General features: G+C 42.8%; 2 protein-coding genes across 5 annotated transcripts; one reads left to right on the top strand and one right to left on the bottom strand.

Moving 5' to 3' along the window:
• The first annotated feature begins 2979 nt into the window (after positions 1 to 2979).
• LOC130356153 (transmembrane protein 244-like) lies at positions 2980 to 43532 on the top strand. Of its 4 annotated transcripts, none has more exons than XM_056557252.1 (8): positions 2980 to 3096; positions 14726 to 14840; positions 23095 to 23260; positions 33929 to 34014; positions 38402 to 38475; positions 38946 to 39071; positions 42944 to 42988; positions 43370 to 43532. In XM_056557252.1, exons 3-8 carry the CDS (start codon positions 23207 to 23209, stop codon positions 43459 to 43461), a joined length of 477 nt encoding a protein of 158 aa, XP_056413227.1. In that variant the 5' UTR covers positions 2980 to 3096; positions 14726 to 14840; positions 23095 to 23206; the 3' UTR covers positions 43462 to 43532. The 4 variants fall into 4 exon arrangements, with proteins under 4 accessions (XP_056413227.1, XP_056413226.1, XP_056413228.1 ...); XM_056557251.1 differs by lacking the exon at positions 23095 to 23260 and adding an exon at positions 19427 to 19531; XM_056557253.1 differs by lacking the exons at positions 2980 to 3096; positions 14726 to 14840 and adding an exon at positions 19427 to 19531.
• LOC130356152 (protein spinster homolog 1-like) lies at positions 11423 to 14726 on the bottom strand. The gene is made up of 2 exons (XM_056557250.1): positions 14636 to 14726; positions 11423 to 13012 (listed from the first exon to the last, which is right to left on the bottom strand). The coding sequence occupies exon 2, from the start codon at positions 12985 to 12987 to the stop codon at positions 11476 to 11478; it is 1512 nt and encodes a 503-aa protein (XP_056413225.1). The 5' UTR covers positions 12988 to 13012; positions 14636 to 14726; the 3' UTR covers positions 11423 to 11475.
• Positions 43533 to 60948: the final 17416 nt, after the last annotated feature.

Here is a 60948-nt window from a genome sequence, read left to right as displayed (position 1 = left end):
ACTGAAATGTGATTTGTTTACTTACAGCCTGGATTAAAAGTGTGTTTCCTGATGCAAAGGACAAGAAAAGATGAAATTTGAAGTCCTGCAAAACCAAGTGAGATATTAACTACTTTGGAAGCACAGATATGGGGGAGTACTGTACTTACTAAAATGACGTAGGTACGTTAAATAAGAGACACTGAGATGGCTCCCCATCCCTATGTGTTTTATTGCAGATCCTGTAGAATCGCTCATTAATACACTAAGACCAGGGCTGTATTTTGGAAGTAAACACAGGAGGACCAACTAATAGGCAGAACTGGAGATGCCTCCCAAAGTCAATGCCAGGAAATCGGGAGGGGGGGGGGGGGGGGTGAATATGCACACAATAATAGAATGGATAAGTTTCTGAAATCACCCCATGACACCATAAAAACTCGGACACAGAAACAGATGGGACCCAAACCTGATATGTTATAGTCAGCTTCGGGTTCTAGATATGTTGCATTGCAGCACAATCTTAAATGGGGTGGAAAAGTGCAATAAGGCGCTAGAAGAATTGACAACCAAGGTTGGATCACTTAGCTCAGATGTCTCCTTGATAAGGGAAGATACAAACAAGATTAAAGACAGAGTATGCGTGGTACTGAAAAGCAGTACCACGCATAGAGAAGGATGGGGGAGACATGAGAAAGCTAGGTACCTCTGCAAGGGTAGATGGGTGTTTTATCAGGATGAATTTGATAAGATAGTAAATGGATAGTAAAAATATAAAAATAGATAGACAGTTCATAACAAAAATTGTACGTGGTTAACTGGGTGCACTTGTACCCTCAGGTAAAAAAAACAATGGAATGTAAAATAATAGAGTTCCCATAGAGTTCCCAGTCCTCAAATACCTCAACCAAAAAGGTTGTACAATGGATGTTTGGAAAGATGCATATATTTTATTATAAATAACTTTTACACATAACATTTCTCACAGGGCCCGTGTGATATAACATAAAATAACATAAAAATATACTTGATAATAAATGGACAATCTATAAAAAGGGAAACCTGTAAGATACCAGAAAACTGTCCAGTGTGAATGGAAGGACACTTCTGAATATATATTTAACTGCAATAGTGATTGACCACAATTCACATTCAATAGCAGTTTGTATTCAATAATGCGGTATCTGAATAACTGATGGTACCATGTACCGCTCACCGCTCCTTGAATATTCGTAGTCCACCCCTCTGTAAAGGGTACACGCTACTATAAAAATGGTGTGATGCCTGGCAAAATTTATATCCGAACAAGAGAAATTTCTCCTGTTTTAATGCCACCTATAAAACGGCGTCTAGGATAGACCACATACTGGTGAATAGTTCAGGGATGTCAACAATTCAGAACATACCGTATGAGCCCAAATGTATCTCGGACCATGCGATGCTGGTCTGTTATATGAAAAAGGGACAAAGGAAGAATGAGAGAGTAAGGAGTATGTATATAAACCCACAATGGTTAAGGATAGATGAAATCACTCAGGGTGTAGAAGGGGAAATTAAAGAATTCTGGGAAATAAACAAGGGGTTAACCGGCATTCTCACGTTGTGGGATACATTAAAGACATTTCTTAGAGGGATACTAATTAGAAATATAGCGAGATTTTAGAAGAAGGGTAAAGAAAAGGAGAAGGAGTTAGTGGGAAAAAAAATGAGAGAGTGTATACGAGATGAACCCTAATTAACAAAATTGGAATAAGGTAAATTCCCCTCAGGAAATGCACTGGAAATTAGTAATGGAGAAGGCACAACATGGGATTTTTTTTAGGAAATAAAGACAGTTTGTTGAAACAGGAAAACCGAATAAAACATTTATGGGGATTATTAATCAGAGGGAAAAAAAGAGGATTTCAGTATTAAAGGATAAAGAGGGGAGGGAAGTACGTAGGCAGGAGGAAATATCACGCATAGCGCTGGAATTCTATCTGGAGTTGTATACAAAAGAAAATAAGAAGACAAAAAGAAAAATTGAACTATTCTTAGATGGGATTAACCTACCCAGGATTAGGGAAGAAGAGTGCTCCGGTCTGGGGGGGTTTTATCAGTTTAATTGAAGTGGAACTTAAATCTTTTGCCCATAGTTCTTCCCCGGGTCAGATGGCCTGGTATTTGAGGTATTTAAAACATTTAGCGACCCCTTGTTGACATGTCTCCTTGAGGTAATTAATGAATCCTTGTACTGGGGAAGTATCCCCCACAATGGCGGAAGCCATTATTGTTTTGATACCAAAAAAAAGGGGTAGGACAACCTGGAAATGGAGGCATATAGACCTTTCTCACTTCTAAATACTGATCAAAAGATATTTGCAAAGATCTGGGCTAGGCGGTTACAACCGGTAATAAAACAGCTTATCGGAAGTGAACAAAAGGGATTTGTACGAGGGAGAAATATTTACAATAACATCAGACGAGGATTCTTGAATATGCAGCTTCCAGGAGACGGGGGTTCCCGCTCCATACTGTCCTTAGATGCCCATAAACATTCGACAGCAGGGGCGGACATATCGCCTGTTCAGCCGGTTCAGCTGCACAGGGGCCCAGCGTGAGAGGGGGCCCGCTGCCCTCTCCAGGTCCGGCCCCAGAGGCGAGCATTAGGCCACATACCACCGCATACTCCCCGACCACAGCAAGTTTGACAGCACCCGGATGGACGCCGCGTTCAACCACCCCTGCAGCCAGTGGCGGGGGGGGGGCGGGGTTAGGGGGGCAAGAGGGGGCCACGGCCCCCCATACATCATGATTGCCCCCCCCCTAGCAGCAGTAGGTCACTAGCAGCTCTCATGGCCACCAGTAAGGGGCCCGAGCCCCCGCTGCACCCCTGCCCCCCGGAGCCATCTACTCCGCCATCCTTTTTTGGAATAAATCTTCAGCCTGCAGCCCTGTCACCACGCAGGGGCCGCGCCATGCAGACTGGGAGGAGCAGACAGGAAGCCCCTCCCCCTCTCTCACTCCCCTGTATACTGGACCTTGTGGAGCAGACCCGCTGTGTGTATACAGGCCTGGACACCACCAGTATGGAAGACTTACCTGCCCACTGCCCACTGCTGATGCTGCCCTTTTAAAGTAAGTAACTTGCTTGGGGGAGAGGGGGAAAGTTGTAGGAGACAGTGGGAGGTAGTTCAGTGTTTCCCAACCAGGGGGCCTCCAGCTGTTGCAAAACTACAACTCCCAGCATTCCTTTGGCTTTATGAGCATACTGGGAGTTGTAGTTTTGCAACAGCTGGAGGCCCCCAGGTTGGGAAACACTGATCTATCTATCTATCATCTATCTATCTATCTATCTATCTATGAATCTATTATCTATCTATCTATCTCATATCTATCCATCCATCTATCTATATCCATCTATTTATGCATCTATCTATCTATCTTTCTCATATCTATCTATCTATCCATCCTCATATCTATCTATCTATCTATCTATCTCATATCTATCTATCCATCTATCTATCTATCTATCTATCTCATATCTATCTATCTCATATCTATCTATCTCATATCTATCTATCTATCTAACTCAGATAGATGAGAGATAGATAGATAAATAGATATGAGAGATAGATAGGTAGATGGATGATATATAGATAGATAGATAGATAGATAAATAGCTGTTGCAAAACTACAACTCCCAGCATTCCTTTGGCTTCATGAGCATACTGGGAGTTGTAGTTTTGCAACAGCTGGAGGCCCCCAGGTTGGGAAACACTGATCTATCTATCTATCTATCTATGAATCTATTATCTATCTATCTATCTATCTATCTATCTCATATCTATCCATCCATCTATCTATATCCATCTATTTATGCATCTATCTTTCTCATATCTATCTATCTATCTATCCTCATATCTATCTATCTATCTATCTATCTCATATCTATCTATCTATCTCATATCTATCTATCCATCTATCTATCTATCTATCTATCTATCTCATATCTATCTATCTCATATCTATCTATCTATCTATCTATCTATCTATCTCATATCTATCTATCTATCTATCTATCTATCTATCTAACTAACTCAGATAGATGAGAGATAGATAGATAAATAGATATGAGAGATAGATAGGTAGATGGATGATATATAGATAGATAGATACATAAATATATATATATATATATATATATATATATATAGATAGATATGAGATAGATAGAAAGATAGATAAATAGATGATATATAGATAGAGAGATGATATATAGAAATATACATAAATAGATGGATAGATAGATGATAGACAGATCGATAGATAGATGATAGATACATAGATATGATATAGATAGATAGATAGATGATAGATAGATATGATATAGACAGATAGATAGATTAGATAGATAGGAGATAGATGGATATGATATAGATAGATGGATATGATATAGATAAATTTATATGATATAGATAGATAGATCAGTTTCCCAACCAGGGGGCCTCCAGCTGTTGCAAAACTACAACTCCCAGCATTCCTTTGGCTTTATGAGCATACTGGGAGTTGTAGTTTTGCAACAGCTGGAGGCCCCCCTAGTTGGGAAACACTGAGCTATATCAATCATCTATCTATTATCTATCTATCTATCCAAAAAAAAATCAAGAGACCAGCAGCACACAGAAAAATGAGTGCAAAAAAGGTGGAGATTTATTGCATTATCCCAGTGTAGAAAAGAAGCGACGTTTCAGCGACCTCTCGTCACCGTTCTCAAGGAGCTTGTACACTGGGATAATGCAATAAATCTCCACCTTTTTTGCACTCATTTTTCTGTGTGCTGCTGGTCTCTTGCTTTTTTCTAGTACAAGTGAAGCTCTCACCAAGGTCCACACCCAGCGGGCACCATTGCATTGGTTTTCTTCATTTTGTTCTGCTGCTCTTCTGGAGTTTTTTATTTTATTTATCTATCTATCTCCTATCTATCTATCTATCTATCTATCTATCTATCTATATATCTCATATCTATCTATCTATATCATATCTATCTATCTATCTCATATCTATCTATCTATCTATCTCCTATCTATCCATCTATCTCCGATCTATCTATCTATCTATCTCCTATCTATCTATCTCATATCTATCTCATATCTATCTATCTATATCATATCTATCTATCTATCTATCCATCTATCTATATCCATCTATTTATGTATCTATCTATCTTTCTATTTATCTATCTATCTCATATCTATCTCAGATAGATGAGAGATAGATGAAAGATAGATAGATAGATATGGGAGATAGATAAATTATATATAGATATATAGATAGATATGAGATAGATAGAAAGATAGATTAATAGATGATAGATAGATAGATAGATAGGTAGATGATAGATATAATATAGATAGATAGATGATAGATATGAGATAGATAGATAGATATGAGATAGATGGATAGATAGATGATTGATAGATAGATAGATATGAGATAGATAGAGCAGTGTTTCCCAACCAGGGGGCCTCAAGCTGTTGCAAAACTACAACTCCCAGTATGCTCAAAAAGCCAAAGACATGCTGGTAGTTGTCGTTTTGAAATAGCTAGAGGCCCCCTGGTTGGGATACACTGATCTATCTATCAATCATCTATCTATCCATCTATCTCATATCTATCTATCTCATATCTATCTATCTATCCATCTCATATCTATCTTATATCTATCTATCTATCTATATATCATCTATCTATCTATCTATCTACAAAACTAAAGATCCAGCGGCACTCCCAGATAAGGTGCAAAAACAAAGTGTTTTATTCCCCCATGTATGTGTGACGTTTCGATAGCATCCCGCCATCTTCATCATACGTACAGTTGTACATTCTGTAGTCTCTGTGATATCACTGTGCTTCATAATAAACTGTGACATCACTGTGCTTCATAATAAACTGTGACATCACTGTGCTTCATAATAAACTGTGACATCACTGTGCTTCATAATAAACTGTGACATCACTGTGCTTCATAATAAACTATGACATCACTGTGCTTCATAATAAACTGTGACATCACTGTGCTTCATAATAAACTGTGACATCACTGTGCTTCATAATAAACTGTGACATCACTGTGCTTCATAATAAACTGTGACATCACTGTGCTTCATAATAAACTGACATCACTGTGCTTCATAATAAACTGTGACATCACTGTGCTTCATAATAAACTGACATCACTGTGCTTCATAATAAACTGTGACATCACTGTGCTTCCTAATAAACTGTGACATCACTGTGCTTCATAATAAACTGTGACATCACTGTGCTTCATCCTGTTGATGTCACTGTGTATAACAACCCTGTAGTGACATCACAGTTTATTATTCTTGAATGCTGACTTCACTGTGTATATTTTCCCGGTACAATGACATCACTGTATAGTTACCCTCTACTGTGACAACACTGCGTTTATTAACCCTGTAGTGGCAAAACTGTTTATTGTCCCTGTACAGAGACATTCCTGTTTATATTAACTCTGAACTGTGATGTCACTGTGCATATTTACCCTGTATTGTCACTCGCAGTGCAAGGTAAATATGTACAGTGGCATTAGGGTATACAGGCTTAATATATACAGTGATGTCACAGTGCAGTGTAAGTATCAACAGTGATGTTATAGTTCAGAGATAATATACACAGTGATGTCACAGTACAGGGATAATACACACAGTGATGTCACAGTACAGGGATAATACACACAGTGATGTCACAGTACAGGGATAATATCCACAGTGATGTCACAGTACAGGGACAATATACACAGTGATGTCACAGTACAGGGATAATACACACAGTGATGTCACAGTACAGGGATAATATACACAGTGATGTCACAGTACAGGGATAATATACACAGTGATGTCACAGTACAGGGATAATACACAGTGATGTCACAGTGCAGGGATAATACACACAGTGATGTCACAGTACAGAGATAATACACACAGTGATGTCCCAGTACAGAGATAATACACACAGTGATGCCACAGTACAGGGATAATACACATTGATGTCACAGTACAGAGATAATACACACAGTCATGTCACAGTACAGGGAGGGATAATATACACAGTGACGTCACAGTACAGGGATAATACACAGTGATGTCACAGTACAGGGATAATACACAGTGACGTGACAGTACAGAGATAATACACACAGTGATGTCACAGTACAGGAATAATACACAGTGATGTCACAGTACAGGAATAATACACAGTGATGTCACAGTAAAGGAATAATATACAGAGTGATGTCACAGTACAGAGATAATATACAGAGTGATGTCACAGTACAGGGATAATATATAGAGTGATGTCACAGTACAGGGATAATACACAGTGATGTCACAGTACAGGGATAATACACACAGTGATGTCACAGTACAGAGATAATACACACAGTGATGTCACAGTACATGGATAATACACACAGTGAGGTCACAGTACAGGGATAATACACACAGTGATGTCACAGTACAGGGATAATATACACAGTGATGTCACAGTACAGGGATAATACACACAGTGATGTCACAGTGCAGGGATAATATACACAGTGATGTCACAGTACAGGGATAATACACACAGTGATGTCACAGTACAGGGATAATACACAGTGACGTGACAGTACAGAGATAATACACACAGTGATGTCACAGTACAGGAATAATACACAGTGATGTCACAGTACAGGAATAATACACAGTGATGTCACAGTACAGGAATAATACACAGTGATGTCACAGTAAAGGAATAATATACAGAGGGATGTCACAGAACAGGGATAATATACAGAGTGATGTCACAGTACAGGGATAATACACACAGTGATGTCACAGTACAGAGATAATACACACAGTGATGTCACAGTACATGGATAATACACACAGTGAGGTCACAGTACAGGGATAATACACACAGTGATGTCACAGTACAGGGATAATATACACAGTGATGTCACAGTACAGGGATAATACACACAGTGATGTCACAGTGCAGGGATAATATACACAGTGATGTCACAGTACAGGGATAATACACACAGTGATGTCACAGTACAGGGATAATACACACAGTGATGTCACAGTACAGGGATAATATACACAGTGATGTCACAGTACAGGGATAATATACACAGTGATGTCACAGTACAGGGATAATACACAGTGATGTCACAGTACAGGCATAATACACAGTGAAGTCACAGTGCAGGGATAATACACAGTGATGTCACATTACAGGGATAATATACGCAGTGATGTCACAGTACAGGGATAATACACAGTGATGTCACAGTACAGGGATAATACACAGTGATGTCACAGTACAGGGATAATACACACAGTGATGTCACAGTACAGAGATAATACACACAGTGATGTCACAGTACAGAGATAATACACACAGTGATGTCACAGTACAGGGATAATACACAGTGATGTCACAGTACAGAGATAATACACACAGTGATGTCACAGTACAGGGAGGGATAATACACACAGTGATGTCACAGTGCAGGGATAATATACACAGTGATGTCACAGTACAGGGATAATACACACAGTGATGTCACAGTACAGGGATAATACACAGTGACGTGACAGTACAGAGATAATACACACAGTGATGTCACAGTACAGGAATAATACACAGTGATGTCACAGTACAGGAATAATACACAGTGATGTCACAGTACAGGAATAATACACAGTGATGTCACAGTAAAGGAATAATATACAGAGGGATGTCACAGAACAGGGATAATATACAGAGTGATGTCACAGTACAGGGATAATACACACAGTGATGTCACAGTACAGAGATAATACACACAGTGATGTCACAGTACATGGATAATACACACAGTGAGGTCACAGTACAGGGATAATACACACAGTGATGTCACAGTACAGGGATAATATACACAGTGATGTCACAGTACAGGGATAATACACACAGTGATGTCACAGTGCAGGGATAATATACACAGTGATGTCACAGTACAGGGATAATACACACAGTGATGTCACAGTACAGGGATAATACACACAGTGATGTCACAGTACAGGGATAATATACACAGTGATGTCACAGTACAGGGATAATATACACAGTGATGTCACAGTACAGGGATAATACACAGTGATGTCACAGTACAGGCATAATACACAGTGATGTCACAGTGCAGGGATAATACACAGTGATGTCACATTACAGGGATAATATACGCAGTGATGTCACAGTACAGGGATAATACACAGTGATGTCACAGTACAGGGATAATACACAGTGATGTCACAGTACAGGGATAATACACACAGTGATGTCACAGTACAGAGATAATACACACAGTGATGTCACAGTACAGAGATTATACACACAGTGATGTCACAGTACAGGGATAATACACAGTGATGTCACAGTACAGAGATAATACACACAGTGATGTCACAGTACAGGGAGGGATAATATACACAGTGATGTCATAGTACAGGGATAATACACAGTGACGTCACAGTACAGGGATAATACACAGTGATGTCACAGTAAAGGGATAATACACAGTGATGTCACAGTACAGAGATAATACACACAGTGATGTCACAGTACAGGAATAATACACAGTGATGTCACAGTACAGGAATAATACACAGTGATGTCACAGTACAGGAACAATACACAGTGATGTCACAGTACAGGAATAATACACAGTGATGTCACAGTACAGGGATAATATACAGAGTGATGTCACAGTACAGGGATAATACACAGAGTGATGTCACTGTACAGGGATAATACATAGTGATGTCACAGTACAGAGATAATACACAGTGATGTCACAGTACAGGGATAATACACAGTGATGTCACAGTACAGGGATAATACACACAATGATGTCACAGTACAGGGATAATATACAGAGTGATGTCACAGTACAGGGATAATATACAGAGTGATGTCACAGTGCAGGGATAATACACAGTGATGTCACATTACAGGGATAATACACACAGTGATGTCACAGTACAGGGACAATACACAGTGATGTCACAGTACAGAGATAATGCACAGTGATGTCACAGTACAGGGATAATACACAGGGATGTCACAGTACAGGGATAATACACAGAGTGATGGCACAGTACAGAGATAATACACAGTGACGTCACAGTACAGGGATAATACACAGTGATGGCACAGTACAGAGTTAATACACAGTGATGGCACAGTACAGAGTTAATACACAGTGATGTCACATTACAGGGATAATACACAGAGTGATGTCACAGTACAGGGATAATACACAGTGATGTCACAGTATAACCATCTTACAGCCGGACCACCATGTAATTTCAGCAGAAAATAAAGCAGGGCCTCATGTTCAAGTTTCGCCTAAGGCCTTACAAAGTCTAGAGCCGCCTCTGGTCGGCCCTACCATGGGACCCAGTGGGACCATTAGTCCCAGGTGGCACTTTTCAGGGGCGACATTTTGCTGCCCCCTTTTTTTTTTTTGGGCCTAGTAGGTTCATGGTAGGGTTGGCGCCGCCGCTGCTCACTGTTCTAAAGCAGCTGCGGGGTATAATAGCGCAGCGGGCACTTTAGACAGTGAGTCTGCCTCCGGCCGACCGGGGTCTGACGAGGGACGTCGCACAAGTGACGTACTTCTGCAGACCAGCTCAAGAGGACCTCAGTGACGTCACTCGTCAGACCGCTGCCGGAGAGGAGAAGCGCTGTGCAGGGCAGGTAAGTGTGTCTCTGTGTGTGTCTGTGTCTGTCTGTGTGTTTGGGGGGGTATATGGCTACCTAATGTGAGGAATCTATGCTACCTAATGTGGGGAAACTGTGTTACCTAATGTGGGGAATCTGTGCTACCTAATGTGGGGAAACTATGCTACCTAATGTGGGGAAACTATGTTACCTAATGTGGGGAATCTGTGCTACCTAATGTGGGCAAACTATGCTACCTAATGTGGGGAAACTATGCTACCTAATGTGGGCAAACTATGCTACCTAATGTGGGGAAACTGCTACCTAATGTAGGGAATCTATGCTACCCAATGTGGGGAAACTATGCTACCTAATGTGAGGAAACTAGGCTACCTAATGTGGGAAATCTATGCTACCTAATGTTGGGAATCTATGCTACCTAATGTGGGGGGCTTGAATGAGCTGCGGCATATGGGAGCACTTAATAAATAATTAGAAACTTATACAGCAAGTGACATATGGGGGTCCACCTGAGTAAGTGACACATGGATGCGGGGTGCTGAACAATTGATGTTTTGGGGGGAGGGGCACAGGCACATTCTTTGCACAAGGGCCCTCTGCTGTCTGTGTCCGCCCCTGGGTAGAGAATAAGGGGGAAAGTGGAACATAGAACAAATGCAGTTATTTTTTTCTTAATATTTTTTTAATTAAGTAAATGAGATAAAGGTAAGCAATGACTTTTCCTCAGTCTGAAGCGCGGTCCTCATCGGCAGGAAGCAGTGAGGAGGAGGAGGATGACGGAGGTTCTGATTCCATCTCTGCTTCTTTTTCGTCCCTCTCTATATATAGGGCAGTGGCCATGAAGAAGGCCCCTCCGATGACTGCCATTATGGTGCAGGTCATGAGGGCATACTCCAGGCTGCGGTATTTCAGAAGAGGGGATTTGGCATATCCTCGTTCGTAGGTGTCAGATATCAGGCCGATGAGGTACGGGCTGCCGGCGTCACCTAGGAGGTGATAGATTGTCATCTGCACGGCCAGGGCTGAAGATCTCCTCCACGGAGTTACTACTTTTAGTATAATGTCAGATATGAGGGTGAAATTTACTGACAGAAGCGTCTCTCCGATGAAGATGAAGATGTTGGTGGCAACGAGGCTGATGTTGCCAAAAGTCAATGCCAACAGAAGAAAAGGGGCGGAGAGCATCATCGCGCATCCACACACAAGCGGGTCCGCCCGTGGGTTGGATTTGCGATATCTTTTACTTATCTCCGTCCCTGCTACAACTCCCAGAATGCCGGAAACGACTGTAACCACACCAAATATTAGGATGTCGTGATAGTCACATGGTTCAGCACGGCAAGGGTCCTTCTCTTGTAGGAGTGTTCGTGCGTGGGTCAGGTATGACGGACCCCATACACCTATGGCTCCCACTATGAAGGATACAGCCGTCGATCCCATGGTGGTTAACATGAAGCTTCGATTTTTAAATAGTTTTTTCAGATCTGTCGCCCATTTGGCAAACTTCTGGGATTTGTTCTTCTTCCCGTTTGTAGTCGTTCTTGGAAGCTCCTTTGTGACCAAAATCATCAAAGCCACAGCTATGAGGCCCAGGCCAGGGGTGACCCGAAATGCCCAGTGCCAATCGCCCCTTGCTGCATCAGTCACTTTGGGCCCGATGATGTATCCTAGTCCGCAGCCTACAGGTATGACGGAGTAAAACACGTTCAGCATGCGGGTCCGCTGGTCACTTGTAAAAAGGTCTGCAATGATGGAGGGGGCGATGGTGCAGAAAGTCGCCTCTCCGGCCCCAACCAGTCCACTCGTCAGCAGAAAGAGCAGGAAGTACCCGTCAGGGATGAATGACAGGGTAAGTGTCATGCTCAGCCAAACGATGACTCCTGCGCAAACAGTATATTTCTTATTACAGTGGTCGCCCAAATATCCGGCAATTGGTGCGACCAGCACGTAGCTTCCAATGAACAATGTATTCAATAAGCCGGACAGACTAGCATTGGTGTCATATGCTTTCTGTATATAAGGCAGCACCCCCGCCACGCTGGAGCGATTTGCATAGATGAGCAAATTAACAACGGCGAGGATCACTACGGTGATGATGGAACGTGCGGTGGACATCACGCTTAGAGATGGCAGGTTCTGCCTCTCAGGGATATCGCCCTTTTCTACATCCATATCACTATGGTCCTCCATTGCTTCTTCCTCCTCCTTCAGCAATGGGTCTTGTGGAGAGGCCATGGTCACAGGTCAGAGCCTGAAAACACTAGAGAGAGAGAGAGATAAGTGAACACATTAGACAACATGTCCTCATTCCTGTCATTATACAATAGATCCTTCATACAGAGCAGAAATGACCAGCACAGAACCACAAGATAACACTAAGACCATCGCAGCCTCAGAAGAAGACGCTTCTCTATAAGTGTTTTATATGGAGACGTCTTCCCTGAGGTTACCAATGTCTGATAACCCTGAACCTGTCCGGTCCTAGTAATATCTGATAACCCTGAACCTGTCCGGTCCTAGTAATATCTGATAATCCTGAACCTGTCCGGTCCTAGTAATATCTGATAACCCTGAACCTGTCCGGTCCTAGTAATATCTGATAACCCTGAACCTGTCCGGTCCTAGTAATATCTGATAACACTGAACCTGTCCGGTCCTAGTAATATCTGACAACCCTGATTCTGTCCGGTCCTAGTAATATCTGATAACCCTGAACCTGTCCAGTCCTAGTAATATCTGATAACCCTGAACCTGTCCGGTCCTAGTAATATCTGATAACCCTGAACCTGTCCGGTCCTAGTAATATCTGATAACCCTGAACCTGTCCGGTCCTAGTAATATCTGATAACCCTGAACCTGTCCGGTCCTAGTAATATCTGATAACCCTAAACCTCTCCGGTCATAGTAATATCTGATAACCCTGAACCTGTCCGGTCCTAGTAATATCTGATAACCCTGAACCTGTCCAGTCCTAGTAATATCTGATAACCCTGAACATGTCCGGTCCTAGTAATATCTGATAACCCTGAACCTGTCCAGTCCTAGTAATATCTGATAACCCTTAACATGTCCGGTCCCAGTAATATCTGATAACCCTGAACCTGTCCGGTCCTAGTAATATCTGATAACCCTGAACCTGTCCGGTCCTAGTAATATCTGATAACCCTGAACCTGTCCGGTCCTAGTAATATCTGATAACCCTGAACCTGTCCGGTCCTAGTAATATCTGATAACCCTAAACCTCTCCGGTCCTAGTAATGTCTGACAACTCTGAATCTGTCCTAGTAATGGTGGATTATAAGGGCTTGGCTGTATGGTCACTGGGCCATGTGAACTTCATACTGTAGATACAATTGGGCTATCCTGCTATATACATTTACTAATAATGAACCTACTCCACCTCATTGGGATCTATCCATCCCCTATATGACTTTCTGCCACTAGTTGATATGAAAACGTTCCCTTTCGGAGTACCCGGAGTATTTCTATTGTTAGTACACACAGAATTCTATTATATAGTATTATATTTCTGCCCTAATCTTTCTGTTATTCTTTTACTACACCACCAAATCTTTCTCATAGACTTATATCTTTTAGAACTTCATGAATTAGGACTCTTTTTCTTGGGGGCTTTTTTGGGCATAATTGCATTTTAGCAGTTTTGCAAGAAAAAGCTCTGGTCATGATACTATCTGTGCGTTTTATTATGTTTAATGCCTAAGCCAAGTATTGTCACAATGCTATGAGAAATATAACTTTTGTTATTTCTTTTGGAAATTAATTTCTTGTTTTTTTTTGCTAAAAAAAAAAAGCAACAACAATAAAAAAAAACTGTCAAACAAAAAGCCCTGTGTATGTATGAATAGAAGAGGCTGAGACTTACCTTGTGGTTCTCTCTTCAGACAAGGAACGGTCAAAATCTTGAATTCTCTATCGCAAATAGAAACTCTCTAACAAACACTTTGCACCACAGGTTGTGAATGCAAAACACACTGAAGAGACTGCAGCCGGCGCGCACCTCCTTGTACAGCTTACGGTGACATCATCACAAGCATGTGTGACATCACAGGGTTCTAAACCATCTTCAGGTATGGGTATATCTGTATAGTAAATGTGAGTAGCCGTATTAGTCCAGTGATGCAGATTGTAATACCTTTTTTATTGGACTAACAGAATTTTGTAGAGACAAACTTTTGGGATTCCTCCCTGATAATTTAGAAAGTCCTTTGATCATTAGTCCTTGTCTATTGGACTTGATAAAGGGAGGAATCCTGAAAGCTTGTCTCTACAAAATTCTGTTAGTCCAATAAAAAAGGTATTACAAGATACTGCAACATATTTTTTGATTTGTGCGTATATATATATATATATATATATATATATATATAGTTCCAAGCGTGAGTAGGTGCCTCCAGCTAGGGTCCGGGTCCAGGATTCTGCATACGTAGTTCCAAGGAAAATGCTGTGGCACTCAAGGTATGGTGAAAAAATGAAAACTATTTATTCATCCCAAATATGCAAAGAGCAACGTTTCAATGGTCTCACACCATCATTATGAAGCCACTTGATAATGATGGTGTGAGACCTTTGCTCTTTGCACATTTGGGATGAATAAATAGTTTTAATTTTTTCACCATACCTTGAGTGCCACAGCATTTTCCTTGGAACTACGTATGCAGGATCCTGGACCCGGACCCTAGCTGGAGGCACCTACTCACGCTTTAGGAGTGCTGCTTTCTTCTTTGACATATATTTATATATATATATATATATATATATATATATATATATATATATATATATATATATTAATATACACCTAGAAATACACCAAGTACATAAAAACATCTTTTAGAAAAATATTTCTCCAGGCCTGCCGAGTATATCCCCGTACTTCACAGTGTCTTCTTAGTTTATATATTTTAATCTTTTGACCTTTTAACCCCACTAGGACCAAGGGCATCCTGGGACTTAAAGGGGTATTCCAGGCCAAAACTTTTTTTTATATATCAACTGGCTCCAGAAAGTTAAACAGATTTGTAAATTACTTCTATTAGAAAATCTTAATCCTTTCAGTACTTATGAGCTTCTGAAGATAAGGTAAGGTAAGATAACGCCCAGTTTAGAAGCAAATCCCCATAGCAAACCTCTTCTAAACTGGGCGTTTCCCGAGACACGTGTCATCAGAGAGCACTTAGACAGAAAATAACAACCTTATCTTCAGAAGCTCATAAGTACTGAAAGGGTTAAGATTTTTTAATAGAAGTAATTTACAAATCTTGCCAGTTGATATATATAAAAAAGTTTTTGCCTGGAATACCCCTTTAAGATTGAACCGATTATTATTGATATATGTCATGAATGCATCAACGGTCAGATGGTCGGACGACCAAATGATGACCACATCGTCTACATACCTCCCATACCATGCGAGGCATGTGGAAAATGGATTGGTGTCAGAAAAAATAAACTGCTTCTCCCACCAAAAAACTAAAAGGTTAGCCCGAGCTGGTGATGACTTTGCTCCCATTGAAGCACCCGTGCGCTGCAAATAAAAATTGTTACCAAACATAAAATAATTGTGTTTTAACACAAAATCTACCACCTCAATAATGTAATGTCTCAAATCCACAGAACATTTAGAAAATCTCATCAGTATATCCGAGATAGCTGATAATGCCAGGTTTTTCGGAATACTGGAATAGAGCGATTCAATGTCGCAAGTAAGCCACGACAGAGAATCGCTCCATGTGAATTTAGTTCTTCTGACCAGGAGTTTACTGAAAATTCAGATTGTTCAGATACCACGGACACTAGCGGGGACTCAGAACCGCAATATGTGAACACTCACAAGAATCGCAATGTGAGAAGACAGTCAAAAAACGAGGAAGGCGCGGTGGCAAAAAACATAGGAAGAAGAGCTTCGGAGCGTAACAAGGACAAACGGAAAAAGTAATAAAAGAGGATTTTCAAGTCATTAACATTTCTGCACAAATCATTAGAGATGAAGAAACCTCGGTCCTGTGGAAAGGACTGGGTTTCTCTCCTACACATCATTTTGATGTTTATCGGACAATTTTGGATATAAATACATTTGTGAGAACTTTAACAGTTAAGAAACATTTTTTTGTGGAAAATGCTGATGAACCATCGGACCCACCTCAACTTTGCATACGTTAGCAGAACAAATTGCTTTTAGAGATCTCTGTCTCCTTGAAAATAGTGGGATATCAATTTGTGATGAAGTGAATACTGCACATACCTTCTCCACTAAAAACCAAAATTTTTACCCCATACAGACCAGACCAGCAATTTTTGATTGGTTCCAGGACCTTATCATGAAAGATTTGGTTAATCTACAATCAAAAGTAATGTCCTAATTTGAATAAAAAGGAGGCTGCTGCCATAATGAAATTAAAGAAAAACAAAAATTTGACGATCCGATCCGCCGATAAAGGCGGCTCGGTAGTATGTATGGACACGGGACTGTATATCAATTTAAATGAAAATCTACTATCTGATGATAAAACTTACCTTAAACTTTGTGGGGATCCCACTGAACCTTTTAAAAAAGAACTGTTGACTCTGTTGGAAGAGGGGAAAGCCAGATCTATTTTGACCCAAAAAGAAGTGGATTATATTTTCGTGCCTGCTCCAATTATTCCTATCTTCCACTCGCTACCCAAGCTGCATAAGGACCGATTCCCGCTGCCGATGCGTCCGATCGTGGCGGGGATCGGATCCCTTAACGAGCACCTATGCGAGTGGTTGGACTCAGTACTGCAACCTCTGGTTATGCAATGCCCAAGTTATATCAAGGACACTAAGCACTTGCTAAAAATCATGGATGAATTCACATGGAGCGATTCTCTGTCGTGGCTTACTTGCGACATTGAATCGCTCTATTCCAATATTCTGAAAAACCTGGCATTATCAGCTATCTCGGATATACTGATGAGATTTTCTAAATATTCTGTGGATTTGAGACATTACATTATTGAGGTGGTAGATTTTGTGTTAAAACACAATTATTTTATGTTTGGTAACAATTTTTATTTGCAGCGCACGGGTGCTTCAATGGGAGCAAAGTCATCACCAGCTCGGGCTAAGCTTTTTGTTTTTTGGTGGGAGGAGCAGTTAATTTTTTCTGACACCAATCCATTTTCCACATGCCTCGCATGATATGGGAGGTATGTAGACGATGTGGTCATCATTTGGTCGTCCGACCATCTGACCGTTGATGCATTCATGACATATATCAATAATAATCGGTTCAAACTTATGTTTACCCACACATGGTGTAAAAGTGAAACCCCCTTTTTGGATGTCATATTACGTGGCAACCCTGATACAAATAAAATTGAGGTTGATCCTTACAGAAAAAAGATATCAGGCAATACCATCCGAAGGGCGAATCCATGCCATTCCAAACAAACAGTAAGAGCCATACCAGTAGGTGAACTTATACGAATTAAGCGGAACAGTTCTTCCGCCGAGGTGTACCGCAGGGAAGCTGATGCAGCATGCACACGCCTGGAGGCTCGAGGTTACCCTGGATGGCTCTTGAAAAAAGCTCGGTCGAGAGTGGATCCTATGGATCGAAAATCCCTTTTTACAAGTAAGCAACCAACTGAATCACAAGATTGTCCTACATTTGTCACCACGTACAGTCCAGAATTTAATGACATCAAACGCATTGTAATTAAACACTTACCTTTGCTATCAACAGATCCCACGGTAGGGGAGATTATACAGTCAGGTGTGAGATTTGCAGCGGGGCGGGCACCTACTCTATCCAATCTCCTTGTTCCCAGTATGGTGGACACAGCTAGTGTTACCACCCAGTGGATTAGCACCAAGGGCTTCCACAAGTGCGGTAAATCGCGGTGTGTGGTATGTCCCTTTGCCGAAAAATGCCAGAAAATAGAAGGTACGGTGGATGACAAATGCCATGTCGTTCACAACTTTATAAACTGTGATAGCACTTTTGTTTTTTATAAAATCATGTGCACACAATGTCACTTAACATATGTGGGTTCCACCAAAAGGTCCCTTAAAAAACGCATGCAAGAGCACATTAGACATGCTGCTGGCCCTTTAAGCTCGAACATTTCTAACGTATCTAAACATTTTCTAATATGTCATAATTCAGACACCACTTCCCTCAGGTTCTCAGGCATTGAGAAGGTGAAGCTAAATAAAAGAGGAGGTGACCATATTCGATCCCTCCACAATAGGGAAATCATGTGGATTTATCTTTTGAATTGCATTCAACCCCATGGTCTAAATAGCAAAACAGATTTAATATTACATTACTGATATGTCTCCGAATAATTTATCTGTGTTTGGTCCCATGTTTTTGTTTTAATCACGTGCACATGTGATGTGGACCTGTCCCTCCCCTTCCTGTGGGAATGGGGAAAATTCCCTGGAGTATATAAGGGTGCCTCATTTGAGGATCTACAGGCTATGAGTAAGGATCGATAGATCAGAAACGCGTCAGCCATGCTTGGGACCCCCCTCTGTTTGTGCAATATTTCATATTTTTTTATATGTTCACGGTTTGTCTGCCACCGTGAAGGCTTTTAAGGAAGAACCCTGAATAAAGACGGACGTTTTACTTCTACTTGCTGGCTTTTTTAGTATTTGATTTTAGTTTTATCCACTGTGCCAGGGATGAAAATTATTCCAAAAGAAACTAACTCAACTGTCTATGCTCCCCCGTTGCTCCAATATTGGTGTCCCGTTCTCTGTTCGCCGCCTTCTGCTTTTCCTGCAGGTCAGTAAATCACGGTGCGCTCAGTGTCATCATTGTTTCAGCACCAGTTTTACAAATCAGTGTGCCTCCAGTGTTACACCAGTGTTTACAAATAAGTGTGCCTCCAGCTGTTGCAAAACTATAACTTCCAGCATGCCTTGACAGCTAGAGACTGTCCGGGAATGCTGGGAGTTGTAGTTTTGGACCACCTGGAGAGACACTGTTTTGAAAACACTGCCTTAGTCAGTATTTTCCAACCTGGGGACTTCCAGCTGTTGCAAAACTACAACTCCCAGCATTCCCCTGACAGTCTTTAGCTGTCCAGGCATGCTGGGAGTTATAGTTCTGCAACAGCTGGAGACACTCAGGTTTGGTAGGTAGGTCCTTAGTCCATTGTTTTCCAACCTGGGTGCCTCCAGCTGTTGAAAAACAGGCATATTCTTTGCACAGGGGCCCTCTGTTGTCTGTGTCCGCCCCTGCCCAGCAGCCTGACACATGTACACAATGCCCCCTGCAGCCTCACACACACACACAATGCCCCCAGCAGCCTGACACATGCACACAATGCCCCCAGCAACCTCACAAATGCCTCCAGCCACCCACCCATGTTGCTTCCAGCCTCCTAGTGCCATTGCCTTCATACCCCCCTGCCATTGCTTCCATTCACCCCCCAATCCACCCTGCGACTGCTTCCATTCACCCCTCAGCCACCCCCTGCTTCCATTCCCCACACCGCTCCTGCTTCCATTCACCACACCGCTCCTGCTTCCATTCACCCCACCTCTCCTGCCCCTGCTTCCATTCACCTTCACCCCACTGCTTCTGTCCCAGCTTCCAATCACCCCACCGCTCCTGCCCCTGTTTCCATTCACCCCACCGCTCCTGCCCCTGCTTCCATTCACCCCCTGCTTTTGCCCCTGCCTCCATTCAACCCCCTTTTCTGCCCCTGCTTTCATTCAACCATTCAACCCCCCTGCTTCTGCCCCTGCTTTCATTCAAACCCCCCTGCTTCTGCCCCTACTTTCATTCAACTTCCCCCTACTTCTGCCTCTGCTTTCATTCAACCCCCCTGCTTCTGCCCCTGCTTTCATTCAACCCCCCCTGCTTCTGCCCCTGCTTTAATTCAACCCCCCCTGCTCCTGCTTTCCTTCAACCCGCCTGCTTCTGCCCCTGCTTTCATTCAACCCCCCCCCCCACATGCTTCTGCCCCTGCTTTCATTCAAACCCTCTCTCTACTTCTGTCCTTGTCCCTGCTTACAATTCCCCGCCTCGCGTCCCAATGCAGGATCCTGGCGGAAGTGTTCAATGTATGATGCTGACGCTTCCGCCAGGAGGGAAATTCAAATTTTAAAAATAGAACGTTTCCCTTCCGGAGCCCTCGGCACCCCGGGCACTGCCGAATATCACCCCAGTGTGTCGGGGAAAGTGAGGGGCCACAGATGTCTTTGTATAGTCTGCAGTCATCAGGAGACATCATCATCATATTTGTCTGGGCCGGATGGAGAAGTAAAGAGAAGAAAACACATCCAATTAGAAATTATGTCCCCTGGATCTAATAGTTATATATTCTGTGACTATATATGATCAGGTCAGAATTGCTCCAACATGGAACAGAGGCATTCTAGGGTCTGATTTTTTTCGAATGGTTAAATAGAAAATACAAGTATCAGTAACTGAGTGCTGTGTATTCCGTATTACAAAACAGAGGAAACTAGGAGAACCGTCCACAGTGGAAAGTTTTGGGCTAGGTTGTCCTGTGCACCTCTGATGGGTTTTCAATCTGTTTTTGGTATAAAGTATACAGTGCGCAGGCTGACAACAAATGCAATGGTGTGAATACAAGCATGAGAGGCCCAAAGGGGGCATTATTATGCTGTAAGGGGCACAAAGGGTGTGTGTGTGGGGGGGGGATAATCACACTGTATGGGGCACAAATGGTCATTATCATGCTGCAAGGGGCACAAAAGGGGGCATTAATATTGGGGGGCATTAACTTTTTTTTCTTAATCAACTGATGCCAGAAAGTTAAACAGATTTGTAAATTACTTTTATTAAAAAATCTTAATCCTTCCTGTGCTTATTAGCTGCTGAATACTACAGAGGAAATGGTTTTCTTTTTGGAACACAGAGCTCTCTGCTGACATCATGACCACAGTGCTCTCTGCTGACATCTCTGTCCATTTTAGGAACTGTCCAGAGCAGCATATGTTTGCTATGGGGATTTTCTTCTTCTCTGGACAGTTCTTAAAATGGACAGAGATGTCAGCAGAGAGCACTGTGCTTGTGATGTCAGCAGAGAATCCTGTGTTCAAAAAAGAAAATAATTTCGTCTGTAGTATTCAGCAGCTCATAAGTACTATAAGGATTGAGATTTTTTAATAAAAGTAATTTCCAAATCTGTTTAACTTTCTAGCACCAGTTGATAAAAAAAAAAAAAAAAAAGTTTTCCACTGGAGTACTCCTTTAAGAGAACTACTACTGTGTGAAGCCTAAAATGGGCGCTATTACTGCCCTAATGTACTGCAACTTATGTATGTGAATAGGGTCATGTTGCAGTCCACAAATTATTGCAACCAGAAATGGATTTATCACGTCTTTTATAGATCACGATCACAGCCGTCTGCAGTTTGCAATGCAACCCCATTCACTTAGATTAGCTTAGATGCGGCAGTGCTACACAGAGATTCTTAAAGGAGTAGTCCAGTGGTGACTCAGTGGTGAGCAACTTATCCCCTATCCTAAGGATAGGGGATAAGTTGCAGATCGCGGGGGGTCCGACCGCTGGGGCCCCCTGCGATCTCCTGTACGGAGCCCCGACAGCCCACGGGAAGGGGGCGTGTCGACCTCCGCACAAGGCGGCGTCCGACACGCCCCCTCAATACAACTCTATGGCAGAGCCGAAGCGCTGCCTTCGGCAATCTCCCTCTCTGCCATAGAGATGTATTGAGGGGGCGTGTCGGCCGCCGCTTCGTGCGGGGGTCGACACCCGCTATCTGGGCCGAGAGCCGGGGCCCCGTACAGAGAGATCGCAGGGGGCCCCAGCGGTCGGACCCCCCGCGATCTCAAACTTATCCCCTATCCTCGGACCCCCCACAATCTCTCCTGCAGCACCCCTCTGTCATCTGCTGCACGGAGCGAAGTTTGGATAGGGGATAAGATATCTAGGGGCAGAGTACCCCTTTAACTGTGCAACCGACAGGCCCATTTTTTATTTTTTACCCAGGGCCAAACTTAGTCTAAAACCAGCCCCGAGTACAATCTCAGGTTATTGAGGGGAAGATGAAAAACAATGTAAGAAAATATTGTTTTGCTAAAAGATGAAAAGATCCTTGGAACAAACTTCCTGCAGTAGATATATGCACAGTAAGTGAATTTAACCTGGAATAAACATATATTTATCAGAAGAGAAGTGTTTCCAGAGTGCTGCTGGATTTTTTGTGTGTTTGTATTTGTGGCCATGGCAGCGTGTACTTGTGCATTTATTCTGTTTGATGGTGGTGTCAGTTTTGCTTCTTCCTTATCAGATATACACAACATGAAGTGTCTTCTGTTCCATCCCCTAATCTGTCTATAATCTATCGCAGCTAGGATGTCCATCATACTAAACTCCTGAGTGATAGTGGCAGGAAAATCGCTGTCATAAGCAACACAGGAGACGCTTCTCATTAGCTTGAGAGGATTTTAGAATATCCCAGAATGCCTCTTGGCCACGTCATGAATGCCGGGATTAGTCTAGAGAAAAGGAACATGGTATTGTAATGGGTTTTAATGCTCTTTTTCTTTTTATATTAGTGTATGATTTTAAATGTAGTCAGAATTGAGTTATTTGTGTGTATATTGTGTAACAGAAGTGTAGATGATAAAATGTATAGAAATAAGATGAGTAAGTGAAAACAATTGCCTTTCTGCTCACAGCATTTTTCTATTTGATCAATTCCATGTTCTATTGACCAAGTATTTTATTATGTTTATAGTATCTAGATTGTAGAACAATGGGAGAATAGTTTATAAATGGAACTGCTGAATTGTGAATTGTTTACAATTAAAGGAAATTCATATTATAGAAGAAAATCATTGTCAGAATAGGAATGTAAATTCTCAGTATTCTCTGTGGTATTATATTCCATTGACTTCAGAAATATCTCAGACCAAGGCCCAGATTTATCAAGCTGTGTGAGAGAAAAAAATAGAGAGATTTTCCCACATGAACCAATCACAGCTCAGCTTTCACTTTACCTCAACTAGTTACCTGAGCTGTGATTGGTTGCTGGGGGAAAAACACTCTATATTTTCTCTCACACAGTTTGATAAATCTGGGCCATGCATGTGTACAATGTAGGAATGTTTTCTAGGTGACCCTCTGCCTGTCCTGTCTATAGATTTTTATTAAAGGGGTATTCCAGGCCCAAACTTTTTTTTTATATATCAACTGGCTCCGGAAAATTAAACAGATTTGTGAATTACTTCTATTAAAAAATCTTAATCCTTCCAATAGTTATTAGCTTCTGAAGTTGAGTTACTGTTTTCTGTCTAACTGCTTTCTGATGACTCACGTCCCAGGAGCTGTGCAGCTCCTATGGGGATATTTTCCCATCATGCACAGCTCCCAGGACGTGACATCATCATTGAGCAGTTAGACAGAAAACTTCAGAAGCTAAAACCTATTGGAAGGATTAAGATTTTTTAATAGAAGTAATTTACAAATCTGTTTAACTTTCCGGAGCCAGTTGATATATATAAAAAAAGTTTTTGCCTGGAATACCCCTTTAAGGGAGGCAGGGGGAATGGAGTTACAAAACTGCAGGGCGAGACTACTCATAGAGGGCCCTTTGTCATTGTCTTTGGAGACTTTTTTTCCTTATATTTGGCACATGAAATGTCATACATGCACCAAAGCACTTTTTTTTCACGACTTTTGGCTCTAAGCAAAAAGCTACAAATGATCTTACAAAAGTCAATTTCAGTTCTCACTTTGCAGTGGTAACACTGCATTTATCAAGTGCAAGTGTTGCACAAAAAGTTGCAAACTCCTCCAAAACATCACCACAAATCTACACCAGCCCAGACATGGCTTACTAAACTGCCTTTGCTGGGCAATTTTAAAAAGTCATACAAAAAGTCACAACTGCGACTTTGTGCAGAAAAAGTTACAGTGGAAAGGAGGAATCATACAAAATGGTGTTTTAAAATGAGTTATTGTTTTTTTTTTGTTTTGTTTTGTTTTTGCTTACATGCACCAATATACTATAAATGCCTGAATAACTGTAAGTGACTTGTAGTGCGTTTGTATATATCTGATGGAAATGACATCACCTGAGTGGTGAAACTGTTTTTAAAGGGGTACTTCACCACAAACAGTTGATCCCCTATCCTTTGGATGTTAGATTGTGGGAGTCGTGCCGCTGGGGAACCCCCGCGATCTCTGTGACGGCAGGGGCAGCGTCAGCTTCCACGTTCGTGATGTGATGCCACGCCCCCTTCATTCATGAGAATGGGAGGAGGTGTGACGGCTATGACACGTGCGCCGAATGACGGGGTCCAGGGGATAAGATGTTTGCAGCAGAGTACCCCTTTAAGTAATCTACTAAGTTAGTGAGTTAGGTATACACACATGGTCTATGATTAAAGGGGTACTCCGCTGGAAAACATTTTTTTCAGATCAGCTGGTGCCAGATAGTTAAACAGAATTTTTAAATGACTTCTATTTAGAAATCCTTCCAGTACTTATCAGCTGCTGTATGCTCCACAGGAAGTTATTTTGAATTTCCTTTCTGTCTGACCACAGTGCTCACTGCTGACACAGTGATCAGGAACTGTCCAGAGCACTGTCCAGAGGTTTGTTATGGGGATATGCTCTTACTCTGGACAGTTCCTAAAATGGACAGAGGTGTCAGTAGAGAGCACTGTGGTCAGACATAAAGGAAATTCTAAAGAAAATAACTTCCTGGGAAGCATACAGCAGCTGATAAGTACTGGAAGGATTAAGATTTTTAAATAAGGAGATATGATCTTGCCACTAGGAGGCGCTGACACTAAGGAAAAAAAGTCAGCTCCTCCCTGGCAGGATATACCCACCCACTGGAAGTGAGGTAATCAATATTGTCACAAATCAGTAGGAGAAGCCAACAAAGAAATACCCCAGAAAAGAATCCCGGACAAAAAAAACAAAAACCGGAAATGTGTGGGTGCGGTGTCCCCCAATGAAGGCTACGAGAAAGAGATTTTACAAAATCTCCTTTTCTTGGTCGCTCTTCATTGGTGGACACCTTACTGATGGGACGTACCAAAGCAGTCGCCAAGGGTGGGAACGACAATCACCAGAGAAAAGGAAACAGTCCAGAGACCGAACCCACTCGACCCTAGGGTCTGCGGACAAGACCCTGGGCCAGAGAAAACCAAGGCCCAGAAATTGAGCTCCTGGAAGATCCCCCATCCATGGAGATGGACTTGGACGCCAAAGGAAGGGACCGTCCATTGTAGATACTCTAAACCTATGGCCCGAATATAGAGACAAGAAAAGTTCAACCACAAAGCAAGATGTCCCGGAGGCATCCTAGAAGGAGGTAGGAAGTAGACATAGGGCTACATGGGAAACAAAAAAATGGAAAAGGGCACAACAAGAAAATAGGGCGGAAAACACGCCCGGGCAGCGTACGCCCGAGCAGAAGATGCTCGGGCGTCGAGCACAGAAGGTGAACCACTGGAAAAAAGAGAGACGGAAAAAGGCTCTAGGGAGGCCTGGTGCAGAGAAACGATGACCTGACCAGCTGCAGACCCAAAACCCCTGTCCCAGGGGCCCTTTGCGAGCACCCAGGAGGCAAAATCAGCTCGACTAGTGTAATCTGGAAAACCAGAACGCCCCTCCCATCTTGGGATACACAGACCCTGATGGAGGAGATGGAAAGGAACAATGACCAAAAAAGGATAAACGGTCAAGAAAGGAGCAGAAAACCCTGAAAAGGAGCATCCCAGAAGGCTGGAGCAGCCGACAAGGGAAATGGAGTGTCCTGAGACTCCTGGGAGACTTATACCTTGAGAGTAAGTAAACCCAATGTCCATGAAACGCTCTGGGTGACCAAATGTCATGTTGAGACTAGAAGTGTGACACAGAAAGACCGCCTCACAAATGGGCTTGCGGAGAAGTCTGGGCAGGATCGCCCAGCTATACATGCCTGAGACCCCAAGCACCACTAAGGCCCAAACAATCAGGAGGGCTGACCTAGAGAAGAAGGCATGCCACAGCAACCAAGAATAGAATCCAAGACAAATAGACCAACCAGCCTAGGACCCCAGTGAAGCCACATCCCGTCAGGGCGGGAACAGATGGAGAAACAAAAAGGAAACCAGCTGGAACCCCCAGGTCCTGAGCACATGAAGGTTACGCCAGAAGACTGAAGTATCAGTGTAGCGCAACTGACACTGTCAAGAGAAGGATGAACACACCCTTCCAGGGAGAATGTGCCGAGGGAGGAGGAGAGCAATGGCAGGACCCAACAACAGGTTGTGGCAAGGCCGGCTGTCGCCGAATCCTATAGGAATGCATAAACTCCTCCAACAGAGAACAGTGCCAAAGCTGCGTAAGCAGCAGTAAAGTAGAAAGTGCTCAGAGAAATAGGCCCCAGGGAAGGGGAAAACAAGGAGTGGGCGAGATGGGACTCAGGCACTGACCATGCCCAGCTCCCTGATCCCCGTACCCCCTGTAGAAAGGGCATCGTCAAAGTGCACCAGACACTGTAGGAGCAGGGAAATGCCGCTCAATGGCAACAAACAAAGTACTGGGTGGACATATTTAGGCTTGGGGGAGCCAATTAGTGGCCCCAAAGGGATCAAAACCCTGGACACAGGCGCTGGGCAAGAAGAAAGATGAGACTACGAATGCAAGAAAGAAGCACGACCAACAGCATCGAAAGGAACGCCCCATCATGGCGAAAGCCTGGACTAGGTGGGTCGACAACTAAAACAAGAGATCAGACGCCTGAGCAACCCTGCACAGGAACACAGGAAAATACCTGGAGGCATGAGGGGGGGGGGGTCGCCCCATCAGTCCCCATGGCAGGACGGAGGTGCTCAACCGCCGCAGACCTGTGGAAAAGAGATCACAAGAAGGCTCGAGGCACACCCCACCGAGCAGAAAGGAAGGTGGACTCTACACGTGCAGATTGGCCATAGCCAACGTAGGGACACAGACATGGTTACCTCACTACAGTAGTGGGGTACGAAGACGCAAAAGAAACTGCAGATAACCAAAAGCCCGGCATTGTGGAAGACCTGCGCGGCACCCAACGGTGTGGTACAACCATGCCCTTAGCTGACCAACATTACGTCCCAGAAAGGGGAACAGAGAGTGCTGCTGTTGCCAGAAAAATTCAGGGAACCTGCAGGAAATGCCAACACCCCATCTCCTAATGGTGCCACACATCAAGACTGCTGTTGCAGATGCAAGAGAGGAATGTATGTGGGGCAGGAAAAATGCAGACACAGTCTAACTTACAGATATAAAAGTTCCAATACACCCACAGAGACACCCGTTTTGGAACTTCACATGGAAAGCGAGACACCAGACTGCAGCCACGTGAGCGTCAGGAAAAGGGGGGTGACGTGGTGGATTAGAAAACCATGCAGACACAGTCTGGCTATCTGGCATAGGAACCATGGCCACACCAGGTCCCGTTATCAGAACTACACAATGAAAGCGGGTTACCAGCCACCAGCCGGGAGAGTGGCAGGCATGTAGAGAGGAACCTGGTAAAGCAGGGAACCCTGTGAACCAGTATGTGGTGCATAGTATAGATCCCACAGACCAACATGGGGTGACTTCACCTTGGCAGTGGGTTACCTGAACTTCCGACCACGGTATGGGTAGTGTATGGTAGTTAACCCAGACAACCGCCTGGCTGACTGGTAAAAGATTCCTGAACACACAGGATCACTCCATCGAACCCACACACAGAAAGTGGAGTACTGGAGTGCGGCCAATCTAGCGGGTGACCTGGCGGTGTAAGAGAGTCAGCAGACAAAAGTCAGGCTGACTGGCATCAGACCCGTGTATCTGCAGAGACCCTTATCCAGATCCTTCACACCAGAAGTGAGGTATGGGAAACCTGTCCAAGCCCACGGCAGCCTTGAGACGGGAGACTGACGGCAGAGGAAACCGCGCAGACAACAACCTGGCTGAAGAAGTACACCTCCAGGCATTTGCGAAAAGGGGACAACAGCCAGATATGTAAACACTGTGCCCCTCTGTTGCATGTGGGAGGGAGGGAAGGCCTAGGAGCCATGGATAGTATCCCCAGCACCCTGGGAGATCGGGGGAGGATGAAGAGCCGTGGATTGTATCCCCTTCACCCCGCATTGGACACATTGGGGCACTCTTCGTACACCTCGCACAGCAGTGGGGAACCGGAACTCCAGTCGCAAATTCCACAGCTGTGTGATGAGCGACCAGTGGTGGAGGAAACCATGCAGACCACTGTCTGGCTTACAAGTATGGGTCCATAGTATACAAGGAGACACTCCTCCGGCTACCTCACACAGCAGTGGGGTACCGGAACTTAAGCCGCAGATACATCAGCTGTGTGATGAGCGACAGGCGGCAGAGGAAACCATGCAGACCACTGTGTGGCTTACTGGTATGGGTCCATAGTCAAGGAGACACTCCTGCGGATACCTCTCACTAGCAGTGGGGTACCGGAATGCTAGGCGCAGACGCAGCAGCTGTGAAATATGAGACAGGCAAAACTATTGTGTAGCATATCGATATCAGGTCCAATCCGTGCTCACGCAGGGACCCTGCTATGGAGACCTTGCACTGGACGTGATGATCTGGAGTACAAGCCACGGATGCAGCAGCCTGTGTAGGAGAGAATCATATAGTATGACATGCCAAGAATGCCTCTTGATGGGTGGCCAGCAGACCTGACAGAGGAGGAAACTCAAAGGTGTCCTTAGCCTCCGCCAGGAATGAAAAAGCCCTTGCAAAGGCACCCAACCAGTTGCTTGCCATGGTAGGGAGAGACAGGAATTCGGCCGAGGGCACGATGGACATGGTATGGCACTCTGGTAGCGGAGAACAATCACTGAAAATAACCCTGGAAGATTCCAAGGGATCGTGAAATCCCTGGAAGCAATCTTCCACGGCGGTTCGCATACACTCTGGCAGAGTGAGAACCCTGCACAAAATAGGTAAGCCAGAGGCATACCTCAACTGACTTAATGTAAATTGTTCATAGTAGGTCACCAAACAGGATGGCTGAGGCAAATAAAGCGGCCTCTAATACAGTCCCTAGAAAAGGGACATTGCAGATATTAAACTGATAAAAGCAGATGACAGACCAAGGCTGTGATAGTTGTCACAATATCGGCCACAAGAGGGCGATAAACGCCACCAAAGTGACTTTTTTTTAAAAACATAAGTAGGCTGAGAAAAGCTGGGGACTCCTCATGACCCCTAGGAGTCATACTGTAGGAAGGAGGAGGGCAGAGCTATGGTGCCACCCCCTCCACCATAATGGCGGTCGGCAGTCCTAGGAAAAACAATGGCGGGGGAGGAGATATGGGACCCATGACAATGACCCCTCCACAGTGCGCGCACTAGAATTCAACAGGCTAGGGGGGAGGGAGGGGGAGGACCCTTAGAAGGTGGCGGCCGAAAGGGAAGTGGGTGGAGTTCGTGCCCGTATGTGCATGCCGAAGCCGCGGCCTAAATTAAAATGCCCCTGGCGTTCCAGCCACTCCCTCTCGGGGGACGGATGAAACTAAACTAGACTGCCAGCACCGTGTTGTCTCCCAACAGGAGGGAGAGAGGTTTGAGAGCAGCGTGCGCGGCAGACAAAGTGGGCGGAGCTACACCTGAACGTGTAGGCCGGAGCCAAGGCCTAAATTAATGTGACCCCGGTGCTCCAGCTGCCCTGGAAAAAACTAAGGCAGCCATCTGTACTGCTACATACCGTGACAGGGACTACAGCTGGAGTCAGAGGACTTGCCAGGGAAGACATGCTGCCCAACGGGGACTTGTGCGGCCGCGGAAGGAGGAGAGACCAGTGAGTCACCTGAGAGAGAAAAAATTGAATTCCTAACCCCAAGGCCGTAGCCCGGGGTGCAAAAACACCTCTAATTAATCCCCCTTTAAAATGTAACTTTTATTGTATATACTCATAAAAATAGAAATAAACCCAGCAAGGTGATGATTAAAATTAGGATGTCAGGTAGGATAATATGAGTATAATTAGAGCATTATAGCTTCAATGTCAAGGGCTCTGCAGCAGCCCAACATTCCAACACTGACACCAAATTAAAACACTAAATTGCCGCCTCTACATGTTTCGCCGTCTCCACGGCGTTTTCAAGAGGCAAAATGTGGCAACATCGAAACATGTAGAGGCGGCAATTTAGTGTTTTAATTTGGTGTTAGTGTTGGAATGTTGGGCTGCTGCAGAGCCCTTGACATTGAAGCTATAATGCTCTAATTATACTCGTATTATCCTACCTGATATCCTAATTTTAATCATCACCTTGCTGGGTTTATTTCTATTTTTATGAGTATATACAATAAAAGTTACATTTTAAAGGGGGATTAATTAGAGGTGTTTTTGCACCCCGGGCTACGGCCTTGGGGTTAGGAATTCAGTTTTGCCTTTTGGCCTCAATAGCCCCCCTGGGGTCAATCTTGGAGTTTCACCTAAGAGAGGACTGGCACAGCAAATAAGCCATGGTAAGCTCTCAAAAGGTAGCGGGTGCAGCCCCAGTGAGGTGTCGCCTACATCCTACCAGGCTAAGATAGCGGGGCGAGCAGGGATCATAGGGGGACCCGGACCCAAGGTACTACCCCTGGCGCTGGCTGTTGTTGATAAGGGGTTGACGGCCCATACTCTTATGTTCCGTGCCTCTTTGTCGTATATGGAGGAACAGGTAGCGCCATGCTCCTGAACCCCCAAGTGAAAATGAGAAAAAAAAAAGGGAGGAAAAAAACCTAACTAAACAGTCCTTACTAGAGAATAAACAAAAGAAGACCAGGTCTGGAGAACTCCAGACCTGTGTCTTGCCTCCTACTGACACTACAGTGTCAGCGCCTCTTGGTGACAAGAGCATATACTCATCAGTAAGGCATCCCCCAATGAAGAGCGACTGAGAACGAAGTCATTTACAAATCTGTTTATCTTTTTGGCACCAGTTGATTTAAAGAAATAAAAAAATAAAAATTCCAGCAGAGTACCCCTTTAAGGTTCACAAATACGGAAACATGTCAGATCCATGCCTGTTCCTGCTGTGTGGACTTTGTTTTAAACTGATTTATGGGACCTATTCTGTTGGAATAAGGCTAATAAGGCAAGAAAGTGTACGGGTGAGTGGCTTTTTTCATAGATGGTGACAAAATAGTGGTGTTTATAATGCCATGGTTGTATTTTTTCTACTTTGTGGGATAACCCCCTTAACCATAGGTTATCTTTTTGCCACCCTCTATAGATATGCCACTCTGTTGTATGTAAGTAGAAAATAAATAGTACATAAAAAGTGAAAAAGAACATAGAAAATGGTGCTAATTTTTCTGTTTTTATTTGCTTGGTCATTATTGCAGTTTTGACTATATACACATGTCTCAGTGCTCTCTACCTATTGGATTTTGCAATGCCTAGTCGCCTATTTGTCTTAAATTTGGAAAGGAAATTGTAACTTGGGCTGCCTAGGGTAACATTACAAAATCGGAAATTGAATATTGTGCACTTAAAGTGTCCCTGTTATTTATAAAAAAAAAAAAAAAAACTTTGGACATAGTACAGAGACATGTAACAAGTTTTGATTGGTCAGAGTTTCGGTGCTTAAACCCCCACCGATTGGGAGAACGAGCAGGGAGAAGTATGTGGTAACACTCTCTGATTCGCAGCTATCTATGCCCTGTAGCCCCATTAAAAGTTTATGAGGCCGCAGGACAGAATAAATGAGCCCGAGAAGTAGAGAAAGGATCCTGAGAAAGGAATCTCTTACAAAGTATATTACAAAGTTTCTTAGATTCACCTGTTCTATTGCATAGTCTGATGAAATGACAGGGACCATTTAAAGAGGTTGTCTCACCTAGTTACCTCTGGGTTATCCTGCTTCTCCAGTCTGTTTGCAGGGGCAGGAGGTTGTCGGGAATTCAAAAGTAGCCAAAGCGGGCAAGTTATGCAATTTGTGTAACTCCCATTGACTTAAAGGGGTACTCCAGTGGAAAACAATTTTTTTTTAATCAACTGGTACAAGAAAGTTAAAAGATTTGTAAATTACTTTCATTTAAAAATCTTAATTCTACCAGTACTTATCAGCTGCCGTATGCTCCACAGGAAGTTGTTTTTATTTCTGGAGTTTCTTTTCTGCTGACACCTCTGTTCATATCAGGAACTGTCAAGAGCAGGAGAGGTATGCCATGGGGATTTGCTTGTACTCTGGACAGTTCCTGACATGGACAGAGGTGTCAGCAGAGAGCACTGTGGTCAGACAGAAAATAATTCTAAAAAGAAAAGAACTTCCTGTGGAACATACAGCAGTTGATAAGTACTGGAAGAATTAAGATTTTTTAATAGAAGTATACTACAAATCTAATATACCAGGTGAGAAAGAGGTTTCCGGCACTGCTAGCTAGTGGCTAGTAAATCAGTAAGTCGGTATCTGCCGCACTGGTGTCCTATGAGGCTGTAGTAACTGCAGTATACGGGGGTGCCGGTGAAGGTGCACAAATCGCTGTTTCCAATATGAGTGTATGAGAAAAAAAACGCACTCACCCGTAGTTTTTCATGCAGGATACAAATTTATTCCAAAAAGGTGACAGAGATGTCAGACATCTCTGTCACCTTTTTGGAATAAATTTGTATCCTGCACGGAGAACTACGGGTGAGTGCAGTTTTTTCTCATACACTCATACTACAAATCTGTTTAACTTTATGGCACCAGTTGATTTAAAAAAAAAATAATTTCCACTGGAGTAACCCTTTAAATGGTAGTTGCATAAATGACTTAGCCTAGTAGACTACTCTGTTTACTTAACTGTGGGAGCTTGGCTCGGGGATACTCTGTTTACATAACTCAGAGAGTTTGGCTCGTTTACATAACTCCCAATAAAGTCAATGCGAGTTACGCAAATTGCGTACCTTCCCTTCTTCAGCTACTTTCAACTTTTGCAACCACCTCCCGCCGCTGCAAACAGGCCAGAGGAGTCGGAAAACCCAGGAGTAACTAGGTGGGACAACTCTTTTAAAGATGGCCGTTGAAGCAACTAACAAAAAAAGGACTACTTGTTTATAATGATCTGTGCAGGACAATTTACTATAAACTACATTGGTTGTGTAGTTATATTACTGCATTATTGTTATTTCAGGATTAGGTAAAACCATCTGATAGCACAATCATTATGTATTATATCTGAATATTTATCATCTTGTCCCCTAGAACATCCATTTCCATGTTTTCCTCTGTGTTCTCACCTTCTATACTCTATTCTACATGGCATGCAGCGTGTGCGCAGGGTTCATGAGGTAAGAACCTTAACAGCATTTCACATAAATAAAATATAAGAGTATTAGCTTAAGATACACTTGTCATATTAAGGTTAATCTGTTTCTTAAGGGTGTACAAACTTTTTATCCGGTGGATCATACTATGCTTTATGAAGGGAATTTATCAAGGGTGGTGTAGGTAAACGATTTTTCTACACCTTTAGTTTTTTGTGGTGGTAATGTGTACATGTGCCAAATTTATTTAAAACACAACTGTCATAAGTTTTAACCCCCATAAACTAGCCCCAGGATGACAAAGATGTTAGAACTTACAGTTGAAGCATACATTTTGATGCTTTCTTTAATCATTCTATGAAATGCTTTTAACGAAAGTCAGCAACAGTCAGATAGGCGTGGCTATGCCCGCTGCCACCACGCCTATCCCCTGTATGTCAGAGCTGCGAACGCTGTGTGATTGGCACACAGGTCCCAGCACTTAGAGCCCTTATTATCCTTATCTGCGGGTGGCGAGTTTTATACTTTAGAAGAATAAACAGTGCTCGTTCTTCTGTGCACTCCGGTGATGTGATGCGGGCAGCCAGCTCTTACAGCAAGCACTAGCTCTCTTTCTGCTAGTACTTGCTCCCTATGGACCAATACGCGGCGTAATGCAGTAGCGGAATGATCTGGCCGCCCGGTCTCCTGTCTTCCTAGAGTGCACAACGGTGATGCAATGCAGGCGGCCAGATCATTCTGTTACTGCATTGTGCTGCGCATTTGGCCATAGGGAACAAGTACTAGCAGAAAGAGAGCTAACGCTTGCTGTAAGAGCTGGTTGCCCGCATCGCATCACCGGACTGAACAGAAGAACGGGCACTGTTCATTCTAATACAGTACAACTTGCCACCCACAGATAAGGATAATAAGGGCTCTCAGTGCTGGGACCTGTGTGCCAACCAGCACTGACATACGGGGATAGGCGGGGCGGCCGCGGGTATAGCCATGCCTATCCGACTTGCTGACTGTCGTTAAAAGCATTTTTTTTTACCATGATTAAAGCTGCTAGAAAGCAGCAAAAGGTATGCTTCAACTGTAATTTCTAACAACTTTGTCATCCTGGGGCTAGTTTATGGGGGTTAAAACTCATAACAGTTACACTTTAAATGACACTTCAGTACTCCACTTTGTATGGTTTGTCGTCTGCAACTTTTTGTGCCAAATGTGCAACTTTTTGCAAAATTCTGTCTAAAGTGAGTTTTGAGGGCTGTGATAAATTCATGACCACTGCAAAAAGTTCACCAAACTATGGGATAGCTACACAATTTTAGAAAAAAGATTTTACAGCAAATGCAGATATGAAAAGTCTCTAAACAGCAACTGTGACAAATTGTGTGACAAATCAACACAACAAAAACAGGTTACCACCTATGATAAATTCTGCTCCCATGTCTATATTATCCTGGGGAGTGATAAAGAAGTAGCAAGGTACGCCATCATCAACACTATGTAACTCTATCTACCAGTAGTGGTCGAAAATGTTATCTCTAAATCCCTATAATCATAAGGGGTAAAGAAGTAGTTTTTGTGTTCAAAAAATTTATTTTGTATACAATTAAAAGTTTTTTGCTAAAGGTAGCTCAGGTATTGTTTTGGATGATGTGAGTAAATAGTGGATTTACTAAAATGACTAATTCCCTAGACAGACACATATGTATCTTATATGTATCTGTCTGTCTATCTTTATATTTATTTATATATCGTGCATTGAAATCCGGGAGACCACCTCAAGTCTGCTCTCTGATCTTGCTTTCTTTGAAGGCAGCCATATATAAAGTCCAAAATAGACTGATGTCCATTGAGTTTTGACTGCATTTTTGTTTTGTAGAATGTTGACCTTTATCAAATGGTGTATATAGCAGAAGGCAAAAAGAGTATATAGAAAGATTCATGTATGATCGGGGGGGGGGGGGGGGGGTTTAGCAGGGGGATGTGTGCCTGAAACTCACCTATCTGTGCTGGACAACCCCCATGGCACATGCTGCACCTGACATCTTCACTTTGATAGGCCGACACATGGTTGAATCACCATCTCCTGTTTAAATTTTTTTTTTTTTAATACATATTCAGCCTAATACTCCAGAGGGGGTGCAGAGAGGGCCTAATAATACAAAGGGGCACAAAAGGGGCCAAATACTACAGAGGGGACACAGAAGGGTTTTTATAATACAGAGGGGTCCTAACACTACAGAGGAGGCATGGAAGGGTCCTAATGCTAGAGAGGAGTCTTAAAATTACAGACTGAGCACAGAGGGGTTTTTACACTACAGAGGGGGCACAGAGGGAGTCCTTTACTAAGTGGGCAAAGAGGAGGGGTAACTATACTGTGGGGGCACAAGGGGACTTAACTATAGTGTGAGGGCACAAGGAGGGCCTATAGATTTGGAGTTTATATATAGTGATGAGGATTGTGCTGGAAAAGTGCGGAGCCTATGGATGTGTTCCCACATTTCCACTTTTAAAATACAATTAAAAAAACACACTTCGAAAAACACATTCGATTTTAGATTGTTTGTTTATGAGCAGCAGTAACACATGATTTCTTTGCCATAAAGGATCTGTTTAAGTCTGGGCATGCTAATCACATTGCAAAGCCCATATACAACTTAAAGGGGTTATCCACCATAAGGTGATTTTAGTATGTCCCTGGCAGACAGTAATGGACATGCTTAGGAAGGATCTGCGCTTGTCTTGGGGCTAAATGGCTACGCTGTGAGATTACCATAACACTGTGGCTAGCTTTTTGTGAACTGGCATTTCCTTTTTGAGTTTTCATCTTTGACTACAAATCCCATAATTCCATTTTCCTCCCTCCCACGCATCCATTCAAAAGACCTGTGGTTTTCAATTGGCGCCTACAGCTGTTGTATTAGTTGCAGATTGATCCCTCTCCCACCAAGCGATCGCTCCACCCATTGAAGCAGACAGGCTCCCTGTCATCAGCTGACTTGTGAGCCAGGTCTCGGCCGCATTGCAACCTGGGAAAAATCTGAGACAACAGTCATTTTGTATGCTGATAAAAATAAATATTGGGGTGAAAATCACAGAAGAATTGTGAGAAAACCGTCACACACAGGTACAGACACTATATTATGAACTACACTAACTTTACAGCCCCTGTATCATAGTCAAATAAAAAAAAAATCATGGAATACCCCTTTAAGTTCTGATTATGTAACAAAAAGATGCAGCAAAAAAATGAATGTTGGAACACAGCCTTAGACACATTCTGTAAATATGAGTCATAGACGGGAAAAGTCATCAGATTTAATGGAGAAGAAAGGGAAAGATAATGATTAGAGAAGACGTACCCCAGTGAGTCACTGGATGTAACAAGACTGCGACCACTTATACAGTATTCACAACCTTTTTTAAAACTGGAAAGGACCACAACATGTATGGTCATTGTATGGGTGGAATATTGGTCTGTGTATAGTTGTTTTTTTATTTAATAAAAGTCTAGTGGCATTGTGTGGACAGGGTATGGTATTATTATTTGGTAACAGTATATTATTCAATCTTTGAAGTAGTCATGTGGTCAGGATATGGTAGTAGTATTTGGTAATAGTATATTATTCTATCACTATGTAATTATAATATGCAGTCAAAGTGTGACAATATATTTTGGTAACAGTTTATTATTCCCTTGGGGATGGGGATCCCTCTGCAATGACCAACAACTGCCCTCAACAATGGCCCGGCTGTGTGCAAGATAGATGGTTAGAGGAGGCAGAGTCAGGTATAGAGCATCTCTGTGCTTACTGCCCATCTGACTCTTTGGCAGCTCTAGAGGGGGAGCTAATGGTCCAATATTAACATCTATGTAGGCAGACCACGCAGTTGCTATCGGGCTTTTGAGACAAGGGGGCCCAGCAAAATTTGTTCCCGCTTCCAGTCCATTGGCCCCATGGCAAATGAATGGTCTGCCTCCGTAGATAGTACACCAGTGGATGATCATGTTGAAGGCATATCTGTGATTGTATTGAATTATTTTTTTTTTTTATGGCAGCACTGTGCATGATAGTAATTTTCATAAATTCGTTCATCCTACTCTCTGTTATATATAACTATGCAATAGGGGAAAAAGCTTTCCACTCTGTCACCACAACATCTGTCTCCAGTGTGAGACCCAGTGCCACAGAAATACATTATGCTAGGTCTCCTACTGGAGATGAGTGCTGTGGAGCAGGAAACATTGTCTCCTATTGCATAGTTATGTATGGCAGGGAATAGGGTGAACGGCTCCCTGTTCAGCTGCTGAATTTAAAATGAAAGTCTTTTAGGAACAGTGCCCTTTAAAAACCACAGACATAAGATCACAGTTAGTTATTTTGTTGCTACTTTAAAGATTTGAATTTTTTTTTTTCAGGATAGAAGATTTTGATTGGATGTTACCATTTAGACACACAATTACACCATCTCTCAGCAGCTCTCAATATCTAGGTGGGTATTACAAGATGCTTATTAATCTTTCATGTACTTAGGGTAACCTTTTTCAAACTAATATCTGCCACTACTGCTACCCTGTGTCTCTAAGGCCAAAATAGATAAGGCTGATAAATACTTGTTTAAATAGGAATCAAATTTAACAAAATAATTTACAGTTTTTGTATAACAATATATTGGAAACCTTTCCAAAAGACCAGCCCCCTTTCCACACAACATATCCCGGCAATCATTTGTGGTTCCACCATATATTATGCACATAAGCCCGCTTCTTTGAGAAGGAAAACCTTTTTAGAAGACCACTTTTCAATGCTCTTATGGGTGGTCAGCCCAGATAGGTTTCACTGTATTTGGTCTTACTCATGAAATACTAGACACTAACTATACACTTACAAGTTTGATGTTCAACAAAGGTTTTTTTTTTAAAGTTACTAACCTCACATTTTACAACTTTACTCTTTCTACAGTACATGTGATTTCTGCAGGAATAACCTTCTTCCTGAGTGGCCTTCTCTTTGTCCCTGTTGTTGGCTCCATGGTATGGGATTATTCTGCCACAGTCATTTTTGTTCATGTAATCGTCTGCTGTGCAGGTAAGGGATATATACATGGACATAATGGAGATCAATACTGATTGTCTGAACCTTTATAACTGGCAAGATTTGTTCACTTTTAACTTCAAATCTGAAGAATATAACTTCAAATCTGAAGAATATAACTTCATGGCCGGCAGAATACAAATCTAGCTAGAATATAATTTTCAAATAATAAAGCATATTTACAAACCAATATGGGCAGCTACAGATTAGTAGTTACATTATGTGATGAGTAATAAATATATATTGTTGTGATGCAATAAAACAGTTTTTATGGTCTAAAACAATCAAGTTTCCCCTATCATTTTGCACTCAATACCTCATAATGACAAAGTGAAAACAGAATGCTAGAAATACTTGCTAATATATTGACAGAAGTATTCAGATCCTTTACTCCGTACTTAGTTGAAGCACCTTTGGCAGCGATTATAGCCTTTAGTTTTCTAGGGCATGTTTGCACACCTAGATTTGGAGATTTTCTGCCATTCTTCTCCGCAGATCCTCTCTAAGTCTGTCAGGTTGGATGGGGACCAAGAAGTCAGGGCTCTGGCTGGACCACTGGAGAACATTCACAAAGTTGTCCCTTAGCCACTTATGTTGTCTTGACTGTGTGCTTAGGGTCCCTGTCTTGTTGTAAAGTGAACCTTCTGACCCACCGCGGTCCCGAACACTCTAGTGATTATTGACCTTTTGGAAGTTTCTCTCACCTGCACACAGGAATTTGGAGCTCAACCAGAGTGAATACTGAGTTCTTGTCACCTCTTTTTACCATAACCCTTCTTGCCCTATTACTCTATTTGGTGAGACAGCCAGCTTTAAGGTTGTTCCAAACTGCTTCCATTTAAGAATTATTGGGCCCACTGTACTTTCAGTACAGCAGAAATTACTGTAGCCTTCTCCAATTGTGAGACCATATGTGAACAGAGGTGTGTCATTCCAAATTATGTTCAATCAGTTGGATTTACACCAGGTGATTCCAATCAAGGTGTAGAAACATCTCAAAGATCTTTAAGAGAAATTAGAGGCCCCAGAGTTAAATTTCAATTGTCATAGCAAAGGGTCTACATACTTACGGTGGAGTAAAAAAAGTATTCGATTTCCTGATAATTTTGCATGTTTGCATACAGACAAATAAATGATCAGTCTTTAATTTTATTGGTAGGTTTATTTAAACATTTTAATAAAATAAGTATTTGATTCCCTATCAATCACCAAGATGTCTGGCTTCAAGGTGTCTTTAACCCCTTAAGGACGCAGCCCTTTTTCACCTTAAGGACTGAGCCCTTTTTCGCAATTCTGACCACCGTCGCTTTACGAATTAATAACTCGAAAACGCTTTTACCGAATATTCTGATTCTGAGATTGTTTTTTTCTTGACATATTCTACTTTATTTTGGTGGTAAATTTTGGTGGGAATTCCCACGGGTGTATGCACATGCCCCACATCCTTAAGGACTCGGGATGCAGGGCATATGCATACACCCGGCGTCCTGAAGAGGTTAAAACAGGTTAAGATTTGAGATCAGAAACACTCTCCTAAAGGGAGTGCTATTAATCTCAGCTTGTTACCTGTATAAAAGACACCTGTCCATAAAAGCAATCAGATTCCAAACACTCCACCATTCCCAGGACCAAAGAGCTGTCCAAGCATATCAGGGACAAGATTGTAGACATACACAAGGCTGGAATGGGCTACAAGAAAACAAAAAACAATCCGCAATTGAGCTAAAAACATATCACTTTATTACTATCATTAAAACCCTATTACATCAAATATCAAATACATAGAAAAATTACTCTTAGGTAAATAAACCAACAGTTCTCCTGAGATGAACACCTGTTTATCCCAACGCATTTCCCCTCTTATGCTATAAGGCGGGTTCATCAGGGGATCACTAATAGAATGATATACAGGAAGGGGGAAATACATTGACAAATGTACACAGAATGATGAGCAATACAATGTGACAACAAAGTGTTAAAAATCATCACAAGACGAATGTCAAGATAGCACTTAGCAATCCACACAGATTAGATAGATATAGATAGACATATTGCTTGAAGTGGACAGCTGCTGGTCCTCCCAACAGTCAATGGACTAGTATAGGATATCAAGAAGGGGGGGGGGGGGTTGTCAAAATAGGCAGAATCCACCATAGAGGCCAGATAGACAGTATTCCTCTCCAATAAGGGGTGTCCTGATATATAGATGTTCCCTCAAAATAGATAGATGCTTTTTAACCAGATAAGTGACTCATACTCCTTATACTAGTCACAAGATATAGATGGCCCAGATATCACAAGTTCCACCTACAAAAAAGTCTGTGTCTCTAACCAGTTCACAGGTTGTCCACAAAAACGTCTTGAGATGTCCCCATTTGCCGCTATAATCCCATCATACTGGTCCCCAGTCCTGTATTCGCATGGGTATCAAACGCGGCAACTGCCGATCCAGGCTAGAAGACCATCGTCAAGCAGCTTGGTGAGAAGTTTACAACAGTTGGTGAACTTATTAGCAAAGGGGAGAAAGACAAAATATCTGTCAATCTCCCTTGGTCAGAGGCTCCATGCAAGATCTTACCTAGTGGAGTTTCAATGATCAAGAGAACGGTGAGAAATCAGCCTAAAACTACCTGGGAGGATCTTGTTAATAATTTCAAGGCAGCTGGGACTATAGTCACCAAGAAAACAATTAGTAACACACTACGATGTGAAAGAGTGAAATCATGTAGTGCCAGCAAAGTCCCTCTGCTGAAATGGTACCTCTCATCAAATAAACTTTTGATATATTTTACATTAATGAATGTTGAATAACTTTCCAATAGCATGTTAATGAAAAATATGCTTCTTTCTATTGTATTTTTCCCGATCAGTCCTGTCAGCAAGCATTTCTGACTCATGCTGGAGTCCTAAACACTCAGACCTGCCAGCCTGCTTTGTTCACAGCCAAAGAGGCTGTGAACAAAGCAGGCTGGCAGCTCTGAGTGTTCTCCTTTGTGAAGAAAGCAGACTGGCAGCTCATAGTATTTAGGACTCCAGCATGAGTCTGAAATGCTTGCTGCCAGGACTGGTAGGGAGACCCCTAGTGGTCATTTCTTCAAAGTGGAAAATTAAATAGAAAGAAGCATATTTTTTAATAACATGCAATTGTAAAGTTATTCTGCATACATTAATCTATAATATATCAAAAGTTTTTTTTGATGAGAGGTACCCTTTAAGAAAGCACATGTACAGGCCTGTCTGAAGTTTGACAATGAATCATTCAGAGATTCAAACAGGCCTGTTTATGTGCTTCCTTAACAAGGGTCAAATTGTGATGACTAAGATGAATGGGTCACAGCATCTTGAAAATGGCCTTATGTTGTGTTTCTAGTATGCATCAATGAATCATGATAATTCTACACAGCATGTAACCTGATAAGGCATGGGGTGGTTAGCCACAGGACATTTGAATTGCCTCTGGCTGCCCTACTGTTTTTATGGATGCTTTCTAAGAGCATCCTCTTTAACAACAATGGAGGAGCCTTCCTAAGCCACCAAATAGTGGCCGACATGCCCCCTTCATTCATCTCTATAGGAGAGCCGGAGATATAGCATTTGTGTTTCCTGGCTCCCCCATAGAGATGTGTGCATGTCGGCCACCGCTTTGTGTGGGGGTCGACATGCTCTGTCCCTGGGGAGAGCCGTGGTGCCGCGCAGAAGATTGCAGAAGGGCCCCAGACACTTATCCCCTATTCTTTTTTATAGGGGATAAGTTGTCCTGCACCACAGTACTCCTTAATGATAGGCCTTATTTTCTAGGTTTAGGATACCTTTGGTACTTGTATCCTGCTCTGTTGATAAACAACATTTTACTCTCTTTTCGACAGTTACGCAAGAATTTCCTCTCATGTGGCAGTGGTGGGTGCAAATAGGTAAGTTCTATAATTTTATTACTAAGTCAGATATCTTTTAATGCTTAAGCATTTCTGTTTGTGTAGTAAATAAGATCTGAACATAGGCTTTTTTTATTGTTAAAATAAATAGAAACTGATACATTTTCTTTTCATCTTTTTAAATTTTCTGATTCAATTACAGTAATTTCTTTCAAAAACAGCACCACACCTGTCCTTAGGTTATTTGTGGTATTACAAATTAGCTCTATTCACCAAGCTGCAATACCAAACATAACCTGAGAGCAGGTGTGGTGCTGTTTTTATAAGAAACCTGTTTTTCTTATTATGGATACCCCCTTTAAAGGGTTAATTTTACTGATTAACAATTGTTGTACTAATAATAAATAACTCTTTTTACAGGTTGTGGACTGTTCCTTATGATTTTATCTGGTCAAACTCTAGCATACTTCACATGCAGAAACTCAAGTCAAAGGCATATATCAACTATCTAACCAGACAACAAATTATGTGTCATATATATGTATATATGGAAAATATATATACAGGGTCATTTATATGGATACACCTTAATAAAATGGACATGGTTGGTGATATTAACTTCCTGTTTGTGGCACATTAGTATATGTGAGGGGGGAAACTTTTCAAGATGGGTGGTGACCATGGTGGCCATTTTGAAGTTGGCCATTTTGAATCCAAATTTTGTTTTTTCAATAGGAAGAGGGTCATGTGACACATCAAACTTTTTGGGAATTTCACAAGAAAAACAATGATGTGCTTGGTTTAAACGTAACTTTATTTACAAGTGTCTGACCACTTATAAAATGTGTTCAATGTGCTGCCCCTTGTGTTGGATTGTCAATGCAACCCTCTTCTCCCACTCTTCACACACTGATAGCAACACCGCAGGAGAAATGCTAGCACAGGCTTCCAGTATCCATAGTTTCAGGTGCTGCACATCTCATATCTTCACAGCATAGACACTTGCCTTCAGATGACCCCAAAGATAAAAGTCTAAGGGGGTCAGATCGGGAGACCTTGGGGGCCATTCAATGGGTCCACGACGACCAATCCACTTTCCAGGAAACTGTTCATCTAGGAATGCTCGGACCTGACACCCATAATAAGGTGGTGCACCATCTTGCTGGAAAAACTCAGGGAACGTGCCAGCTTCAGTGCATAAAGAGGGAAACACATCATCATGTAGCAATTTTGCATATCCAGTGGCCTTGAGGTTTCCATTGATGAAGAATGGCCCCACTATCTTTGTACACCATATACCACACCATACCATCAATTTTTGTGTTCCAACAGTCTTGGAGGGATCTATCCAATGTGGGTTAGTGTCAGACCAATAGCGGTGGTTTTGTTTGTTAACTTCCCCATTCACATAAAAGTTTGCCTCATCACTGAACAAAAGCTTCTGCGTAAACTGAGGGTCCTGTTCCAATTTTTGTTTTGCCCATTCTGCAGCACCTGAAAGCACCTGTGTTGCTATCAGTGTGTGAAGACTGGGAGAAGAGGGTTGCATTGACAATTCAACACAATGGGCAGCACATTGAATACATTTTATAAGTGGTCAGAAACTTGTAAATAACTCATGAAAGAATAACGTTGCGTTAAAACCAAGCACATCGTTGTTTTCCTTGTGAAATTCCCAATAAGTTTGATGTGTCACATGACCCTCTTCCTGTTGAAAAAACAAAAGTTGGATTCAAAATGGCCGACTTCAAAATGGCTGCTATGGTCACCACCCATCTTGAAAAGTTTCCCCCCTCACATATACTAATGTGCCACAAACAGGAAGTTAATATCACCAACCATTCCCATTTGTTAAGATGTATCCATATAAATCGCCCACTCTGTATTTGTAAATCTATGATCTTTATCAAATAACTAGTAAATAAAATATTATAAAACCATAATTGTTGTGTTTCTTCTTGAGATGAACTGATGGAAACCTTCCCCGATCAAATTCAATTATTATTGCTGGCAATGAATTGCTTGCTAGTCGGCAACAGATAATACAAACGGTTTGGGGGAGGAACAATTGCATGTGGATCGATTTATGAAAGGCCTTTTAAACTAGTGCTAGACAACTTATGTCATCAAATGATGCTATATGTCACCAAGTGTAAATGAACCTTTTCTCCACAACAAACGTTTTGTACAATTAAGGCAGAAAATAATATACCAAAATCTTCAATTGCTGCTAGCCTGCTTGTTGCTGGTTTCTAAATAACAACAAAACAATGAAAAATAAGTTTCCTCTTCGTCGTAAGGCAGCACAGAAGTGATCTTCAAGTCCCTCTGACCCCTCCCTATGACCGCCCACCTAGATAATTTACAAAATAGAATTATGCAAAAAAAAAAAAAAAGAATATCTAAATGGTTCCTGGACCAAAGACAGCTCACCAAAACCTTTGCAGGGTCTTAAAGGGGTATTCCAGGCCAAAACTTTTTTTTTTATATATCAACTGGCTCCGGAAAGTTAAATAGATTTGTAAATTACTTCTATTAAAAATTTTTAATCCTTACAATAGTTATTAGCTTCTGAAGTTGAGTTGTTGTTTCCTGTCTAACTGCTCTCTGATGACTCATGTCCCTGGAGCTGTGCAGTTCCTATGGGGATATTTTCCCATCATGCACAGCTCCCGGGACGTGACATCATAATTGAGCAGTTAGACAGAAAACTTCAGAATCTAATAACTATTGGAAGGATTAAGATTTTTTAATAGAAGTAATTTACAAATCTGTTTAACTTTCCGGAGCCAGTTGATATATATATATATATATATATATATAAAAAAGGTTTTGCCTGGAATACCCCTTTAACTGCCTGTGGTGGTCATTGGAGCAATAGTAACTTCCATTACCAGTGTGAGGTCCTCCTGATTAGAGGGGCAAATTACACCAGTGCAGAGTCCTGGTGGCATGCAACTCACGGTCTTGATGTTCTAGAATAAGACAGATGTTTTTACTTTATTGCAGATGCGTACTATCTGGCTTTCATCTGTAAGTGTACCATTTGCTTTATCAGCATGTGTGAAATTCTGGCAGATGAATTTTTGTCTGGTGTGGGGTCTCGGGGTGTTATAAAATCTATGACCTTTTGCCAGAGTATTGAAGGCAGTTCAATGCCGTTGCGGAGTCCCAGCATATGTAATGTTCCAGTCCGGTGCGGGGTCACATTGTGTAGACATTACTTTATGCCAGAGTGCTGCCTGTCAAATATGGCTGATGCGGGGTCCCAGTGTGCATTGTTACAGGAGTAACTAGATCGTCCATGCAGGGTCCTGGCAATACTTATGTAGTCTGGTTCGGGGTCCTGGCATTTAAATAGTTTTTTTCTAGAGCGGGACCTGTGTATACTTGTGTCTTTTAGTTTACTTGCCTAAATCAGTCTGTGTCTCTTACACTCTGCCTCGATGGTCTATGTACTGGTCTGTTCTGCTGTACAGACTTTGTCTTAAAGGCCTAGAGAGCCCTTACAGTTGGTTTATGATGTGCTGGGTAGCTGGACTCTTAGTCTGTAAAAGTAAAGAAGGGTTTAGGTATTTACTTAGCATTTTTACCTTTTTATTTTTAGATGTCTTGTCACTGCATTAGTTGTCCTGAATATTTACCTAAAGATGTTACTTCTAATCTGTGCACTTTGTGTAGTTCACCTGATGGCAAAGAAATTCTTCTCATGGTTTCGAACTTATGTGCAGGAAACATAGGTCACTGTGAAAAAGACTCAGAGGGCATAACGCTGTAAGGCTGGGTTCACACTACGTTTTCTCCCATACGGGAGCGCATACGGCAGGGGGGAGCTAAAACTTCGCGCTCCCGTATGCCTTCGTATGCGCTCCCGTGTGTCATTCATTTCAATGAGCCGGCCGGAGTGAAACGTTCGGTCCGGTCGGCTCATTTTTGCGCCGTATGCGCTTTTCCCCTGGACCTAAAACTGTGGTCAACCACGGTTTGAGGTCCGGTCGTAAAAGCGCATACGGCGCAAAAATGAGCCGACCGGACCGAACGTTTCACTCCGGCCGGCTCATTGAAATGAATGACACATGGGAGCGCATACGAAGGCATACGGGAGCGCGAGGTTTTAGCTCCCCCCTGCCGTATGCGCTCCCGTATGGGAGAAAATGTAGTGTGAACTGTTTCTTCTTCTGCAACAGACAGTGAGGTTGCCTCGTATTCTGAATCTGATTCTGTAGCTGAGGACTATTCTCTCTTCAGGAAAGTTGACAAGTTGATCAAACAGGTCAAAAAAAGCTTAAAAAGATGTACAGGCAGTCAGGGCTCAAGTCCTGCAGGAATGTGTAGGAACTGAGTTCCTGCACTTTTTCCACAGCAGGAACATGGTTCCCATTAGCAGGAGCCCTGCAGGACCAGCCCTTGAGTGGAAATCTTGGGTGAGTTCCTGCACTTTTTTTCCCAGGACTTGACCCCTGCAGGCAGTGCAAGATAAACAGGGGTTGTTCTACTTCCCAAAGAAATCGACAGTCATCAAAACCTGAAGTTAATAATGAACTAGCGGAGTACCCGGCGTTGCTTGGTTTTTCCTTCCTAATCCTTGTTGGGGAGGAAAATAAACAAAGGAGGAAGCTTTTGACTTCATAACCCGTCCTCATATATTGTTGTTATATCTCAACCCCATATCCCGACCTCCTATCCCGTCCTCCTATCCTGACCTCCTATCCCATCCTCCTATCCTGTCCTCCTATCTCGACCTCCTATCCTTACCTCCTATCCCGACCTCCTATCCCGTCCTCCTATCCCGACCTCCTATCCTGACCTCCTATCCCGTCCTCCTATCCCGTCCTCCTATCTCGACCTCCTATCTTGACCTCCTATCATGACCTCCTATCCCGTCCTCCTATCTCGATCTCGTCCTCCTATCTCGACCTCCTATCCCGACCTCCTATTCCGTCCTCCAATCTGGACCTCCTATCTTGACCTCCTATCATGACCTCCAATCCCGCCCTATCTCGACCTCCTATCCCATCCTCCTATCCTGTCCTCCTGTCTCGACCTCCTATCTCGACCTCCTATCCCGACCTCCTATCCCAACCTCCTATCTCGACCTCCTATCTCGACCTCCTATCACTACCTCCTATCCTGACCTCCTATCCCGTCCTCCTATGTCGACCTCCTATCCTGTCCTCCTATCTCGACCTCCTATCTCGACCTCCTACCCCGACCTCCTATCTCATCCTCCAATCCAGTCCATCTATCCCAGCCTCCTATCTCGACCTCCTATCCCGGCATCCTATCCCGTCCTCCTATCTCGACCTCCTATCCCGACCTCCGATCCCGACCTCCTATCCCGGTCCTCCTATTCCATCCTCCTATCCCACCCTCATATCCCAACCTCCTATCCCGACCTCCTATCCCGACCCGTAATATGTGTACCAGGTATTGAAATATCTCCAGGCGTATGGAAGTTATGTGGGAACATACATTTCCCATCGATTTGCATGGGACTTTAAACAAAAACCCCGACCCTCACAAATGGGGGTAGTTAAGGGTTAAATTAACTATCCTATATTTTAAGTGGACATATAAGTAACATGTGACCAAGTATTATCTAAATATTTCCAGCCGTTTGGAAGTTATGCAGTAACATATATTTCCCATTGACTTGTATGGGACTAAACATAAACCCCGCCCCTGGCAAATGGGGGGGGGGGGAGTAAGGGTTAAATCACCTATCCTATGTTTGTTGTTGACATATAAGTAACATGTGTGCCAAGTTTCATTTTAATATCTTTAGCCGTTTGGACGTGATGCTGGAACATACACACACGTACACACATACATACATACATATACACACACACACACACGTTGAGTTTTATATATGTAGATAAGCAGTGGAGTAAACCAGATAAGCGGTTGGACCTGGGGTATAGAGCAATCTACAGGTTGGATCCTGAGGAGTCATCTAGCTGTAAAGTGCCTGGTAGAGTAGACCCTGCAATTGCTAGATTACCCAAGAAGTCATTTTTCCAGCAGATGACTCGGCTCTCCTTAAAGATTCCATGGACAGGAATGCTTTTCCTCTCTCCTGTTGGAGAAGAGCATTGGGATAGACCGCATCCTCTTTTTTTGTGTGAACACATTCTGCACTTTTTCTTGCACTTGGTTGAATTGAGCACGTACCTCGGCTCTTAAAAAGAGTTTACATAAAGAGGTCTAGAAATGTGCAACCTAGTGAGCCATCAACAGTTACTCCCGGGGAAGTGGTCACTAAATCATAGGTTTTTTAAGTTTTAAGACCAAATAAGTATTTGGTCAATAACAAAAGTTCATCTCAATACTTTGTTATATACCCTTTGTTGGAAATGACAGAGGTCAAACTTTTCCTGTAAGTCTTCACAAGGTTTTCACATATTGTTGCTGGCAATTTTGCCCATTCCACAATGCAGATCTCCTCTAGAGCAGTGACGTTTTGGGGATGTCGCTGGGCAACACAGACTTTCAACTCCCTCCAAAGGTTTTCTATGGGGTTGAGATGTGGAGACTGGCTAGGCCACTCCAGGACCTTGAAGTGCTTCTCACAAAGTTACTTCTTTGTTGCCCAGGCAGTGTGTTTGGCATCATTGTCATGCTGAAAGACCCAGCCACATTTCATCTTCTGATAGAAGGAGGTTTTCACTCAAAATCTCAGGATACATGGGCCCATTCATTCTTTCCTTTACACGGATCAGTCGTCCTGGCCCCTTTGCTGAAAAACAGCCCCAAAGCATGATGTTTCCACCCGCATGCTTCACAGTACTGTAGGTATGGTGTTCTTTGGATGCAACTCAGCATTCTTTCTCCTCCTAACACGACAAGTTGAGTTTTTACCAAAAGGTCAACTTTGGTTTCATCTGACCATATGACATTCACCCAATCCTCTTCTGGATCATCCAAATGCTCTCTAGCAAACTTCAGATGGGCCAGGACATGTACTGGCTTAAGCAGGGGGACACGTCTGGCACTGTATGATTTGAGTCCCTGGCGGCGTAGTGTGTTACTGATTGTAGCCTTTGTTACTTTGGTTCCAGATCTTTGCAGGTCATTCACTACGTCCCCCCCCATGTGGTTCTTGGATTTTTGCTCACTGTTCTTGTGATCACCCACGGGGGGAGATCTTGCATGGAGCCCCAGATCGAGGGAGATTATCAGTGGTCTTGTATGTCTTCCATTTTCTAATAATTGCTCCCACAGTTGATTTCTTCACACCAAGCTACTTGGCTATTGCAGATTCAGTCTCCCCACCCTGGTGCAAGTCTACAATTTTGTTTCTGGTGTCCTTCGACAGCTCTTTGGTCTTGGCCATAGTGGAGTTTGGAGTGTGACTGTTTGAGATTGTGGAAAGGTGTCTTTTATACTGATAAATAGTTCAAACAGGTTCCATTAATACAGGTAACAAGTGGAGGACAAAGGAGACTCTTAATGAAGAAGTTACAGGTCTGTGAGAGCCAGAAATCTTGCTTGTCTGTAGGTGACCAAATACTTATTTTCCACCATAATTTTCTAATAAATTATTTAACCCCTTAACGACGCAGGACGTAAATGTACGTCTTGGTGATGTGGTACTTAACGCACCAGGACGTACATTTATGTCCTGAGCATAACCGGGGGCATCGGAGCGATACGGGCATCATGCGCGGCAGGTCCTGGCTGTGGATCAATACAGATCACAGCATCTGCAGCATCGCGATCACTTAACAGGATGATCGGATCGACCGCAGCGCTGCCGCGGCGATCCGATCATCCTGCACGGCAGACGGAGGTCCCCTCACCTGCCTCCTTCCGGGAGTCTTCTGCTCTGATCTGCCTTCCCGCAGACCAGAGCAGAAGATGACCGATAACCCTGATCAGTGCTATGTCCTATACATAGCACTGAACAGGATTAGCAATCGAATGGTTGCTATAAATAGTCCCCTATGGGGACTATAAGAGTGTAAAAATAAAAGTAAAAAAAGTAAAAAAATAAAGTAAAAAAATTGGAAAAACCCCCTCCCCCAATAAAAACGTAAATTGTCCCATTTTCCCTATTTTACCCCCAAAAAGTGTAAAAAAAATTATTTTATATACACATTTGGTATCGCCGCGTGCGTAAATATCCGTACTATTAAAATAAAATGTAAATGATCCCGTACAGTGAACGGCGTGAACGTAAATAAAAAAAAAAGTCCAAAATAGCTGCTTTTTTTTTAATAACATTTCATTTCCAAAAAAATGTATAAAAAATATAAAAGTTTTGTATAAGCAAATATGGTATTAATAAAAAGTACAGATCACGGTGCAAAAAATGAGCCCTCATACCACCGCTTATACGGAAAAATGAAAACGTTATAGGTCTTCAAAATAGGGGGATTTTAAACGTACTAATTTGGTTAAAAAGTTTGCGATTTTTTTTAAGCACAACAGTAATAGAAAAGTGTATAATCATGGGTGTCATTTTAATCTTATTGACCCAGAGAATAAAAAACACATGTCATTTTTACCATAAATTGTACGGCGTGAAAACAAAACCTTCCAAAATTAGCAAAATTGCGGTTTTCTTTTTAATTTCCCCACACAAATAGTATTTTTTTGGTTTCGCCATACATTTTATGGTAAAGTGAGTGATGGCATTACAACAGACAACTGGTCGCACAAAAAACAAGCCCTCATACTAGTCTGTGGATGAAAATATAAAAGAGTTATGATTTTTTGAAGGGGAGGAGGAAAAAACGAAAACGTAAAAATAAAATTGTCCTTAAGGTCCAAATGGGCTGAGTCCTTAAGGGGTTAAAAATCAGACAATGTGATTTTATGGATTTTTTTTCTCATTAAGACTCTCATTGTTGAGGTATACCTATCATCTTTTTAAGTGGGAGAACTTGCACATTTGGTGGCTGACTAAATACTTTTTTGCCCCAGTGTATGACTGACGAGGAGTGGTCCACTGTGATGGCGCTCTTTGTCAGAGTCTAATAGGTTGTCCCAAGCTCTTTCTCCAGCATAGAGTGTATAAAACGCCAATGTTCTTACAAATGATTGGGGTAAGGTCTGATTCTGTATGTCCACGGTGTGGTAGGTTGGAGGCACATCTGGTGCATATGATCTGGGATTGCCCCCTTTTGGATACTTATTGGAGGGAAGTGGTTAACCTTATCCGGACGGTGTATGGGGTGAAATTATCTCGGCTTCCTAAGTTGTGTCTGCTGGGTCTTATCGGTTGTGGACAGGAACCCTCTCTGGTGGAGATTGGTGTACTACGTGTTCTGTATCAGGCCCGGAAACTGATTGTGCAATACTGGATTAGGCCTACTCCTCCAGATGTGGCAGATTTGATTGCTCGGGTTAAGTTTATAATTAGACTAGAAAAGGGGATCTACATTAAAGGGGTATGCCGGGCAAAAACATTTTATCCCCCATCCAGGGGATAAAATGTCTGATGACTGATTGGGGGGGGCCCACCGCTGGGACCCCAGCGATCTCCCTGCAGCACCCGCATTCTATGCGGGAGCTGCATCTCCAGTTTTGTAAACCTCCAGACTGGGACTGGGGACGGGGCTGGGGACGTGATGTCACGCCACACCCCCTCCATTCATGTCTATGGGAGGGGCTTGATGCCCATTACGCCCCCTCCCATAGACATGAATGTAGGGGGCGTGGTGTGACATCTCGTCCCCAGTAAAAAATGTTTTTGCCCAGAATACCCCTTTAAACAAGAGGTAGAACGGAAGTTTGATGAGGAAATTTCACCCTCCTGTAGATGGAACATAGTTGTTGGTCTCTGCACTCCCTGATAGTGTGTGGGCGATGATGTGTGTATAGGTGTGGGTAGTCTGTGTGAGCGTTCTCTGTTTGTGTCTGTAATGGATGACTTCTGCTGTGGTGCCTGGCCTGCTCCTATTTGTTCCCCGTTATACTGCAGCCTACTTCTGGGAGGCCATGTCCTGCTCAATTTCCTTATTTGTATGATTTGCTTCACTGTTTTTCTGCTCTTCAATAGCCTGATATATTAGGGGTGTGGGGATGAGGCGGATTGTATGTTTGGGGGGTGGGTGTTGATGGGGTGGAGGGAAATGGGGGGTGGGTTGTTTGTATGTCTGTTACTTTATTTTTGCATTTAAAAAGCTTCTATAAAAATTATCTGATTTAAAAAAAGCTCCACAAAGAGCTTCTTCGTCGAGCTTTATTAGTGTCTTTGGCCCAGGAACCCATTAGATGTTGTGTTTCTGCTCAATTATTTTTTGGGTCCTAGGGAAGAGGGCACAGGGACCTGAAGAAGCAAAAATACAGTTAGTAAAAATTTAAACTATAGTCACCAAAACCTAAGGAAGACACATTAGAGGATGCTAGGACTTGAATTTTATCAATATAAACACACAAACATAAAAAACACAACCCCCCCCTCTCCTAGAAACCCTCCCCACCTCCCCAACAACACCCCCCTCCCACAAATAGTCCAATAACCACCAGAAGTCTAAGTGGATATGCACCAACCTTCAAAATGGACAGGAGCTTGGCAGATGAAATTAGTGCCCCATATATCACATAACATTAAGTAAAACATTACAGACAGTTTGGCACATAGATACATAAAAAAAGGTTTCAGGGCAGAAACAACAGCAACATATAGTAAGACAACATGCAATACTGAAAATAAGAGAACTCAAAGGTGCTTGGAGAACAATGAGTGAGAGGTCTGTGTACCAGGAGACCCCCCCCCCCCCCCCACAGGCTCCACCAGATCAAGGAGAAGATAGCCCCTTAGAAACCATCTGAGCCCAATCGGTAAGCAGGCACCCAGGAGCCCCATTCCATATGGAGCTTACGCATAGACTTTCTCTTCTTTTCTCTAAACCGAGCGGTTAGATCAGCTACAGTAAAAGGACTGGCTCTTATCCAGTACTGAACTATGAGTTTTCTGGCCTGAAAAAAAATATGCAAAATCCCCAGTTCGACCCCAGACGGCTCCATCCTACATCTTATAAGACCTAACAAACATGGTTTAGGCTCCAATGGTAACATAATTACATATACGATGTGAATGAGCATTAGCACATCCCTCCAGTAAGGTCCCACACCATGTGAAATAGATAGCCCCCGACTGGCCACACCTCCGGCCGGTGGAATCTGCCTATGTAGTACAAGGATCAACTGTGACAAGTGATTGGCCTCAGAAAGATATAGCAATGGGGTGACAAACCAGTAGCCCACTCCTCATCTAACAGAGGTCCCAGATCACCCTCCCATTAACTGAGGACAAAGAAGGGAAATTTCTCATGGTGGGACTGTAAAAGTTCTTTATACAGCCATGAGATAACACCTGCTGATTCTGATTTGGTAATGATCATCTCCAATACAGCATTAGTATGGATCCCCAGGGATATCGACCTACCCTGCACCTCATAAACATGACACAGTTGCAGATATCTAAAAAAGGAGAAATGCGGCAGCTGAAGCTCAGTCAGGATATCCCCAAACAATTTAAATAAACCATTTGTGCACAGCTGCTCCAATCTATGTAACCCCTTCCAGATCTCAGCATCACGGAAAGAGGAAAATTCAGGCAAACCAGGGTTGTGCCACAAAGGTGTAAATTAAGTGCATCCCGTTAAACCTAGCATAGTCATAGCCTTACCCCAGACCTTACACAGTAAATGGTTAGTGGGGGAAGCATCAGGGGGCTAGTAAGAGCACCAATTTACAGAATATGTAGAGGTACATGCCCACCATTCTTTGCCATAAACCATCTACCCTTGGGGACTAAAGTTATCCCCGCCCAGCCTCTAATTTCATGTGACTGGGAGGTGAGAAAGTATAACCAAGGATTAGGTAAAGCCAACTCACCAGAGGTCTTACTCCACTGCAATGTCTCTACCCGAATACTTGCATACTAGCCCCCCCCCCCCACAAACAAGCTCTTGGAAGAGGCGCTGTATTCTTTGAAAGTACGCCATCACATAGGACTCACATTTTACTGACTTTTAATGAATAGAGTAGCTTCACCTTGTCTTCCACAGAAAATCTTTTGTTAACCTCTAAAGGACCCAGCCATTTTACACCTTAGGACCCGGCCATTATTTGCACATCTGACCACTGTCACTTTAAACAATAATAACTCTGGAATGCTTTTAGTTATCATTCTGATTCCGAGACAGTTTTTTCGTGACATATTCTACTTTAACATAGTGGTAACATTTTTTGGTAACTTGCATCCTTTCTTGGTGAAAAATCCCAAAATTTTATGAAAAATTTTTAAATTTTGCATTTTTCTAACTTTGAAGCTCTCTGCTTGTAAGGAAAATGGATATTCAAAATATTTTTTTTAATTCACATATACAATATGTCTACTTTATGCTTGCATCATAAAATTGACTTTTGGAAGACACCAGAGGGCTTCAAAGTTCAGCAGCAATTTTCCAATTTTTCACAAAATTTCCAAACTCACTATTTTTCAGGGACCAGTTCAGGTTTGAAGTGGATTTGAAGGGTCTTCATCTTAGAAATACCCGAAAAATGACCCCATTATAAAAACTGCACCCCCCAAAGTATTCAAAATGATATTCGGTCAGCCTTTTAACCCTTTAGGTGTTTCAAAGGAATAGCAGGAAAGTGAAGGAGAAAATTCACAATCTTCATTTTTTACACTCGCATGTTCTTGTAGACCCAATTTTAGAATTTTTACAAGGGGTAAAAGGAGAAAATGTATACTTAAATTTGTAGCCCAATTTCTCTTGAGTAAGCAGATACCTCATATGTCTATGTAAAGTGTTCGGCGGGCGCAGTAGAGGGCTCAGAAGCAAGGGAGCGACAAGGGGATTTTGGAGAGTACGTTTTTCTGAAATGGGTTTTGGGGGGAATGTTGAATTTAGGAAGCCCCTATGGTGCCAGAACAGCAAAAAAAAAAAAAAAACACATGCCATACCATTTTGGAAACAAGACCCCTTGAGGAACGTAACAAGGAATTAAGTGAGCCTTAATACCCCACATGTGTTTCACAACTTTTGCAAGAAAATGAAATAAAATTTCACTAAAATGTGTTTCCCCCCAAATTTCACATTTTTGCAAGGGTTAATAGCAGAAAATACCCCCCCAAATTTGTAACCCCATCACTTTTGAGTATGGCGGTACCCCATAAGTTGACCAGAAGTGCACTACGGGCGAACTACAATGCTCAGAAGAGAAGGAGTCATATTTGGCTTTTTGAGAGCAAATTTTGCTCGGGGGCATGTCGCATTTAGGAAGCCCCTATGGTACCAGGAGAGCAAAAAAAAAAACCACATGGCATACCATTTTGGAAACTAGACCCCCTTGAGGAACATAACAAGGAATAAAGTGAGCCTTACTACCCCACAGGGGTTTCACGACTTTTGTATACTTAAAAAAAAAAAAAAAATATTCACTAAAATGTGTGTTTCCCCCCAAATTTCACATTTTTGCAAGGGTTAATAGCAAAAAATACCCCCCAAAATTTGAAACCCCATCTCTTCTGAGTATGGAGGTACCCGATAAGTTGACCTGAAGTGCACTACGGGCGAACTACAATGCTCAGAAGAGAAGGAATCATATTTGGCTTTTTGAGAGCAAATTTTGCTCGGGGGGCATGTCGCATTTAGGAAGCTCCTATGGGGCCAGAACAGCAAACCCCCCCCCCCCCACATGGCATACCATTTTGGAAACTAGACCCCTTGAGGAACATAACAAGGGGTACAGTGAGCATTTACCCCCACTGGTGTCTGTCAGATCTTTGGAACAGTGGGCTGGGATTTTTTATTTGCACAGCCCACTGTTCCAAAGATCTGTCAGACTCCAGTGGGGTGTAAATTCTCACTGCACCCCTCATTACATTCCGTGAGGGATGTAGTTTCCGAAATGGGGTCACATGTGGGTTTTTTTTTTTTGTGTTTGTCAAAACCACTGTAACAATCAGCCACCCCTGTGCAAATCACCTCAAATGTACATGGTGCACTCTCCCTTCTGGGCCTTGTTGTGCGCCACCAGAGCACTTTGCGCCCACATATGGGGTATATCCGTAGTCGGGAGAAATTGCATTACAAATTTTGGGGGGCTTTTTTCCCTTTTACCTCTTGTCAAAATGAAAAGTATAGGGCAACACCAGCATGTTAGTGTAAACAATTAATTTTTTTACACTAACATGCTGGTGTAGACCCCAACTTCACCTTTTCAGAAGGGGTGAAAGGAGAAAAAGCCCCCAAAATTTGTTAGGCAATTTCTCCCGAGTACGGCGATACCCCATACCATATGTGACCCTAAACTGTTGCCTTGAAATACGACAGGGCTCCAAAGTGAGAGCGCCATGCGCATTTGAGGCCTGAATTAGGGATTTGCATATGGGTGGACATAGGGGTATTCTACGCCAGTGATTCCCAAACAGGGTGCCTCCAGCTGTTGCAAAACTCCCAGCATGCTTGGACAGTCAACGGCTGTGCAGCAATACTGGGAGTTGTTGTTTTGCAACAGCTGGAGGCTCCATTTTGGAAACAGTGGCGTACCAGACATTTTTCATTTTTATTGGGGAGGGGGGCTGTGTAGGGGTATGTGTATATGTAGTTTTTTTTACTTTTTATTTTATTTTGTGTTAGTGTAGTGTAGTGTTTTTAGGGTACAGTCACATGGGCGGGGGGTTACAGCGAGTTTACCGCTGCGAGTTTGAGCTGCCGCGCAAAATTTGCTGCATCGCAAACTTGCAAACTGATACTCACTGTAAGCCCCTGCCCATGTGAATGTACCCTGTACATTCACAGGGGGGGGGGGGACCTCCAGCTGTTGCAAAACTACAACTCCCAGCATGCACAGTCTATCAGTGCATGCTGGTAGTTATAGTTTTGCAACAGCTGGAGGCACACGGGTTGGGAAACACTGAATTAGGAAACAGACAATGTTTCCCAACAAGTGTGCCTCCAGTTGTTGCAAAACCATTACTCCCAAATATTCTCAGGCATGCTGGAAGTAGTAGTTCGGCAACATCTTTAGAGCCAGATGTTGCCGAACTACAACTACCAGCATGCTTGGAGTTGTAGTTTTGCAACATCTGGAGGACTACAGTTTGCAGACCACTAATACAGTGGTTCCCAATCTGTACCCTTCCTGATGTTGCAAAACTACAACTCCCAGTATGCCAAAATTGTCCAGGCATGCTGGGAGTTGTAGTTCTGCAACATCTGAAGGGCCAGATGTTACAGAACTACAACTTCCAGCATGCCTGGACAGTAAGGGCATGCTGAGGATGTGTAGTTTTGCAACATCTGGAAGGGCACAGTGGTCTCCAAACTGTGGACCTCCAGATGTTACAAAACTGCAACTCCCAGCATGCCCAGACGCCACTGGCTGTCTGTGCATGCTGGGAGTTGTAGTATACAGGGTCCCATTACAGCAATGCATGTCGCTTTACGGCAACGTGCATTGCTGTAAAGGGCCCGACCGCGGCTGAAGAGGAACTCACCTGTCGCCGCTGTCTTCATCGTCTGGATCCGGGTCTTCAGGGACGAGGTAAGTACCGGGGCCGGTCCCCAGCACTCCCCCGTCCCCCGCCGCATCCTCCGGTCTTCCTCCCGTCCTCTCCGGACTTCAAGGGGCCGGGCAGGGCGGGAGGAAGTAACCGCCCCCCCCCTGCGATTGGTCGGTTAACTAACCGAAGAATCGCAGGGGATCGGAGGAGGTGGCAGGCTTGCCACCTCGCTCCTATACGTTAGCATGGTACTGACTGTCTGTGACAGCCGGGATCATGCAAAATTACCGGGCGGTCGGGTCCCAGAGACCCGATCAGCCCGGTATCGCCGCAGATCGCAAGGGCGATTTCCCTTGCGATTTGCGGAGATCGCCGACATGGGGGGCCTACATGGCCCCCCTCTACGTTTGCCCTGGATGCCTGCTGAAGCATTTCAGCAGGCATCCGGTTCTGATCTCTGCCCGGCGCGCGGCAGGGACCGGAAAACACCAGGGCGTATGGATACGCCATGGGTCCTTAAGGCCCAGGGTGTGAGGGCGTATCCATACGCCCTGGGTCCTTAAGAAGTTAACAGACATCTACTGTATTATCTCATGTGAGACAATATAACAGAAAGCAGCTCTGTCGGCTCACTATAGAGATATTCTAAACAATGCTTTCCCTAATCCCAGAGAAAAACCTTTAGCATTGCCTGATGAATACTTTGTTCTACAAAGATGATTCCACTCTCTGACTTTTTGTATAGTCTTATTATTTGTCTAGTTATTTTACATATAATCTCACTTGTAGTTGCTATTGTTATGCACATGCCTGATTTGACAAGCTATTTGCTTATCACTGTATTGATTGTAGACTTTTACTGTCTATGCTTCTATGATTCTATTGTATATGTTCATTTGGGTATGAACTTGGCCTGTGTTTTGACTACTCTTTTGCTTCACTAGTTATTCCCATCTCTTTATAATTATTCCACATATTGAACTCTGATCTAGTTTATAAATCATGTCACCTTACAGAATGTACACATTTGAACACATTTAATATAATATATGAAAAGTTTAAAAACTTGAATATTTTGTGTACTACTTGTACAGTTACTAGTGAAAACAGTCACAAAGTTTTTTAACTAACACACCTCTGACAGCGTAGCCAAACTCATATAATGCGTATGAGAGTTAGCTCTTTCTACATAACTGGTGACACTAGAATGAAGATAACCATTGACTTAACAACGCACTGATGTATCACTGATGTGGGACCTGCCTCCTAACCTCCCTGAACACACAAGGTTGCCCTGTGTGTCAGCTCACAGAAGAATACGCAGTCTATTTCCCGCTGCATATACATTGTGTGTAACCCTACTCTTAAGAGGCCTTTTTAAAGAAGCAATCTGCTACGAGCAACTAATGCACTTAACCTCTGCTCAGGTTTTGATAAATCTCCCCCATAGCATTTTGTTTAGGTTAACAAAAAGGGCATGGCTTCCTAACTAATCTTTGTTTGACTGTCTTTCCTGGGATTTTATTTTAATTAAATTTGTATTCTAACAGTACATTTTAGCAGTACAATGGAAGGGCAAAAAAAGCACTTCAACTGCTCTGATCCCCCATCTCAACTATTCCAGTGGCTCCCAGTTCTCACCACTTACCACTGCTTTCTTTGATGTGTAATCCCCAAAGGAAATGCCTGCTCTGCCAATCACTGACTGAGAGGGGGAGGGGGGAAACACCGCTGTGGGCTGTGATTGGCTGAGCGGGTAGTCTGCCATCTGCCTGCGGGGACCAGGAGTTTTTGGAATGGCAGCAGCAGCAAATTGGGCTAGGTGACTAGGTTTGCTTTTATTTTTGTACAGCTGGAATACCCCTTTATAGTGTTTAATGGAACGTTTTGAAACAAATATATAACAAGACCACATCCATCAATAACCATTGAGATTTTGTAGGTAAAAGTCAAAGTAGTAGATGGTAGGGGGCATGTCACCACCCCAGACATACTGTAGGGGTCAATATTTTGAATAAAAAAAATACAATTCAAAAAAGGTAATTGCTAGAATAAGTATCCAATAAGAAGGAGGAAGAGGAAAAGAGAAAGAAAAGTATGAAATTAAATGAAAAAAAAAAAAAAGAGAAAAGGATAAAATTAGGTGCAGGGAATTGAGGGAAAGGCGGAAGGAAAGGCAAAATTTCCCCCCACATTGAATTCTAGTGTAGACCCGCTTGGCATTCGGAATAGTTAAATCTAATAATGGCATGACTTCAGGTTATACCTTTCCTGAACTTTACAGAAAGAGGGCACAAAGATGTTATATATGTTTGCCCATATTTACTAAGATTGTCTGGTTTTCAAAATCAGACATTTGGGTTTTTGTTTCTCATCCCGTTAGCCTTCTATAGACGTTATATTGACGTAATCTTAGTTTGGTCTGGTACTCCCCAGCAAGCAGAGGATTTGTCCTGTACCTTAATGCAAATACTTAGGGCCTTACTTTTACATTACACTACTCTCCCAATAAGATACATTTCTAGAT

The sequence above is a fragment of the Hyla sarda genome, chromosome 2 (assembly GCF_029499605.1).
Source record: "Hyla sarda isolate aHylSar1 chromosome 2, aHylSar1.hap1, whole genome shotgun sequence".
Classification (NCBI taxonomy): Eukaryota; Metazoa; Chordata; class Amphibia; order Anura; family Hylidae; genus Hyla; species Hyla sarda.
Note: the sequence above shows the minus strand (reverse complement) of the source record. Positions and strands in the feature narration are given on the sequence as shown.

What these genes read in the sequence shown, in the direction of transcription:
- LOC130356152 (XM_056557250.1), bottom strand. Translation starts at nt 12,987, where the DNA reads ATGGCCTCTCCACAAGACCCATTGCTGAAGGAGGAGGAAGAAGCAATG.
- LOC130356153 (XM_056557251.1), top strand. Translation starts at nt 19,466, where the DNA reads ATGCTCCCCCGTTGCTCCAATATTGGTGTCCCGTTCTCTGTTCGCCGC. An exon ending in GCCTTCTGCTTTTCCTGCAG is followed by an intron (nt 19,532 to 33,928) that starts GTCAGTAAATCA and finishes CTTGTCCCCTAG; the next exon opens with AACATCCATTTCCATGTTTT. An exon ending in GCAGTGGTGGGTGCAAATAG is followed by an intron (nt 42,989 to 43,369) that starts GTAAGTTCTATA and finishes CTCTTTTTACAG; the next exon opens with GTTGTGGACTGTTCCTTATG.